At 38.2% G+C, this 72,089-nt stretch overlaps 1 protein-coding gene and 1 long non-coding RNA gene across 2 annotated transcripts; one reads left to right on the plus strand and one right to left on the minus strand.

Moving 5' to 3' along the window:
• Positions 1–1,553: 1,553 nt before the first annotated feature.
• Positions 1,554–11,805, minus strand: LOC140951970 (ficolin-2-like). The gene is made up of 2 exons (XM_073401355.1): positions 11,600–11,805; positions 1,554–2,070 (listed from the first exon to the last, which is right to left on the minus strand). Exons 1-2 carry the CDS (start codon positions 11,655–11,657, stop codon positions 1,805–1,807), a joined length of 324 nt encoding a protein of 107 aa, XP_073257456.1. The 5' UTR covers positions 11,658–11,805; the 3' UTR covers positions 1,554–1,804.
• A 25,031-nt stretch (positions 11,806–36,836) lies between these two features.
• Positions 36,837–39,384, plus strand: LOC140952061 (uncharacterized). The gene is made up of 3 exons (XR_012167330.1): positions 36,837–36,932; positions 38,004–38,114; positions 39,291–39,384. It is a non-coding gene; the product is annotated as an uncharacterized lncRNA (long non-coding RNA).
• Positions 39,385–72,089: the final 32,705 nt, after the last annotated feature.

The following is a 72,089-nucleotide window of genomic DNA, read 5'->3' on the forward strand; positions in this document are numbered from 1 at the left end:
AGGAGTTGTTCTTCAAACGATGAGTTGAACATTTTGGAAACGTGAGCGCATTCGAATTGCACAACGCTTGCATCAGATGTTTCATTTCAGACCTACTTGTAAATGCACACAGATGATTGACTATGAACACTTTCTGTAAAAATTGACTCAAATAGCTGTACAGTGAAACAGGCGTCCACCAAGCCAATTTTGTGGTAAACGATAAGGTATTTTGTATTAAAAGTTTGACCGGTTTCAAACTCCCAACAACATGTAACAGGATGTGCAAACGGGCGCAACATGTAACATCCAACAATTTTCGTCCGTTCCACTGGGCTTTAATATCACATTTGTCTTTAACCCAGCGGTTACCTGGGATATCGTAGACAAAAAATGTACGACAGATTTACCCGCACGACCATATACACCCATTTTCTCTGTGCCACTTCACACTGACTCTTCTTATATAATGTGTCTTCTAGCTGAGCCAAGGCTATTCTCCGAGGAGACAATGTAATGAAGTTTAGCTTACCTTTGACTTGTTTTCACAGCTTAACAACACGCTTCGTCTACTAATCTTTTTCGGTTATATACGTTAATCGCTTGTTCATTGCGCAAGAAAGTCACCTGGATGCGCGAGACTATTAAGAACGGTTGATCCTCGTTGCAAGCATTCCTAAATGTGTTCTGAGCTGAAATCGCACCCCTCCTTAGCACCCGCATTAAACCGTTAGCTCATGTGCTTACCATTTCAAGCTCTTTCAAATCGTGAAATATCTTTACTTGTTGGATTTCAGTTGGCAGTAGCTGTGACTGCGGACTATTAATTTCTTGTTCAAAGCGTAAAAGACGTGTGGAGCAAAGGAAATAGGAGAACGTTTGCATGAAGGCTCGTGGAGAAAGGCAGAAACAACCATTTGCCATTGATGTTGCCAAGTGCTGTTTGGTTCACAAAAGGACGGCAACACAAGAAATGCACAGAAAGGTAACCAGTCAGAGCGAAAACTGCCGCGGATATTGATCATCCAATAAAAGGCAAAATTGGAAAGCGAGACCCTGGGGACGAGGTTGAAAATTAGGTTTTTGGGAAACTGCCAACCTACCCCTCCCCTAAGACAACATAAACACTTACTTGTCAAGTAGGGCAAATGCTGGCTTAAGGGGAGGGGTGGGTGGACAATTTCTTAGAAACCTAACTTGATCTAAGAACGCGCTTATCATCGTTGTATCATGAACCCAAGATCATATTTTCCCATCTTTCAGATCATTGATCCGATGTATCCCTTCCTAAAATGCATCACGATGGTTCACTTATCTGAAAAGCATAAAATTCTTGTAAGGCTAATTTTAAGGCAATTTTATTGTAGATTACTTCTCCCCTGGAAACAAACGGGTCAGGGATCAATATTTCAAAGGAACGCACCTCACCTCTCAGACTCAGACTAGTCTCTTTAGAACCTAGAACCGTCCCGTAATTCAAAACGACTGCCGGCCTTAAGCTGGTTAAAAAAGGACGGAAATATTTCATTCTTTTAAAATCTATTCCACACGACAAGATTCACATGTCACGTTGCTTTATTTATCTCTCAATGTACCCTACCGAGTGAAAGTTAAGTGAGGTCGGACACGCGTACTCGAAAATTCTTATACCTTGAATCACACAGCTAGAAAAATAAAACCATCAGAAACGCTTTTTATGCTAACAACAATTGGCTCTATCAATAATTCTACAACGTTGGTATACTATATGGTGGTGTTCTATCATAATCAAAGTCTATGCTCAACTTTTTAGGAGTGGTGATCGTCGTGGCCCTCTAAGACAGTTCTAATAGTTCACTGGTCTGATTTTCATCTCAGCTCTCTTGGCAGAGTAGTAAAATCCAGTCCATGTTTTCCAGTTGAGGCCATCAGAAGAGGATGAATGTGAACCATGGTGATAAAAACCATTAAGATTGGACTCATGACAGTTTTTGTACCACCAGCCTCCTTTGAAGGACACTGCACAGTTCCTTAATATGTCGCTATCATTATCTTGGTCTTTAGTGCTAAATGGCTGGCCACGATGCCAAGAAAAAGAGTCTCCAGCGGTTCCTAAAAAATACACAAGAACAGTTTACTATCAAGAAAACTATAACAATTTCACGAATATGATTGGCTATCACCTGTCCCTATTTTAGCATTAATAGGACAGTGTAATAGGACAGTGCGGGTCATCCTTAAGTAACTGGACAGTAAAATCCATCAAGCGCGCGCAGTTGAATAATTTTTAAGTCACTGCTTGCAAACAATCGTCGGAATAACTTGTGCTTTAAGTTGAAAACAAAAAAATGCTTAAAAAATCACAAGATTTGTTATAGTTATGGTGAATTGATACAAGAGCTTCAACGCGCCTCGATGCTGAGAAAGAGAGTCGCCAGCGGTTCCTAGAATTAATACAAGTGAATTTTACCAGGAATTTTTGAAATTTTAAATAGAAAATCTGAATATAATGTGTAGTATTGTAGTGGAAGAGAAAGGTCGCTTTGGGGAATTTAAGCTGTGGAGATAACTAAGGACCATGACGAAGTCACGGAAAGCCCATAGAGACATTTTTTGAATACATTTTTGAATATTAAACTTAGTGTTGTTGGTTGGTTTAGTGACGTTGGTTTATTCAGATATTCAGATATTTACAATTCTATTTTCTCACTGCCCACAAATAGAAAAGGCTAGTCTAGGTGGGCAGTGTCTATATAAAACAAAATACGCACTCATGGCACTATATTAATTAAATTAAAAGGTCAACAAAAGTTATTTAAGCTTATATAAATATATGAAGTTGTACAAAAGGTACGGAACAGCACAAAGGTTGGGTTAAAAACATAGCTGAGATTAACTGGAATACAAAGTCAGAAGCTTACAAGTACACTATTAATATGATTGCAAAGATAACAAGTGGGTGAATTACGGACGAGTTTGAATATGTTGCATTTGTCGTAATAAGGTAGGCAGATCAGGATAATCGTTTGTTTGTGAAAGGATTTGAAGTAAGCAGTCACGTATTTTCTTTTTAAAACTTTGTTTTGGGAGATTTCTAATACTGATGAGAAAAAATTATTGAAAATATTTGGAAACTCAGTCGGATCATTTAATAGTTTATTACTTCTCGGGCATTTTAGAACAAAAATAGCTTTTTGTTTCTTCTTCTGTCGATTTATGAGTTCATTTATGCCTTGTTTTTTCGGTAATGGGTTCATGATAACCGTCACGAATATAGAGACATTAAGTGACCACTAAGCCCACTATGAGAATGTTGATGTAATTGCTGTAGTTACTGTAGTTGGTGTAGTAGCAGTAGTTGGTGTAGTAGTCGTAGTTGGTGTAGTAACTGTAGTTGGTGTAGTAGCTCTGGTTAGTGTAGTAGCGGTAGTTGGTGTAGTTAGTGTAGTTGCTGTAGTTGCTGTAGTTAGTGTAGTAGCTGTAGTTGGAGTAGTTGCTGTAGTTGGTGTAGTAGCTGTAGTTGCTGTAGTTGGTGTAGTTGGTGTAGTAGCTGTAGTTGCTGTAGTTGGTGTAGTTGCTGTAGTAGCTGTAGTTGCTGTAGTTGGTGTAGTTGGTGTAGTTGGTGTGGTTGGTGTAGTAACTGTAGTTGCTGTAGTTGCTGTAGTTGCTGTAGTTAGTGTAGTAGCTGTAGTTGGTGTAGTTGCTATAGTTGGTGTGGTAGCTGTAGTTGCTGTAGTTGGTGTAGTAGCTGTAGTTGCTGTAGTTGGTGTAGTTGGTGTAGTAGCTGTAGTTGCTGTAGTTGGTGTAGTTGGTGTAGTAGCTGTAGTTGCTGTAGTTGGTGTAGTTGGTGTAGTTGGTGTAGTAGCTGTAGTTAGTGTAGTACCTGTAGTTGGTGTAGTTAGTGTAGTTGCTGTAGTTGCTGTAGTTAGTGTAGTAGCTGTAGTTGGTGTAGTTGCTGTAGTTGGTGTAGTAGCTGTAGTTGGTGTAGTTAGTGTAGTTGGTGTAGTAGCTGTAGTTGGTCTAGTTGCTGTAGTTGGTGTAGTAGCTGTAGTTGCTGTAGTTGCTGTAGTTCCTGTAGTTAGTGTAGTAGCTGTAGTTGGTGTAGTTGCTGTAGTTGGTGTAGTACCTGTAGTTGCTGTAGTTGGTGTAGTTGGTGTAGTAGCTGTAGTTGCTGTAGTTGGTGTAGTTGGTGTAGTAGCTGTAGTTGCTGTAGTTGGTGTAGTTGCTGTAGTTGGTGTAGTAGCTGTAGTTAGTGTAGTAGCTGTAGTTGGTGTAGTTAGTGTAGTTGCTGTAGTTGCTGTAGTTAGTGTAGTAGCTGTAGTTGGTGTAGTTGGTGTAGTTGGTGTAGTAGCTGTAGTAGCTGTAGTTGGTGTAGTAGCTGTAGTTGGTGTAGTAGCTGTAGTTGCTGTAGTTGGTGTAGTTGGTGTAGTAGCTGTAGTTGGTGTAGTAGTCGTAGTTGGTGCAGTAACTGTAGTTGGTGTAGTAGCTGTAGTTAGTGTAGTAGCTGTAGTTGGTGTAGTTAGTGTAGTTGCTGTAGTTAGTGTAGTAGCTGTAGTTGGTGTAGTTGCTGTAGTTGGTGTAGTAGCTGTAGTTGCTGTAGTTGGTGTAGTAGCTGTAGTAGCTGTAGTTGGTGTAGTTGGTGTAGTAGCTGTAGTTGCTGTAGTTGGTGCAGTTGGTGTAGTAGCTGTAGTTGCTGTAGTTGCTGTAGTTGGTGTAGTAGCTGTAGTTAGTGTAGTAGCTGTAGTTGGTGTAGTTAGTGTAGTTGCTGTAGTTGCTGTAGTTAGTGTAGTAGCTGTAGTTGCTGTAGTTGGTGTAGTAGCTGTAGTAGCTGTAGTTGGTGTAGTAGCTGTAGTTGGTGTAGTAGCTGTAGTTGCTGTAGTTGGTGTAGTAGCTGTAGTTGGTGTAGTAGCTGTAGTTGCTGTAGTTGGTGTAGTAGCTGTAGTTGGTGTAGTTGGTGTAGTAGTCGTAGTTGGTGTAGTAACTGTAGTTGGTGTAGTAGCTGTAGTTAGTGTAGTAGCTGTAGTTGGTGTAGTTTATAGTGTAGTTGCTGTAGTAAATGTAGTTGGTGTAGTTAGTGTAGTTGGTGTAGTAGCTGTAGTTGGTGTAGTAGCTGTAGTTGGTGTACTAGCTGTAGTTGCTGTAGTTGGTGTAGTTGGTGTAGTAGCTGTTCAGTAGTTAGTGTAGTAGCTGTAGTTGGTGTAGTTAGTGTAGTTGCTGTAGTTGCTGTAGTTGCTGTAGTAAATGTAGTTTTTGTTGTTAGTGTAGTTGGTGTAGTTAGTGTAGTTGGTGTAGTAGCTGTAGTTGGTGTAGTAGCTGTAGTTGGTGTAGTAGCTGTAGTTGGTGTAGTTGGTGTAGTAGCTGTAGTTAATGTAGTAGCTATAGTTGGTGTAGTTAGTGTAGGTTGTGTAGTAGCTGTAGTTGGTGTAGTAGCTGTAGCTGGTGTAGTTGCTGTAGTTGCTGTAGTTGCTGTAGTTGGTGTAGTTGCTGTGGTTGCTGTAGTTGGTGTAGTTAATGTAGTTGGTGTAGTTCATGTAGTTGGTGTAGTTAGTGTAGTTGGTGTAGTAGCTGTAGTTGGTGTAGTAGCTGTAGCTTGTGTAGTTGCTGTAGTTGCTGTAGTTGCTGTAGTTGGTGTAGTTGGTGTAGTTGGTATAGTTAATGTAATTGGTGTAGTTATTGTAGTTGGTGTAGTTAGTGTAGTTGCTGTAGTAGCTGTAGTTGGTGTAGTAGCTGTAGTTGCTGTAGTTGGTGTAGTAGCTGTAGTTAGTGTAGTAGCTGTAGTTGGTGTAGTTAGTGTAGTTGGTGTAGTAGCTGTAGTTGGTGTAGTAGCTGTAGCTGGTGTAGTTGCTGTAGTTGGTGTAGTTGGTGTAGTTGCTGTAGTTGATGTAGTTAATGTAGTTGGTGTAGTTAATGTAGTTGGTGTAGTTGCCGTAGTTGGTGTAGTAGCTGTAGTTGGTTCAGTTGGTGTAGTAGCTGTAGTTGCTGTAGTTGGTGTAGTAGCTGTAGTTAGTGTAGTAGCTGTAGTTGGTGTAGTTATTGTAGTTGGTGTAGTAGCTGTAGTTGGTGTAGTTAGTGTAGTTGGTGTAGTAGCTGTAGTTGCTGTAGTTGGTGTACTAGCTATAGTTGGTGTAGTAGCTGTAGTTGCTGTAGTTGGTGTAGTTGGTGTAGTTGGTGTAGTTAATGTAGTTGGTGTAGTTAGTGTAGTTGGTGTAGTTAGTATAGTTGGTGTAGTAGCTGTAGTTGGTGTAGTAGCTGTAGTTGCTGTAGTTGGTGTAGTTGGTGTAGTTGGTGTAGTAGCTGTAGTTAGTGTAGTAGCTGTAGTTGGTGTAGTTAGTGTAGTTGATGTAGTAGCTGTAGTAAGTGTAGTAACTGTAGTTGGTGTAGTTGCTGTAGTTGCTGTAGTAAATGTAGTTTTTGTAGTTAGTGTAGTTGGTGTAGTTAGTGTAGTTGGTGTAGTAGCTGTAGTTGGTGTAGTAGCTGTAGTTGGTGTAGTTGGTGTAGTAGCTGTAGTTAATGTAGTAGCTATAGTTGGTGTAGTTAGTGTAGTTGGTGTAGTAGCTGTAGTTGGTGTAGTAGCTGTAGCTGGTGTAGTTGCTGTAGTTGCTGTAGTTGCTGTAGTTGGTGTAGTTGCTGTGGTTGCTGTAGTTGGTGTAGTTAATGTAGTTGGTGTAGTTGGTGTAGTTCATGTAGTTGGTGTAGTTAGTGTAGTTGGTGTAGTAGCTGTAGTTGGTGTAGTAGCTGTAGCTTGTGTAGTTGCTGTAGTTGCTGTAGTTGGTGTAGTTGGTGTAGTTGGTGTAGTTAATGTAATTGGTGTAGTTATTGTAGTTGGTGTAGTTAGTGTAGTTGCTGTAGTAGCTGTAGTTGGTGTAGTAGCTGTAGTTGCTGTAGTTGGTGTAGTTGGTGTAGTAGCTGTAGTTAGTGTAGTAGCTGTAGTTGGTGTAGTTGGTGTAGTTGATGTAGTAGCTGTAGTTAGTGTAGTAGCTGTAGTTGGTGTAGTAGCTGTAGTTGCGGTAGTTAATGTAGTTGGTGTAGTTAGTGTAGTTGGTGTAGTAGCTGTAGTTGCTGTAGTAGCTGTAGTTGCTGTAGTTGGTGTAGTAGCTGTAGTTAGTGTAGTAGCTGTAGTTGGTGTAGTTAGTGTAGTTGGTGTAGTAGCTGTAGTTGGTGTAGTAGCTGTAGCTGGTGTAGTTGCTGTAGTTGGTGTAGTTGGTGTAGTTGGTGTAGTTGATGTAGTTAATGTAGTTGGTGTAGTTAATGTAGTTGGTGTAGTTGCCGTAGTTGGTGTAGTAGCTGTAGTTGGTTCAGTTGGTGTAGTAGCTGTAGTTGCTGTAGTTGGTGTAGTAGCTGTAGTTAGTGTAGTAGCTGTAGTTGGTGTAGTTAGTGTAGTTGGTGTAGTAGCTGTAGTTGGTGTAGTTAGTGTAGTTGGTGTAGTAGCTGTAGTTGCTGTAGTTGGTGTACTAGCTATAGTTGGTGTAGTAGCTGTAGTTGCTGTAGTTGGTGTAGTAGCTGTAGTTGCTGTAGTTAATGTAGTTGGTGTAGTTAGTGTAGTTGGTGTAGTAGCTGTAGTTGGTGTATTAGCTGTGGTTGCTGTAGTTGGTGTAGTTGGTGTAGTAGCTGTAGTTAGTGTAGTAGCTGTAGTTGGTGTAGTTAGTGTAGTTGGTTTAGTAGCTATAGTTGGTGTAGTAGCTGTAGCTGGTGTAGTTGCTGTAGTTGCTGTAGTTGCTGTAGTTAGTGTAGTTGGTGTAGTAGCTGTAGTTGGTGTAGTAGCTGTAGTTGCTGTAGTTAATGTAGTTGGTGTAGTTAGTGTAGTTGGTGTAGTTAGTGTAGTTGGTGTAGTAGCTGTAGTTGGTGTAGTAGCTGTAGTTGCTGTAGTTGCTGTAGTTGGTGTAGTTAATGTAGTTGTATTAGTTAGCTGTGGAAACGGAAGAAACTCACCTAAAGCAAAGCAAAGAAAGAACTACAAAAGCAAGTTTATTAAAACATCTTTCACTAAAAGAATAACAGAAAAACCATTTTTATTACAAAGGGAAGGCGCGGATTACACACGTAGCAGTTTTTCTGTGTTGGAACTTATGATTTTGGAATTTTGCCTACTGTCGTTGGGAATCAAATGTTGTAAAAAGAAACCAGAAAAAGTCGCAAAGCTTTACAACTCATGTATTGATTTTTATAACCGCTCTACAGCACACAAATTAATTCGGAGGTCGATTATTGAAATAAAAAAGGAAATGAACAAACACAAAAGTAGCAAGAACAACAAAAAATAGTTTTATTTCAAATCTTTACTTACATGTAACAATGAAGTAACAAACAAGGGTTAATCGTGTAAGTCGCAATGGTCATTTAATATATGTGATCCAGGGGCTCTTTATTTATGCGGCCAAAAATAGACGAATACTAAATCGCACTCTCGATTCATCAAAACTTTCACATAATGACAATGCTTTAAAGTATTTACGGTGAGGTCACTATTTGAGGTTTAATGACCATAGATTTTAGGGAAATAGGGAAAACGGCGCTAAAATGAAGATAATACGTAAATTTCAAGTGCTAGATGCAGTCAGACATTGTGTAGCGTAATTACATAAATATTAAGAGAAAGGAAATAAAGGTGAAGACATCATATAATTTCAATGAAATTATATCAAATATCATCAGATTAATTACCCGTTAGAGAGAATAAGTTTCAAGAATCACCAGAACGTTTTCGAGATCCTCCCAATTACTAAGTACATAAACAAGTGTCATTTTGGCGAGAAAACTAGTTGGCCGTCGTCAATCTACTACGTTCTTTAGCGAGAACGTAAAAAGAAACTTTAAAAAGGGGGGAAAAAGTGATCGAATGTACATTACAATCTCGTCATCGTATTCCTACAACTATACCAACTAAAAAAAAGTAACTACATCGAAACTACAGCAAACTACATCGAACTACAGCAGAGATGCCAAACTCTGGAAATCTGAATTCTGGAGACTCTTTCTTTTGCATTACTCCCCGACTATCAATGATCAACCCCCCCGCTCCCCCCCCCCTCCCCATAAGCACGATTCTATCCAGTCCCTAATAGGCTTAGCACATTATATAAAGTCTTACACGAGGTACAGATCATCACAATTAGCTTTTATGATTGTTTGTGAGTGATGAAACATGTGCGAAAATACCGCAGAAAAACAAAATACTGATTATACTACACTTACTACACCAACTACACTAACTACAGCACTTACAGCAACTACAGCTACTAAACAAACTACAGCAACTACAGCAACTACACTAACTACACCAACTACATTAACTGCACCAACTACACCAACAACAGCAACTACAGCACCTACAGCAACTACGGCAACTACAGCAACTACACCAACTACACTAACTACACCAACTACATTAACTACACCAACTACAGCAACTACAGCAATTACAGCAACTACACCAACTACATTAACTACAGCAACTACAGCAACTACAGCAACTACAGCCACTACACCAACTACAGCTACTACACTAACTACAGCTACTACACCAACTACAGCAACTACAGAAACTACAGCTACTACACCAACTACAGCAACTACAGCAACTACACCAACATTAACTACACCAACTACAGCAACTACACCAACTACAGCAACTACACCAACTACATTAACTACACCAACTACACCAACTACATTAACTACAGCAACTACACTAACTACACCAACTACATTAACTACACCAACTACACCAACTACACCAACTACAGCACCTACATCAACTACACCAACTACAGCAACTACACTAACTACACCAACTACACTAACTACACCAACTACATTAACTACACCAACTACACCAACAACAGCAACTACACCAACTACACCAACTACATTAACTACATTAACTACACCAACTACACCAACTACATTAACTACAACAACTACACTAACTACACCAACTACATTAACTACAGCAACAACAGCAACTACAGCAACTACAGCACCTACAGCAACTACGGCAACTACAGCAACTACAGCAACTACACCAACTACACTAACTACACCAACTACATTAACTACACCAACTACAGCAACTACAGCAATTACAGCAACTACACCAACTACACCAACTACATTAACTACAGCAACTACAGCAACTACAGCCACTACACCAACTACAGCTACTACACTAACTACAGCTACTACACCAACTACAGCAACTACAGAAACTACAGCTACTACACCAACTACAGCAACTACAGCAACTACACCAACATTAACTACACCAACTACAGCAACTACAGCAACTACACCAACTACAGCAACTACACCAACTACATTAACTACACCAACTACACCAACTACACCAACTACTCCAACTACACCAACTACACCAACTACATTAACTACAGCAACTACACTAACTACACCAACTACATTAACTACACCAACTACACCAACTACACCAACTACAGCACCTACATCAACTACACCAACTACAGCAACTACACTAACTACAGCAACTACACTAACTACACCAACTACATTAACTACAGCTACTACACCAACTACACCAACTACAGCAACTACAGCTACTACAGCTACTACACCAACTACACCAACTACAGCAACTACAGCTACTACACCAACTACACCAACTACAGCTACTACACCAACTACAGCAACTACACCAACTACAGCTACTACACTAACTACAGCAACTACAGCAACTACACTAACTACACCAACTACAGCTACTACACTAACTACAGCTACTACACCAACTGCAGCAACTACACCAACTACAGCTACTACACTAACTACAGCAACTACACTTACTACAGCTACTACACCAACTACAGCAACTACAGCAACTACAGCTACTACACCAACTACACCAACTACAGCAACTACAGCTACTACACCAACTACACCAACTACACCAACTACAGCACTGACACCAACTACAGCTACTACACTAACTATAGCAACTACAGCAACTACACTAACTACACCAACTACAGCTACTACACTAACTACAGCTACTACACCAACTACAGCTACTACACTAACTACACCAACTACAGCTACTACACTTACTACAGCTACTACACCAACTACAGCAACTACAGCTACTACACCAACTACACCAACTACAGCTACTACACTAACTACAGCAACTACAGCAACTACACTAACTACAGCTACTACAGCTACTACACCAACTACAGCAACTACACCAGCTACAGCTACTACACCAACTACAGCTACTACACCAACTACACTAACTACACCAACTAGTGCTACTACACCAACTACAGCTACTACACCAACTACAGTAACTACAGCAATTACATCAACATTCTCATAGTGGGCTTAGTGGTCACTTAATGTCTCTATATTCGTGACGGTTATCATGAACCCATTACCGTTTTTTCGGCATTAGTGATATTAGGTTCCTCAAAATATTTGTGGAAATGCATTTTTTTTTAATTAGACGTATGAGCATTGAGACTTTGTTCCCGTAAAATTTGTATTTATCTCTGTCATGATCACCGGATTGGTAAACAAAGGAAATTCTTTATCTTGATTGATTTTCTAAACGATAATAATAAAACACTGAATGCAATTTTGGGGGAGGGGGGGGGATGTGTCATTAGTTCACCTGAATAAGTTCCTAAACTAAGCTGGTACTTAGTCCTCTCGCTTGTAACAGCAAACATGCCATATTCAGCGTAAGCGGTTCTGCCTGTAGTGTCCTCCAGATCAACTCGAAGCCTGTTATTTGATTTGGTCAGCCGGTTAATCTTGTCCAGTCCAAGCCAAAACTCGCCATTCAGGTTACCGAACCCCCACTTGTAGTCAGCCCAGTCGCGGTAGAAATCAACCGAGCCGTCCAGTCTCTTTTGGAACACTGTCCACCCCCCTCCGGTTGTTGTTTGGTCACAGAATACATCAAATGCACCTTGACCATCAGGCTCGATTGTATAAACACCACTGATTCTTTCCCCAGCTTTGTAAAGCTCAGCACAGTTCTGCTGTTTAGCTGTTCAGAAAGTGATTACTGTTACAATAGACTCTGTCTTAAGGACACCTCTATAAAACGGGGACCTAGAGTTGGTCCCTTCCTTTGTTTACTCCCTTTATTTGACTTTCTATAAGACGGAGATCTCTCTAAGACGGGTACCCCGGGGGGCGGGGGGGTACTCCTGAAAATTCTTGGTGGGGGTGTGCCGCTCGGTTCTCCAAATCCTGACCCTATTTCAGACCAAAAAATGTAATCTTTCACACCCGTTTTCAGACCAGACCTCTAAAATCCATACCCCTTTTTTAGACCTGGCCTTTAGGCAGAAATTATGTTATCATTACTTAGATAAGAGCGCAAGCAAAAAACTCTTCAAATCCATTTCGAATCTGCATATTTCTCTTTCCTTCGTGTACTCATTTGGAATAGAAACGATGAATAAGTTCACAGCTCCCGTAGTTCCCTCGAAAACCATACCCGATTCCAGACCAAAATGGGGAAAGTGTATACCCGTTTTCAGACCAAAACGGCGCAATACAAGGGAATCCCCTTCCCGGGGCGGGTACTAAGTGCCCGTTCCAAAGGTCTCCGTCTTGATGAGAGTTGACTGTACACCAAATCTCTATTAACCCTAAGAGTGATCAGCGTCAAATTTCTCCTCGTAATAACATTGCTTTATAAAACAGAGTGGTCATGATAATTAAGGACATGATCACACAAGATGAATCTAATTGACACTTCTACAATTCTCCCCACTTCTTCTACTGAAAACGTATCTGGATAACAAATGAGAATTTGAATTTTGATGTTAGGGTTTAAAGGGTTAAGGAGTGAACGTCTATTATGGGGCTTCTTGATAAAAAGAATCGTTTTACTTTTTTCTGTCACTGGTGTAAAGTTGCTGTTTAAGGAGGAATCAGGAGTTGATCAAAATGACATTTATTACAAGCTCACTAACAACCTCTTGGTGGTAAATCCGGGACCTTGAGTTTACACAATACAATGCCATATAAGGTGACAGCATTACATTAAAATTGGCTCTATACCAGTGAACTAGGTTTAGACTAATTTTGTTTATGTACATATTGACTCCTTCAGCTGATTATTTCGTGGTACGTAGTCAATTGAAATCTCTGGTTTTCTTTTATTAATTCTGATGTGGTGAGGTGGCCTTCTGCTACTAAAACTCTAAGATTAATTCCTAAACTAATTCTTACCATATTATAGTAGGACTCACCATGACTCAGGTAATGACTGAACCAGAGACGGTGCAGAGAAAACTGATTAATTGATTCCCCATGAAAGATTTGATATTCTAGACAAAATTCTTTTGATTCCAATCCGTGTCCCAGACTAATCTACTAAGAAAACCCACCCTTTACAGCGCTATTTTCCTATCTGGCCCATGATATCTGAGGGTTTGCAAGACAATAAACATCGATAAATAATCTAGACTAGAAATACAGATTAAAAGGAATTCATACCATTGTTATTAGACTTGTTTCCTTTTATGATATTGATATCGGTTTGTAACTGACCCAGTTGTTCCTTTATTTCTTTCAACATTGACGCAATTTTCTCGTTGGGTGCCTCGTAGAAATACACATTATTGCAATGCTGGGTACCGATTGGAGATGAGGTCGAATTGACAAGACGGTATGTAGGTAAAGCCTGGGTCTTCACCAAGACGTAGAAGATCACCAAACTCCAACAAAAAGTCACAGACATACAAGCCATCGTAAGAATTAAGCTGAGACGCGAGGCAATGAGTTCCTTTTGGAACGGACTAATGAAAACCTGTGACCCTACGTATCGTTTTGCGTCTAATGCGTTTTTTCTTGTACGCACTTGTTAATTGTTAACAAGGACGTCATTTGAGTTTTATCGACAGCAAATATTTGCACTCTATAACCCCATTTACACGTGCTAAAAAATCAGCACGGCACGCCAAAGTTTGGCACCGTGCCTTGTTTACCCGTGCCGAGACTACCTCCCGGAAGTAGTCTCGGCACCCCTAAAATTTTGGGCACTGGTGCCACATTACATTTGGGGCCGACACGATTACACGTTGAAAATTGGGAGTGCCGTGCCTTAAAATCTTCAGCACGGTGCCAAAAATTTGGCGTGCCGTGCCGATTTTATCCACATCGCCTCTTTCAGTTATTTTCAATATTTTATCAGTTATTGGATCTTTAATGAGTTTCTTTTTATACGTTCTTAGTATTGGTTTAAGGTGAAATGTCTTGCCACATATATATTGTGCTTTTTGAGCTATTTTGAAAAAATAGCTCATATGTCAGTGGAGTGAGCGTATGTATCTTTGTGGCTTTGTATCTTTGTATCTTTGTATCTTTGTATGTTCCGATGTTTGTTGCAAGAGCCAATAAGGTTGAAGATACTATAAGTTGATGCTTAGGAACCAATGAGATCTTGGCACCTACTTAAACATGATATTGCTAAAGGTAGAACAAGGGCACTTTAAGACCGCCATCTTGATTCTTCACAATTTTTCGTCTTTTATCACGGCTTCAGGTCTTTGGAAACATTATATTAAATTCCACGCACGTATATATGAGCTGTGTTTCACCTGCGTCAAGGTAGAGTATAAAAGATCACATATTTTCAAAGCTCTTCCAGTGAAACAATAACTGATATTTAGATATGGACTTTAATAGGCCAGTTTACAGTTGTGTGCTTAGTGTCCTAGCATTTGAGTGAACGTGAGGCTGAGGTTGACCTTGTTTTGATAAAAACCTCGATCCTTTTCTAATGTAAATTTTGCTTAAAAAATACTGGTTAGCATAAGAAAGACATGATGTACATAATAAAACAGAAAGGGCTGTATCAAAACAAGGTCAACTCCAGCCTCGTTTTCACCTGCAACTGTAAAATGGGCTATTCAAAAGTATGCGGCCTATGAAATGTGGTTTTAGAAGTTTGAAAGGCAGCTGATTTTTTTTAAAGCTGTACCGAGTATCGTTAATCCTGTAAACAAGCTGTAGAAATATTATTCTCTCGCTTACAAAGTTCAACAGACCTTTTTCGTTCCGGCAAAACAACAAAAAAAGAATAATAACTGAACAACATGATACATCCTTCCTGCATACTAAGCATTATAGTTATTGCAACGTATTTTATTTAGTAAAGATGCGTAACTTAAGTAGAAACAGTAGCGTTAGGGAATGAAATTGGAAGAAGCTAGTTGACACAATAATTAGATACTGCTTTATTGAGTGGAGTAACATGATATGAGGAGAAATATATTTCGGCAGTTTGATAATTTTCTTGGAAGTTAATAAATGTTAGGCTATCAACCTTGACGTTGCATGAAACATATAATTTAATTGCAGATGTTGTAATGAAGCCGATCTGATTTCTTAAAATCGTTTGAGAAAATTTTATGGAAAACAATTTGCGTTTTTTTTACTTACGAATTGTAAAAGGGCCAAAGACCAACATCTTCACGTGCAAATTGTGTGCATGAGTTGTGCATGAGTTATTTTTATATTTCTGTTTACTCGATTAATGTTACCCTGGGTGCTAGAGACTTTTCTAGCGCGGTTTGTGATAACTCGAATTCCCTCACGTACGAAACACGAAAGGGGGCAAAGTCCAACACTTTCACGTGCCAGTTGTGTGACTGTACATCTGGTGCAGATTGGCTTTTCACAATAATAATAGTAACTTGAACGTATGAAGACCTGTTTCGTTTTGTAACCAATGCCTTTTAAAAGGCTCTTGTCTTTTAAGAAGCAATAGCTTTTAAAACATGAAGAAATAAGTTGTCGGAGTTAAACACTGTTTCACTGAGCAGAATCAGCTGTAGAATCGCACGTGAAAACCTTGTGAATTGTGATGCTGCAACCATCTACTACAATGATAAAAATCCTGGTATTTCGTAACTACCCGAATTCCATGAGTCACATTTTGGCTTAAGAAACTCCGAGGAAACCTTAGAGTTTTCCTTCTAATCAACGTTTGGTGAGTACATATATATTTTACTTTAACAATTTGTATAACTTGCACCAAATGTAACAGGGAAAGACAGAGGAAAGTGAATATATAGCAGCTGAGCGTTTCGCGTTTTCATTTATGTACGGCAATACTCAATTTCGCACAAAAACCCAGTCTACATTTAGGACGAAAAAGGTAGATTCATCACTCTTGATAAGGTTACACTGAAGCATTCAAAATAGCTCATGCACGTTTAACGTGCCTATGTTTGTAATACTGCTACTGGTTCAAGTATAAGTCCAATCATCATCAATATGGCATGTACCTGATATTACTCAAGTACAAAGCAAAAATCCATGGTCTGGAGCTCAGTCTTGATTCTTTGTAAAGACTTAATTGCTATAATGCAGATTTAAGTGCATTTTTTATCTCTTTTTGGAATGTTTTTGATTTGATGTTTGATGCAAGGCCATATTCATGATTTAATTTTCGCGTAGATGTTGACATTTTCCATTTGGTGGAATATACATGGTGATCAAGCTGGTTCCACCAGATAAAGATTGTTGCTCGGATAATAGTCTTAAAAATGATTCCATATAATGTATATTTACATTTTATGGAAACTTTAGATAGGAGCTAAATTTTGTTTGATTTTTTGTGAAAATATTCTCAATACTTTGGAGATGTATTTTATACGTTTCCTTTGACCAGAATTGATTGGAGCAGTACCTGCATGGAATACGCACTCCCATCATGTGTTTATTCAGGTAGGTGATGATATGGTTATAACCATTTGATATGAGGAATCTGTATCCATTTTGCCTATACCGACTTTTCATTTCTCTTTGAGCTTCACTAATCTAGTAATTATTTGTTGGGCTTTTGAATTCAATGCAGAGGCCAGTATACTCTTTGTGATAATTTGCTATGATGGTGTCAGGCTGTCCTTTCATATATCCTTTGCGCCATAAGTTGATACGGTTTTTTTGGTGTATCTTGGTTCTCACCAAGCCCGACAGTCATGATAGCCTCAGGATAAAAACGCCTGATGTATTGCACTACTTTGCAGTGAAGATCGGTATCATTTTCATTTAAAACATATTGTTGTGTGGATTGTCAAACAGATTGTATTGCCCATATTTTGTATTTGATGGCAGTACTAGGGATGTAACCAAATGCTTGAATTTTTCATCAGTTTCTAATTTTGTAGGCAAAACCAGAGAATAAAAACCTGATTCATTTATGAAAGTAGACCAGCGGACCTGACCCTTCGTTTTGACGGGGTAGCTTTTTCCATCCTCAGAGTCGATATGTTTTCTCAACGCTTGATCCGTATGAATGTATTCGAGGATTTTGGCAATATCTTTTGCCTTAAACCAGATATTTTGTTTGGTATCAATATATGAAATCAATTCAATTTCAAACTCATTATTCGTGAATGTTTTTTCTATCATTGTCATTACTATAGTATATATAATTTACTTTTAACAAGAGCCATAATGGGCTACTTTTAAATAGTTTTGGTTTCAACAACCAGAAGCAAAGAATGTTTTTGGCCATTATGGCAAAATGACAGTATTGCACTACATGAACCCACTTATTATATATTATATCAAAATCAATCTTTCTTGATCACATTCAAATACTTTTTATAGCTGTCATTCATGATATCAGTACAAATTGCATGAAGAAGATCAGCCAGTGTTATGTTGTCATCCACTTCTTTCAACTTTTTCACATATATTTTCATCAGAGATCGTTTATGCCTCATTGCAACAAGATCTTCCTCCACTTCACGGGTTTTATCATATAGCTCATCAAGTTCCTCTTCTTTATCGCAAATATCTGAATGCAGTTTTTCAACACATTTTACAACATAATCAGCCATTATATATTACTTAGATAAATCTTTTAAATCCTTCAGCGGAATCCAAGAATTAAAGTCGTCGCTATATCCCAACCACTTCACAAGAGCTTGTTTCTTCTTATAATCTCTTCGAATGACTTTATCAATACGGAATATATCTTGTTTTGCTTTTAATGGTTCGTAAAAGCTCCCTTGTCTCCCTTGTGTCTCCTCGTTGTTGAGATCCTTTGACCTGTAGGTAATTGGATTTGTGGATTGGATTTTATCAACCAAGAATATCTCTTCAGTCCAATTAGGTGTGTAGCCTTCATCAAACACCTTTCTTTTTTATTTACTTATCCTAACTTTATCACCAATCTTGAACCTAGGTTTAGATGACAACTGCTCCATAGTACCATATAGATTGAAATACACGGTTAGAAAGTTTAGAAGGGAGTATCCTGGGCCCCTCCTCCTCGGTGGGGAAAATGGAATCTCTTCGATATTTAGCCCCCTCCTTCTAGAACTCGGGTAATCTTGACAAAAACCCAATTGATAAATGTGTCTTGAATATTTAACCATTGGTTTAAGAGTGTGGAAAAACTCGATTAAAAAGCAGTGATATTTGATGGCTTTACTAAATATTCGGTAGATTGTTGTCAAGCTCGGCGTATAAAGCGCATTCATGATTAAATGTATTTAAATTTTCTACTTATGGCGGTTTGAATTGGCCGTATATAGAATATATGTCATTAAGTTCAAATATGTCTTAGAAACCTTTGAAAGGTAACACCCAGGTCCATGTTTATGGTTAAAATCAAGAGGAAATGAGATAGACAATTCTCTCGTGGTTGAAATATCATAAAAAAAAGATACACATGCACATGAAGAAGTCCAGTGGCCAAAAAGGAAAGGAAAAAGACCTTTGTACTCAAAATTTATGCACATTCCTCTTTTGCAATACAATATGTTAAATATGCACCTTTTGAAAAATACAAAATCAGTCGTAAGCATGACGTGCTTTCACTTTTTAAGAAATTAATAGTTGAGAACATAGCGTGCAGTGCAGGCGTATTTTGGGCGGGCGAATTAAAGCTGCTTGTTTATGTTGGCATTGATGAAGCCGCCATCTTGGATTTTATGACAGAGGAACATTTGGGACAGTAGCACTTAATAGCAGCCCTTAGGGTACCACTGTAGATTACAGTGTTTTCACAAAAAGTGATTGAAGGCTAATACAGTCGAATTTCCACGTGTGACCTTTTTTGTTAAGCCAACACCTCTTTCCCTCCTTCAATTCTACCAGCTTTCAGCTGAGGTATGAAACATGCCTAGTCCCTAGGCCTCATTATTCTGCGCGGCCAAAGCGTTTCGGGTCACGTGATCCAAAGGAGGCAAGTACGAAACTACGTGAGCGTTGCGTATTTCAAATTCGCGCACACTGCCAATATGTTACTGCGCTTTTCACAAACATGCGAACTGTAAAGTTCAAAAACCGCCTTCACAAATTGCGTTTTTCGCTGCTGTCAAGCATATTTACGATCACAAGCAACGAACCTTGAAACACAGAAACACACAAAACGGATCGAAATCCACCAATCACAAATCGCAAACCTTGACCTTTTGAACCCGTCAAAGTAAAGTTTTGTTTCCTAAGAGGTCCGTTAAGATGATTGACGGCAGCGAAAAACGCGATCGTTAGTTGGCTTTTGAACTTCAGAATTCGTATGTTTGTGAAAAGCGCAGTAACTAACTATTTAAATGTATCTAATCCGTTATAGCTATGTCATTCAAAAATCCTTTACTGATTTTTTTTCACAAATGAAATGGCATGGTTATGAAGGAGTTGTTCTGTAAACGATTAGTTGCACATTTTGGAAACGTGAGCGCATTCGAATTGCACAACGCTTGCATCAGATGTTTCATTTCAGACCTACTTGTAAATGCACACATATGATTGACTGCTATAAACACTTTCTGTAAAAAGCCTGTAAAAAGTGACTCAAAAAGGTGTATAGTGAAACAAGCGTCCACCAAGCCAATTTTTTGGTAAACGATAAGGTTTTTTTTTTATCAGTTTTCGTCAACTCTTGCCGCCCGATTTAAAATGCAGAAATATGATCCAAGTTATTGGGCGTTGCATGAAATCGCTTTACTTGCTCCTCCGAACCCCCCTCCAGTAGTCCTTCCCATGATTTAAAATTCAAAGCAGGCCAGGTTCCTTTTCGCTTCGCAAAAAAGACTGGGCACAATTTATTGTAATGGCTGCTGCCTTCGACGTTAAAGAGTCCAATATCTACGATTCTAGAGCTGTTCTTTTGCTCCTTTATAGCGAGAAGTCACTGAAACTCTTGAGGATTTTAATCTGCCTCTAAAGGTAAGGCTTTCGGCTAGATTTCAGAATACCCGGCCACTGAATTATTTGCATTTCGTTGAACAACAACAAAAGAAACTTGTTTCTACAAGTGTCTTGGTATTCTGGTCTAAAGAGACTAGTAGGGATGCTGGATGCTTTGTATCCTTGCAAAAGCATGACGCACGATTTGTTTAGAAACTTTTGGCGAGCCCTTTTTAAGCATTTTTAATCACGGAGACAAGATTATGATCAGGGTTGTAAGTTGTTAGATGCTATGTATTGCTATCCACGTGACAGTACAAAGAGGCCATGATGTTGCTCGTCAATTCAATACAGATAAGAAGTGTGTTAACCGTTTAAGCCCCAATATCCAAATACAAATTCTCCAAACTGATGTCTATACATTTTCTTCAAAAATAAGTTGAGAGAATTGGATAAAAGATCAAGGCATTTTCTCTTAGGTGATCATTTTATTACGGTAATTCTCATAACCTAATCTCTTGACATTTTATGGATATCATTAGGAGAAAATTGACGTTAGACACTATTGGGACTTAAAGGGTTAACACTTGGGAAAACTGCCTACTTACTCTTTAACTGAATAACACTACTGGTTGAAGTCATGTGAAGGATTTTACAAGATTTCACAGGATCCTGTTTGAGAACGTACGTTAACAGGAACTTAGGAACCTGAGTAGGATTGTATCCTACTCAGGATCCTTTAAAACTTTGTAAAATCTTGACATCTTGAAGATTAGTATATTTTATGCACTTACCCCCTTATAAGGCTGAACATAACTGATAAAAATAAAATGTCGTTGTAAGTTATTAAAACCCAAACATATTCTTTTATGGATTGGCTAGCTTGCCTAAAGTAATTACAAAGTTCCCCTGGTTCCATTAAAAAATGAAGACCGTCAACAACATACGTGATCTTAAAGTGATCTACTGTAGTATAATAATTGGTCATTGATCAAAAACGTTAAGCAATGAGACAATCAATTATGGAAAATTTTCAATTGATTCAATCAAAGTTTTTTATCTGATAATTGATTATGAAATCTTGGCTGATTCTCAATATCACCATACTCTGTAATGCCACCCAGATGGTGTTGAACATGTATCATTCAACTACAGTGGAACTTCCATGTGTGATCACCTCTTATAATCTACCTATCCATACCAAAATCAATTTTCTCCCTCAAAGCACTATACAGTTGGGACTTTTCACATGCAACCACCCCTAGATCTGTAAGTGATCAGTAAATCTTGGTACCTTGATGTTTGCCTTTGACTATTTTCCATTGAGGTATTGTAAAAACCATATTAGTATTAAATGGTGGTAATTTTGATGATGATGATGATGATCGTTTTTTTTGTTTTTCAAGAAAGATTGGTGTATGACTGGCTTACATAGACTGGAAACTGCTACATGAAATCTTGAAGGAGCTTCATGATAAACTATTATTGCTTGTTATTGTTTGCAGAGAAAATGATCACAATGAGATGGAACTTCTGTGACAATCCACTTCACTCCATCCTCTGAGAAACATGCTAATTTGAAGAGGAAAGGATATGTTGTACACAAAGCTGGAACAACAAACTTCATAATTATTACTTCTCATGGAAATTTCCTCTTGGTGATCAAGAGTAATGGAAAGTGACGACATAATACCAGAATATGAGGTTAAAAGTGAAGCAAACCAGACAAAAGAACTACATCCAACAATCACAAAAAATAAGGCCAAAAAAGGGGAGAAACGTCACAAGTGTGGCTATTGTTGTTCATGTTTCGCAACATTCTCAGAGTGCAAGGTCCATGAACGTGTCCACACTAAAGTGAAACCTTATAAATGCAAATATTGCGATAAGTTTTTTACCCAGTCGTCATCTCGCAATACTCATGAACAGATTCACATGGGATTGAGACCTCACAAGTGCACATATTGTGAGAAGCATTTTGATACGTCCACTCATCGCAAGAGGCATGAACAAATTCACACTGGAGTAAAACCTTACAAGTGCAATTATTGTGACAGATACTTTAACCAAATGTCCCATTGCAAAACTCATGAACAAATTCACACAAAAGTGAAGCCTTATAAATGCAAGTATTGTGATAAATGCTTTCACCAGTTATCAAATTGCAAGAGGCACGAACGAGTTCACATGAAGGCTATTTTTTATAGGTGCAAGTATTGCGATGAATGCTTTAGCAAGTCAACGGCCTGGAAGCAGCATGAAGAGATACATGCAAGAGAAAGCCCCATATTTTAAAGATTGAGCCACTCACTATCCACCTCATGAAACACTTTGAAATTAGCTAGTCTTGTCATTGTTCCCCAATTTCCCATGCATTTTTCATTGAGTTCTTGATTTTATACTACTACATGAGAAATTTCTGCAATTTGACTGGATTAGAGCAGTGGTATTTTCGCTTAATTTGAGATACCAACATGTGAAAATTACAAACCTTTTGTGCGTTGTTGTATAAACAAATAATAGCGTGATTTGTATGTGGTATTTGGCATAAATGCCACTCGTGATATTTCAAAATTGTCTCAAATTTCACTCGCCTAACGGCTTGTGAAATTACGTATAACAATTTTGAAATATCACTCATGGTATTTATGCCAAATATCACTACAAATCATGCTGTTAACTATACAAAATGTATGAACAAATTATCACTGCTTTAACAATAATAATAATAATAATAATAATAATTCAATTATTATGGAATTATTATTATCATCATAATCATTATTATTAATTTTCTTATTATTTATTGAATGGTTTCTTTTTCATGAATGGAAAGATTAATATTATTAATGTGGCTTAGGTCTTATTTGAAATCAGCACTAACATAATTAAAATAACATTTTTAATATTAAATATTATATATTTATTTATATATAATATATAATTGTTGATATTACCTGATGAGTGTGGTCCCATCTTTTGGCCACACAAAACAGAGCTGTGGTAATAAAACTACACACTACCTCTGAAGTCTTGAACCAGTTTATTATTATATTTATATATCAATATTATTTACATGCATATTTTTTGATAGCATAGAATTTAATGTGTTGGTGTGACACTAGATCCTGTAACTTGAACCCTGATAGCTTCAGTTGCACCCAAACTTGTACCTAGACCGTGTGAGTAGATGTTTCTCTTTTGCATGGCTTTAGTGTTTATGAAGCCGTTCACCTGGCTTGTCTGTATCGTGGTTAGTTTGTTTACGCCCCATGAGAAAGCCATGCAAATGACTTTGTGAATGCTAAAAGCCATACTAGAGAGAAACCTCTGCTCCCAGGGTATTGTACCTGTAATGTTAACCCTGCATTTTCAACAGAGTGATTTTGATAAATATGCTTTTTGTGTACAATTTTACAACATTTTCAAAGTGGAGTACCTATTTTGGTTTGGTAAAATTTTATATCTTTGTTGTGCACTCAATTAATTTGTTAGAAACCAAAATAATAAAGAAGACTTAAATAAAGTCGCTGTTATGTTTACAACGTCTGACTGGTGAATTATCTGTGGGATCAACATGAAGAACTTTTTTTGTCTTTATTAACAAAATGTACTTACATAAATTACTGGCCAATTTTACACGCCACAAACAATGAATAAAGCAAATTTCTCCTCTCTCACAGGGTACAGTATATTCTTTTTTCTGTTCTGGCGACATCAGAAATCCCACATAAATCAAAAGCGTCTCTTTCCTGCTTGGGCGTGGTCATAAATTTTCCAACCCATTTCCACGCTGGTGATTAAGTTTTTGCTCATCTCTCTTGGTCTTATTGGGACCGTGCTCTTCAAGCAAAAGTGACGGTGAAGCTTTCGCGGCAGGCAAAATTTGGGGAAAAAACTCAACTTTGTTATGAAAAAGATATAATTTATTTGAAATAAGTTAAGCTTAGTAACATAGGCAGTTGCACCGTTTTCCAGCGATTCCTTATCTTCCTCGTGTTGCTATTACTATGTTGTCTATTTTGTTATAGGTTTTTGTTGTCAACTTCGACAATTTTTTAGGTTTGTTCTTGCGTACTGGCCCACAAGGGGGCAACGCCCCTACTCTTTAGAAGTTGAATGGGACACCGCGTGACTGAGCGCGCAAGCACCATACGCCCCTTTGGCCCTCAACCTTGTTTCCAGGGTTCTTTCTTACTCTTCCCCTGATCTCTCCGGAAGAAAGAGGGTCAATTAACTATTACCCGTAACCCTTGTCGTCGTTACAGTCAAATAAAACTCTCTAAGCTTCTCTAACAGACACCTTTGTCAGTGTAGACTCTTCGACTTACGGCCGCCTTTAAAAAGACTGGGTTTGGTCGTTGCAGGAGCCAAGCGCGAGCCCGAGTGAGCCAGCCTCGAGTCAAGCCTAAATGTTAATTTTTTTCCATTTTTAAGTTTCATAGCCACAGAGAAGCAATTTAGTTTGATCTTCGATCGGTCTTAGTAATTCACACGAAGTACGCAAGCCGAAGAGGGACTTCCCACTTCCCGATTTTCGAACTTAGAACTTCAGACTTCGGACTGACTTCGGTATTGTGACTTCGGATCTCAGACAACGTGCTTCGGAACTCGGAACGGACGTTAGACGTCTGACCCAGAATTCAGAGTTCTGGCTTCTAACTTTGAGCTTCAGACTTCGGACTTCAAACTTCAGACTTTAGACTGGAAAGACATCCGACATTGTTCTTGGATTTCAGACTTCAGACTTCCGATGTCTAATGTCAGATGTCTGATGTCCGATGTGCGATGTCTGATGTTTGACGTCCGATATCCGATGTTTGCAACTAAGGGACTTGTCAGAAATTAGCAGGGGGGGAGGGGGGGGATTTTAAATTTGGGTTTGGAAATGAGGTGACCCATCCCTGCAATGGGAGTGAAATTTGCTAACCCTCCCCTTGACCTTGGCCTAAAATATAATGACCCTCCCCTTCTTGTATAAATGATAAAATCTAGTTCTTGCAATACACTAGGGTGAGTCAGTATTATGAAAGCTCAAAATATATTTCTAATCTGTTCTTTGTAATGCCATATACGTACATTTTAGATGACAGCATTAAGAGTCCGACTCTGATTCTGACAGCTGATCACTCAATTCTCCTATTTCTCCCAGGTTTTTTTTTCACAAAATAAAGAACTTCTTTTTTCTTCTGTGGGTGAACCTCTAGATGATCACGGACACATATTTGCATGACCCTCCCCCTTTTAACGGCCCATTTTTCATGACCCCTCCCTTTTCTGCAGTCTCAAAAAGTTGTGACCTTCCCTCTGTTTCCACCCCCCCTCCCCCCTGCTAATTTCTGACAAGTCCCTAAATGACTCTCAATAGAGAGTTTGTTTTCTTTAGTTTTCTCGAAATTGCCTGGACGCTGAATGACAAGCTACATGTAGTTGTTTTGTGTGTTAGTGAATGTCATGTTTATCTTGTCTATGTTTTGTCTCGCGTAAATTACTGACAACACCTTAAGATTCGTATACACCGCTCTCCATACAGGGATTACAAGTGGTTACATGGGCTTATTAATAATTATTCCTTGAGCCCGAATGGGCTTTGAGTAAATAGCCCATGAGGCTGAAAGCCGAATGGGCTATTGACTCAGAGGCCATGAGGGCGAGAGGAATAATTGTTTTAGTAAAACCCAACTAGCTGGTCAAAAATATCGAGACAAAAACACTTTAGCTGTTAAAGCTAGACTTTAATCCTTTTTTGCCGCCAAAAAAGTTCAGTTCGAGTTCGCTCGAAATAAGCAAGCAAGCAAGCAAGCAAGCAAGCAAGCAAGCAAGCAAGCAAGCAAGCAGCAAGCAAGCAAGCCGCCAAAAAGCCGGCGCTTTTCGCTACTAGTGGGCTATAACATATAGTAGCTCAACCAATCAGAACGCAGCATTGATAATAGACCACTAGTTGGATTTTACTAATAAGGGGTAACAGGCTTACAAGAAGTTACAGGGGATACTGGGTTTTAGTTACAAGGGGTTGCAGGGGGTTAGACTCGGGCTCGCGTTTGGCATGTCTACCCCTTTTCTTCTAGAGGGTCTCTACTTATAAGTCATCTTCGACGGGGAATCTATGTTAATATGTATTTGATAAATTTTGGGTTTTCTTCAATGGGACTTGGGACAAACTTCACAATTGTTCTAAAAATATAGAGTATCAAGATTAAGTTTTGGTCTGCTCGAAGATATTATACAATTGTTTCCTTTAAGGTAGGGAAAAACAGGCTACAAAAAACGTGCAACTAGCTTTGCAAAATCGCCGCAGAATAAGTTGAATAGCGATGTTGCGCGTTTTACCACCCTGGTGCAAACCTGACGTGTTAACAACCTGATTTGTTGCCAGACAGGTTTGATATAGGTGGTAAAACGCGCAACATCGCTTTTCAACTTGTTCTGCAGCGATGGTGCATTTTTTGCTGCCCATTTTTCCTTACCTTTGGAGCCTAAGTTATTCTCACTGAAAAGGCGTGGCAGGCGGCTCTTTAATCCTGGGGAACCAGGAGCCCGGGTTCCTATGGGAACTAACTTAGAGGAAGAAGTTTTTCAAACGCATTCACACAGACTACATCAAACCCTGGCTCAAAACTCTTTTTGATGAAGGCTAATTTTATAAATCAAATCGTCTTCCTTTGTTTTAATTCTTGGTATGAAATATCCATGCGTTACCGGCCATTCAAAGATCATAAATTCTTTGAGACTGTAACCGTCAAACTTCAGTCACGGTTCAATATCCAAAGAAACAAACTCAAAGTAACAATGACTCTATTTTCGTCACATTTTTATGTACATATATGTTTTTCCTCGGTCTTCAGTTGCTCTTGGCTTTGACAACTGAAGCAACTGAGTACGTTTCTTGAATTGTATTTGAAGCTTATGAATATTCAATTAATTTACTCTTTTGTTACCTTTTCCACGAGGAAAGAATTAACATGGCGACCGAATTCCTGAACATGAAAGCTATTTTAGAATTTATAGTCTTAAGCAAGAAGGACCTTTTATGTAGACCGTGGCTAAACAGCAAAAGTAGTGGTGTTTGCAGTGATACAAGAATATATATGTGTTACCCAAGGTAGAGAACATGGTCGAGTTAATAATTCTCTGGTTTAAACCGCGTGGCTTTAAAGAAGATGATGTTGTTGCATTCAGTTGGTTGTTACATTTCCTTTACAGGTAAATCCACTACAATTTTATTTTTCAGTTTTAGAAATACTCATTTTGATATAGATGTGGGGAAAAATCTCGGAAAGGCATGCTTACTTTACTGATTTTCGTATTCTTGATGCCTGCCGCGGAGCAAATCTCGCGCGAGTGATCGTTGGTCCCACGTCCTCGTTCCGCGAATGGAATTGGCTCTAATTGACGTAACTTTTCTCAAAAAATTTTGTCAAATTATCGAATGTTAACTTTCACAAAATGCTCTGCAGAGAAATAGCGAGTAATACGTCGAGTTAAGATTGTGAAGAAAACATTTCCTTATTTCTTGTTGAATCGTTTGATAAACTAAGAGTCCTTGACGCCGGCGTGTCGACCCCTAGACCTGGAATGTTCAATTTACACAGCATTTCATGTACCGGCCTCTTTGAAGATAAAAGAAAATAAGCTTTATAAGGTCTGTATGCCTGGGCAATTAGATCGTGTTTTATTAAAAACGAGGAAGAATTGTCAGCGAACCTTTTTTCTCCGCAAATATCCTTTTCCTAGTGCTTGATTTAATTTGGAGTTCATCGAATTAGGCTTTGGGTTCAATTTGCAGGACCTTTATTCACACGTGCACATTGAACCAAAAAAAAAAACAAAACAAAACAAATACAAAAAACAGAAAAATAAAGCTCAGCCAATCAGAACCGAGAACAGGGTGGTATTTTGGTCTTAGAAATAAACAATATTTTGGTTTTTGGCGAAACATAAGACATGGTCATGGAATAGTAATTCAAATTCATCTTTGAGGTTAGAGTTATGGGAGTCTTGGGCCAAAAACGATTACAGGAGGAAGACAGCAAATTTTCACCGGAAAAAAGTTAGAAATACCAGACTTACAGCCCCGATTGTTGGGGAAGGCAGCGGGGAGGGGTACTTTGGTAATCAGGGTACTGGTCAGCGGTCCATCATTTAAGAGGTTGCTCGGTCGCTAAGCACAACAAGATGGCGGACAAATGTACCAACTTTTGGTTATATGTCAGTTTCGTTTGTGTGGGCCTTTCCCCGACATGTGATGGACGGACTGTACTGTTCTCTTCAGCTTCACAATCATTCTGTCCAGCAGATGTAAGTGGTAAGTGATTAAGTGGAAACAACTCTCCAGGAGGAATAAAGAATTCATTTATACACCTCTGACTTCGTACATGTTCATAAAACTTGTACTTGTCCTTAATTCATATTTGACAGCTCAAAGCTTTAATCCAAACAAAGTGGAACAATATTGAACTTTGATTACCATCTTTTAAACTATACTTGATGTGAAGAGTTTGTTATTGGTGCATTTCTTGTTGGAGATAACAAGCTCATAGTGATTATAGGTAAGCTTACATGTGCAGTGTTGTAAATGTGTCCAGCATAACAAAAAGTTAAGAGACTGGGTATCAAGTTTTTTACTAGAAGTATCAATGTAAAAGTGAGTCAGGGTTGTCAGTAAGATTTCAAGTTGCCGGGCAAATATAACAAGTAGGTGGGGAATCAAACAGCTAGGGATTTCGTTTGGTTCTATTTTTCTTCAAAAGTAGCGGGGGGAAATCCCTGGCCCCTATCTCTTAATGACAACCCTGTGAGTGCTCATGATGGGAATGTGGTTATATTGGGATAGAGGATAGGTACTCAGAAAATTTTGTCAGTTCAAGATTCCCAGTGCAGTATAATAGTTTCCCTTATAAAAAACACTGGTACTTGGACAGGGAAATGATCGTAACTGTGTGGATGTCTTTGACCAAAAATTGACTACCATTGTTTGCTGTCAGCAGTGATGCAGGTATCAATGTTTGAATGGAGAGGAGGGTAGAGGCAAGGTGCAAAATTTGAATTTTTTAGCATGTATTTGGTCAAATTCCCCACCCTTAGGACTAGAAAATTGTTGAAATCTGATTAAATATCCCTTTCTGTGTTCAAAAATACTGCTGTTTAGAGCAAAAGTTTTGGTCAAAATCTTGCAGAGAGGGGACAAAGGAAGTGTTCATATGCCACATCTATGCCCTTACCCCCCTCTCTGTCTGAACATTGATACCTGCATAATTGTCTGACAGACTTTTCAAGGAAGAAATCTCCATGAAGCATGATGCATTTAATAATACACATCTCCTTTAGTAACTTAGTTAGGCAGAATAAAAATCACAAAAACATCATGTCATCCTCAAAATTCATCACTAAACTGATTGCCACATCGATGAATACTTAGAAACATTTTGGCAATCAAAAAAAGGATCCTTACTGTTCACCTGTTATGAATCTCTGAATCGCCAGCAACACATGCAGTGTGGAGTGCTAGTAGTGAAATGGATAGAACAAATCATTGGTTGTTGCATTGCGAATCTGACATCCAAGAAATCAAGAATGTGTTATGTAACACCACTGACCCTGTCAAATAGTGCGAAGGCTCGCTAATGCTTGCCAGCAATATTGTGGGTATATGTATGTTATATTTTTAGGATCCGTTCTTTGAACGTTTGTATAAATTATGTAATAGTAACTGTTATGAAAAAAAAAAACTGTTATGGCTTTGGAGTAGATGATAATACGCAGAACTAGTTTGACTCCTTCTTATCCAACAGAAACTTGCAGCAATGTCCAGTTTGACAAAGCTGTAGTATATGTTGGAATTGTACAGGGTTCTATTCTGGGCCCAATAATGTTTCTAATTATGTAAGAACGATTTACCGGATGTCTTCGACTTCTGTAATATTACCATGTATGCTGATGACACTGTTTTATATTTTTCCTGGAAATGTATTTCAGAAATTGAATCAAAGCTGAATTCATACCTCAGACACATTTGCGACCGGATGAAACTTAATCAACTTACTCTTAAGGCCGAGAAGTTACATTTTATGTTAGCAGGTAGCCATGCAAGGCTTAGCACAGTTACTCTATTACAATTTTCGCTGTCAATGAATATCTTGACGAAGTTCAGTTATTTCCATGCAGTCATTTCTTATAAGTAAGAACTTTACGTAGTATGACCACATTGAGTGAATTACAGGTTCTCCACAATAAGGCTAGATCTTCCCTGCATGCCCCTCTTCAAGCAATGCACTTGGGAGACTGTTGGAAACCTTTACAATGCCAGAGGGCCAAGTACTGTGTTATTTTTACTTAAAAGTGTATTAATAACCATTTAAATGCTTTTGGGTCAACGTTGGACTATATTAAGCTTTGCTGCAGAAAATTGGAACGATTTGGACCCTCTTTAGCAGCCTTTAACTGGACTTATCTAAGGCTAAATTTTGATTTATACCTCTTTCCTGTATGATGTACTACCCGAACTGTTTGCATTGTACTCGTGCTTTTATCCTGTTACAGTGCTTTTTAACAATATAATTTTTAAGGCTCTGATTTTTATACTAATAACGTAATATAATTTTTTACCTTTAATTGTTTAGACTTATAAGATGACTCCTCTGTAAACCACTTAGTAGGCTTCCTTATTAAGATTAAATTTTTATAATTGATTATATCCAGATTTTAGAACTTTTATCTTGCGACAAGGTGGTAAACTCACTTTTGAGTGGTGCTGTAAACAAAAAGCAAACCTCAGGTCCAGTTAAACATCAGATAGACAGACAGTAACAGTTTTGCACAAACCCAATACAACTAGAGCAAACGACAAACCCATTACAACTAGAGCCAATGTTTGGTTAGCATGAAGCATACCTAGGAGTATTGCCACTCTCCTTTGGATGGGATGCTAGTCCATTTCCGGGTTCCCCCTACCTGTACGTTGCCAGTAATCATTTATACATCTGGGTGAAGAGAGGCAATGCAACATTATGGGTGAAGCTTGAACCCCAGACCTCCAGGGCCAGGTTGTTCAAAGCTGGATTAAGGTAACCCAGGGTTAGTGCGAAAATTTGAATTCAGGTATAAAAGCTTTAAAAGTAAATTCAGTTTTAAAGTTCTTTTTGTCAACAAGTTGATGATTGGATGCTCTTAAAAATAACAGAGAAAATTAATTATCCAAGGAAATTAATGCTTTTTAACCAAAACAAAGTAACCCAGGTTTAATTTAACCCTGTGTTATGAGTTAATCAGCCTTCGAACAACTGGGCCCAGATCGGGGTTTGAGGTGCTTACTTCCTGGCCACACATGCCTCCACAAAAGGGTTTAGTACTTACTCTTTTTTTTGCTTTAATTTCATTGCATTATGGTGATCAAGTGATGTTGATTGATGCTCTGATTGTAGACCGTTATGACATCAAAAAGTTTAAGTTATGAAACAAAAAAAACAAAAACAAAAAGAAGTTATGTAGGAGAAATCCTGCAGTGCAACACTGAACCTTTTGATCTTGGTCTCAATCAGGCTTGACTTAGAAAGGTTCATGGGACTGTGATCTGGCAGGATGCAGTTGAACTCGGCTTGAATGTTAAGGAAATCTAGCTACAATTTTGGGAAGGCTTTTGTACAAAGTCCCCATTGAATTCACTAAACACAGTTCTTTTCTCTCTTCAGAGAAATTTAGGGGATGAAAATCAATGTAAAATGATGGAGGATGACAAACACCAGAGAAAAACACTCTTAAAAGGATGATATTCTTTTGAACATGGGTAAGTTAAGACATAAGACATCACACATTAAAAAACATAAGACATCAGACATCAGACATCTGACATTAAATATAAGACGTCAGACATCAGAAATAAGTCATCAGACATAAGATATCAGATAAAAGACATCAGATGTCAAAAATAAGATATAGGACATCACTCATAATACATAAGACAAAAGACATCACATCAAGTATCAGGCATAAGACATCAGACATCAGTCATCAGACGTCTGACATACCACATCAGACATTTGATGTCTGATGTCCAATGTCTGCTGTGGTAAGTCAGATGTCTGATGTCTGGTGTTTGATGTGGTATGTCTGATATCTGATGTGGTATGTGAGATGTCTGATGTCCGATGTCTGATAAGGTATGTCAGGCATCTGATGTCTGATGTCCTTTGTTTCATGTGCTATGTCAGATGTCTGATGTCAGGTGTTCGATGTCTGATATGGTACGTCAGACGTCTGCTGTCTGATTTCTAAGTGGGTATATCAGACGTCTGATGTCAGATGTCTGAAGTAGTATATCAGATGTCTGATGTCTGATGTGGTATGTCAGACGTCTGATGTCAGATATCTGATATCTGATTTCTAATGTGGTATGTTAGACGTCTGATGTGGTATATCAGACGTCCGATGTCTAATGTGGTATATCAGACGTCTGATGTCTGATGTAGTATATCAGACGTCTGATGTCTAATGTGGTATGTCAGACATCTGATGTCAGACGTGGTATATAAGACGTCTGATGTCTAATGTGGTATGCCAGATGTCTGATGTCAGATGTACTTTATCAGACATCTGGTGTGTGATGTGGTATGTCAGACATCTGATGTCTGATGTCAGAGGTGGTATATCACATGTCTGATGTCAGTTGAGTTTATCAGATGTCTGATGTCTAATGTGGTATTTCAGACGTCTGAAGTCTGATGTGATATATCAGACATCTGATGTCAGATGTGGTATATCAGGTGTCTGATGTCAGATGTAGTATCTCAGACATCTGATGTCTAATGTGGTATTTCAGACGTCTGAAGTCTGATGTGATATATCAGACATCTGATGTCAGATGTGGTATATCAGGTGTCTGATGTCAGATGTAGTATCTCAGACATCTGATGTCTAATGTGGTATATGAGACGTCTGATGTCTGATGTGGTATATCACACGACTGATGTCTAATGTGGTATGTCAGACATCTGATGTCAGATGTAGTTTATCAGACGTCTGGTGTCTAATTAACAATTATTCCGCGAGGGCGCGCTGGATATGAGATGATAGATAGCCAACGAGGCGTGTATCGCCGAATTGGCTATAATCATCTCATATCCAACAAGCGCGAGTGGAATAATTGTTTTATCAAAAACGCTCACAAAATTTCGTTGAATCTCCCCGACCAGAACAAACCGGAAAAGACAAGGGACTTCCGCTATTCACATGTCACACGGCTATCAAAACTGTCAACGCGTGAACGGACTTGCCTGGACTGCATGAATGAAAAATCAAAACATTGTAGCGATGAACATTAGTTTTTTAAAAACTCATCGGGTTTCTAGGATTTTACACAGCAGAACAGCTAAAAAAACCTGGCAGATAATGTGAAGGAAAAGAATTTTTAAGTGACAGCCGTCAAAATTACTGTGAATTTGGATTTTCGGTGCAGTTATAAAAGTAAGAACAACGGAGAAAAACTATTACCTCGGTTGCTCGTTATGAAGTTGTTTGAAGCCTCAAGCTGGTTTTGCTGAACAAGAAAAGAAGCTATACTGCCGCCTCGATTGCTCTAGTGAATGGCTGCATAGCCTGTATTTGTAGCTGGTTACTTGTGATTTATATTCTTGATGTCGGATAAACAAGCCGCAGTTATCTATGGGCGAGTGACTTGATCAGTGAGTGGCTTCGTGATCATGAAGAAACAACACTTGTCTTCTTTCGTAGCCGGTCAAGGTACTTTAGTTCCATGTGTTTTCATGTGTTTTTCGACAAACTTTCAAACAAGCTCTTGTGGCTTTTTTGTTTGTTTTTGTCTTTTTTTTTCGATGAAATTGCATTTCTAGTATTCTAAGAAATGAATTAAAACGATTGGCTTTGGGCGCCGTTCTATCCTTCGCGAAAAAAAAATCTCAGCTAGCTTCCAATTTAAACTGACACGCACACCGACCATATATGAAGCGCATGGTATAATAGCTCATATGCCATAATGGCTAAGCCAATCAAAATGCTAGACTTGCATTATCCAATGATTCAGTTTTTAATAATGTGGTATATTAGACGTCTGATGTCAGATGTAGTTTATCAGACGTCTGATGTCTAATGTGGTATATCAGACATCTGATGTCAGATGTCTGATGTAGTATATCAGACATCTGATGTCTAATGTGCTATGTCAGTCCTCTGATGTCAGATGTAGTTTATCAGACGTCTGATGTCTAATGTGGTATTTCAGACGTCTGATGTCTGATTTTGTATATCCGACATCTGATGTCAGATGTGGTATATCAGCATCTGATGTCAGATGTAGTATGTCAGACGTCTGATGTCTAATGTGGTATATCAGACGTCTCATGTTTGATGTCTAATGTGGTATGTCAGACCTGATGTGGTATATCAGACATCTGATTTCAGATGTGGTATGTCTGATGTCTGATGTGGTATATCAGACGTCAGCTGTGTTATGTCAGACGTAGTAGTATGTCAGACGTCTGATGTCTAATGTGGGTATCACACATCTGATGTCAGATGTAGTATATCAGACGTCTGATGTCAAATGTGGTATACCAGACGTCTGATGTCTAATGTGGTATGTCAGACGTGTGATGTCTGATGTGGTATGTCAGACGTCTGATTTCTGATGTGGTATATTGGACATCTGGTGTCAGATGTAGTATGTCAGACGTCTGATGTCTTCTGTGGTATATCACACGTCTGATTTCTGTTTGTGGTATATCGGATATCTGATGTCAGGTGTGGTATGTCATACATGTGATGTCTAATGTGGTATATCAGACGTTTGATGTCAGATGTAGTATGTCAGACGTCTGATGTCTAATGTGGTATATCAGATGTCTGATGTCTAATGTGGTTATCACACGTCTGATGTCTGATGTGGTATATCAGGTGTCTGATGTTAGATGTGGTATGTCAGACATCTGATGTCCAATGTGGTATATCAGATGCCTGATGTCTAATGTGGTATGTCAGACGTCTGATGTCTGATGTGTAATGTGGTGTGTCAGACATCTGATGTCTGATGTGGTATATCAGACGTCTGATGTCAGATGTGGGTTATCAGATGTCTTATGTCTAATGTGGTATATCAGACGTCTGATGTCAGATGTTTGATGTCTCAGGTATATGATTTCTCTGGTATGTGAGACATCTGATGTGGTATATCAGACGTCTGATGTCTAATGAGGTATGTGAGACGTCTGATGTCAGATTTAATATGTCAGACATCTGATGTCTGATGTGGAATATCTCATGTCAGATGTCTGCTGTCTGATGTAGTGTCTAATTTGGTATGTCAGACGTCTGATGTCTAATGTGGTATATCAGACATCTGATGTCTATCTAATGTGGTAAGTCAGACTTCTGATGCTTGATGTGGTATATCAGACGTGTAATGTCAGATTCTGATGTAGTATATCTGATGTCTGATGCTTAATGTGGTATGTCAGACATCTGATGTCAGATGCCTGATGTAGTATATCACACGTCTCATGTCTGATGTGGTATGTTAGACGTCTGATGTCTGATGTGGTATATGAGACGTCTGATGTCAGATGTAGTATATCAGACGTCTGATGTCAAATGTGGTATATCAGATGTCTGATGTCTAATGTGGTATGTCAGACGTGTGATGTCTGATGTCTAATGTGGTATGTCAGATGTCTGATGCAGTATATTACACGTTACATGTCTGATGTCTTATGTAGTATATCAGACGTCTGATTTCAGATGTCTTATTTCAGATGCTGATGTGGTATGTCAGATGTCTGATTTCTGATGTGGTATATGAGACATCTGATGACTACATCAGACATCAGAAGTCTTATATCAGATGTGTGATTTCTGATGTAGTATAGCAGACGTCTGATGTCTGATGTCTGGTGTTTGATGAGGTATGTCAGACGTCTGATGTCGTATGTCTCATGTGGTATGTCAGATGTCTGATGTCAGATGTCTGATGTGGTATATCAGACGTCTGATGTCTGATTTTCGATGTCTGATGAGTATGTCAGACCGCCGCCTGGTTAAGTCATTGGGATAAGCGCCGGTCTGCTGTGTGGGAGGCCGTAGGTTCAAAACCCTGCAGGGCCAACACCCAGGGTCTTTAAATAACTGAGGAGAAACAGTTTGACTTTCTAGTCTTCTCGGATAAGGACGTAGGCCCTGTCTCACAAGCCCTTGCACATGTAATAAAAAATCCGTGGGACGTTAAAGAACCCACACACTCTTCGTAAATAGTAGGGCATGTAGTGCCCAGTGTAGTGGTCTATCTCACTTTCGCACTCATATATGGGGGCATCATTACTCTTTCCTTCATTACTTGTAAACTGCAACTTAAGCAGTCTGGCAAAGTCCCCTAACCAGTGTTGTAAATTATCCCTGAAAAGCCTTAAGAGGAGTGGATAACATGATATCTACATACATATTCACAGACGTCTGATATCCTATGTCTCATGTGGTATGTAAGACTTCTGATGTCAGATGTAGTATATCAGATGTCTGATGACAGATGTCTGAAATGGTATGTCAGCTATCTGGTGTCCAATATCTGATGTGGTATATCAGACGTCTGATGTGGTATATCAGATGTCTGATGTAGTATTTTAGACATCTGATGTCTGATGAGGTATGTCAGAAGTCTGATGTCTGATGTTCGATTTCTCATGTGGTATGTCAGATGTTTGATGTTCGATGTCTGATGTGGTATGTTTATTTGTTTTTTAGGTCTTTTTAACAAAATGAAGTCTGGAAATTTTGTTAAATTTTGATTTGTGCCACTTTTGGAGGTGGAAGAATTGGGGAACCAGCTCAAAGCCGAGGTACAATTTTAGTTGTTAAAAAATTAACTTAAAAACAAAAAGAAGCTAAGATGGTCAGAATGGGTGCTAGAGGCCGGTCTGTAAAAGCCTAGCAATAGCGGTTACCAATCACACGCGACCAAAGGAACTTCATTGAAGGCCAAAAAAAATTTGAGTTTGAAGTATGTTGAATATGACAATGTCAGCCAATCACATCACACTCGTTTCACTGATGATGAATGACAAGATGATTTGATTGACCAATCACAGATCTTGTCAACAATGCGGCAACCCATAATTACGATGATAACAGACTGATCGAAACACACCACCTGGGGTACTCCCTGTGATGGCCTATACAGGGAGGTCGCGCCCAAAAGGGGTACGTTTTTCAGGTTTCAAGTACATGAAAGGACAGGGATTTCACTAGTTCAAGGTTATAAACAGGTAGTGAACTCTTTCTTTTGGGTCAGTAAAAGGTTCTAAAAGGGCTAACAGACGGATTTTATGACTCCAAAAAGGTTCTATTTTTGTGATTGATTCCTATTTAAGACAGTGCATTTACAGCAGTTAAAAGGGATGCAAAGTTCTAAACAAGGTATGCCAAAGGGGTACCATTTGTCAGTAGAGGGTTTATGAAAGGGGTACCCTTTTCTTGAAAAATGGTATATAAATGGCAATCGGTTGGACGTCAGTTGGACCTTGAATTTTGACTTCTTTTTGAAGTGAAAGGGTTTAGTAAGGTAAAGGCGCACTTGAGTCAAAGGTTCAAATGGCGGGAGCTTATCCCGATTTTGTTAGCATGAAGCATGTGTAGGAGTATTGCTACTTTCCCGTGGAGGGGATGCTAGTCCATTACAGGGTTACCCCCAGCCTTATGTTGCTGGTATCCTTTTATACACCCGGGTGGTTTAAACCCCAGTTTTCCAGATCTGGAGTTCGAGGTGTTAACTGCTTGGCCTCATGCCTCCACAAAAGGGTTTAGTACTGAGTCTTTTTCTTTTCCTTGATTTCATTCAGTTGATGGCACAAAGGATCTGTTTGAAGTGCATTATGGTGATCAAGTGATGTTGGTTGTTGCTCTGATTGTAGACTGAATCAAGGAAGCTATGTAAATAAAAACAAAGACGTGAAAAGTTCACAGAAGTTCACTTCTTATCAGGATCACAAGGAAGACTCAAAGGGAAAGGACTCAAAGCACAGGTAGCAGACGTTTAGTTGTTGAAAGTTTACTTTTAGAAACAAAAAGAAGTTAAAATGGGCGAAGGATTTGGTCAGTAAAAACTTTGTTACAGCAGTTACTAATTCCTAGGCAATCCCAGTGTACTTTGTCCTGTTTGTCTAAGGTAGAGAAACTTGAGTTTCAAGTAAGTACTGATATTACAGTGACAAAGAAGGATCGCAACACATCAGTCGCATGGCAATGTTATCAACAGCCGATAATACTATGGCTTAACTTACAGGCAACCATTAAAATCATGACTAATTGACCCATTAGGTGAATAAGTAAAGTTTTACTGACACCATGAACATGAAAGATGACCACAAACTCACTTTGACTGACGTGATGATTTTGGGAAATTTCGTTGAAACATCATTCTCAAACTCATTAATAATTCATTAAGAAAATACAAAGGAAATTAATGTTTAATGAGTGTTTGGAAATCGGATGAAACACTGCTTAGTATTTGCATCCTTAATTTCTCCTTCAAAAATGATTTTGTTTGAGAAGAAATATCAAACATTCGACACAGTGTTTCATCACCAGATGAAACACCTCGAAGTTCGTCAAAAATACTCCGCTGCGCGTCGTATTTTCAACTCTCTTCTCGGTGTTTCATTTGGTGATGAAACACTGCATCTCATGTTTGATATATTACGTCACTAATGACTACAGCCCTATTCTGGAGTACAACCACCTGGACAATCATTGTAACTCCACCTTCTTCAAACAGATCCTTTATGCCATCCACTGAGGATATGCTCTTCACTTGGACCCTGATGTCTGACTTCGGCATGTTACTGTAACTTTCATACTATCAGTCCTATTCAAGACCAACTCACTGAATGATCCTCAAACGTCTTTAAGACATGACTCTAGGGTCCAAACCATTTACTACCGGTATATTATAACATGTACTTGAATGATCAAAATAACAACTCACTGTAGCAGTTATGAAAGCTACTCGAGAGAAATCCTACAGTACAACACTGAACTCTTGAATAATCCTGGTCTCGATCGAGCTTGACTTAGCTGCGGTCTAGCAGGATGCAGTTGAACCCGGCTTGAATGATAAGGAAACCTAGCTGCAATTTTTTCAAGACTTTAGTACAAAGTCCCCATTGAATGCTCTAAACACAGTTCTTTTCTCTCTTCAGAGGAATGTCAGGGATGAAAGTCAATGGAAAAGGGTAGAGGTTGACAAACAGCGGAGAAAAACACTCTTAACAGGATGACACTCTTTTGAACATGGTAAGTTAATTCTGTTAGCATTATTTCAGTCTATGAACTGCCATGAATACACTGACACAATGATCATTTTAAAATTAATTTTGATCTTTATTGAAAAAGTCTCACAGTTCTGGATCATTATACGTTTTTATCCCTCCACTAAGCTAACGTTTTTCCCGAAGTAAGAAGTAGGTAAGAAGAAGTAAGTGTTGATGCTGGCTTAGGGGAGAGGTAGGTGGGCAGTTTCCCAGAAACGTAAAATGATCCACATTTTCAGAACTCAGGTAGAAGTCAAACAATAACAAGAATTCTTGGTATGATCTCTATTACAGAAACCTGTGTATTATGGACAGTCCTTTTGGACCCAGGTCCTCACTTCTGTTATATGCACACCTGTGCGACTTGAACACCAGTCTCCTGTGAGACTTAGTGTCTATTTTAAAAAGGTTCGATGTCATTAATCAAATAATGACTTGATTGGCTCTTTCAGATGCAAAAAATTAGAGCCGCCACTACTTTCATTGCCATTTTTGAACGTTCGCTTCAATAAATGATACCTTAGAAAATCGTGCAAATCTTTCACTCCCAGGGTACATGATGGAGTTTTTGCAATGTGGTTCTTACTTTAGAGTCTGCGGACGAAATCCCATGCATGTTGTGATAATTCAAATGAAACCTCTTGGTTATTAGATTGTGTTTCAGGGTTTTTTTTTAAGCGAAGTCTGGAAATTTTGTTAAATTATGATTTGTGCCACTTTAGATGTGGAGGGGTTAAGTACTTAGTCATTCTCATTTTTTGGCAGGAAGATGAGGAATGTAAATACTTTGATGTAGACTGGATCAAGGAAGTCATGGGAAGGAGATCATGGATTGTAAAGGAAACCAAGGGAAATCACTTTGGATCAAGATCACAAGGAAGACTTGGAGGAACCAGCTCAAAGCATAGGTAGTGACTTTAGTTTTTAAAAAATTACCTTTAAAACAAAAAAAGAAGCTAAGATGGTCTGAATGGGTACTAGCGGTCGGTCGGTAAAAGCTTAGCAATAGCGGTTATCAATCACACGCGACGAAAAGAAGTTCATTGAAGGCGAAAAAAAATTGCGTTTGAAGTATGTTGAATATGAGGATTTGTCAGCCGATCACATCACACCCATTTCACTGATGACCAATGACGAGACAATGTTAGCAACGGACCTATTGAGGACTACAATCAGTCAGCCACCCACGGGTACGATCATATTCCATTTAGAAAAGATCCTTTTTAAAATCAACTGATTGCACGCTATTCACTTTGAGTTCGCCTGACGTCCCCGCACAGTTTGACAAAACATCACTGTCAACAATAGTCCTTTCCAGAACTACAATTGTGCTGATGATCATATTCCAACTACTTAAAACAGATCCTTTTTATCGTCAACTGAAGATAAGCTATTCACGTTGACTCCGATGTCTGACTTCTACTCATTTGTTGTTGTTGTTCTATAAGTTTTATTCAAGACTACCTAACTAAACAATCATTGAAGGTCTCTATGCCTTGTCTTTTGGTTTGAATTCTTTTACTGTTATAGGCCAGTTGCACTAAGAGGTCACGTGACCAATGCTTCCTCTAAACGATGTGTTGGAATCTTGCTGATGCCAAAAATTGACAGAGCACATAAAAATTATCTCACTCCCGAAATTTGAGAGGGAACGCATTTAAGGGAGATATTTTATGGCACTTTGATTTTTCAACAAAGCAGTATGATTTGTATTGGCCGCCATGTTGGAGGGCATACTCTTGCCCTCCAACATGGCGGCCAAAACTACTTTTTGCTTATATCTTGTTAAACGTTTGATAGTTACGCTCAGATGTGATGTAAACGTGACCACATCATCTTTTCAACATTTCCCTTGAACTTTAAGTGCAAAATTTGTGTTCTGAAAGATGTAATACCTAATTTTAAAAATCACATTTGGTCACGTGACGAGCTACGAACTTACTCATTTTAAGAAAATGGTGCGGGTTTGAAAAACCAAATCACTATTATTTTGTTTAAGATATGACCCACTAATCGTTTTTCGAAGGCAAAATCATATAACTTTCATTTTCGTAAAAACGATGTCATATGACCTCTTAGTGCAAATGGCCTATTATGGTCACTCACACGACGGAGCAAACAACCGGATAACGTAACTACGTGCATAACAGTTAACAAATGAAACTAAAACGACTGAACTGTTATTACATCGGTCTCCATTCATTCGAACTTGGCATTAGAATGTGTCAATCACAAGAGAGGTCATAAAGTTCCTAATTATTAGGTAGACTGAAGCCATCTGCAGACGATTATTCCAAGCACTGATTGACTAACGTCATAGGAGACTTAACAGCTAACAATAACAAATGGCAAAGGCGACTCGGCAACACTGAACTGCAATAATCTTAGTCTCGATCCGGCCGGACTTGGACTTAAGTCTGCGCCAATCACAAGAGAAGTCATTCAGTTCTTAATAATCACGTCAGTTGAAGCCATCTGCAGACGATTAACCCAAGCTCCTACTGAATACCATCATACGAGACTTGACAATTACAAGAGTAAGTGACCACAAGGACTCGGCAAGCTCAAATAGTTATTTCATACTACTTTACTTCACGCGATACTGACGTTTACTGGCCCATACGCGCTAGAGAGACAGCTGAACAATTTCGAACTGAAACTTTCTGAAGATGACACGACTGCAACACCCCCACACAGAAACGCTAAAAGGCTCTAAATGACCAGGAATATTTCTTCCTATTCCTTAGACGAAAAGAGACTGAACTCTACTGAACCCTATTCTATCTTACTCTTACGGATTGAAGCACTCAGACACACCCAACCGGTCCTATACGAGTTCCGACCGAAGCTATTGTGCTTAGGATTGAAACCAAGGTTTCAGTCTTGTCTAAACGAGTTGTCAGATTGGACAAAGGAAAGCGTCATGAGTACACAAGAATCTACTTTACTACAGGACAGAAAGTAACCAAAGGCAAACAAGTAGTTCTGGATTTACCTCTGAGACGGCGAGAGCAGACAAAGAGTGCTGATCACAAATTATTAACGACAAGCAAACAAACGATGAAAAATGTTATCGAGAACCGACCAATACTCTGAAGAGATTTGACGCAAGCTTCGACGTTTCAACAACCTCAGGTCAGCGCAGTGTTACGCAGCCATCCACCACATTTTATGGACTATCATAGCTAGACAACCTTCCTCTCATAGAAATGCGGCCTACAGTTTCATTCAATTGGTATCCAAATTGTCTCTTGTCACTGCAATGTTCTGAAGTGAAATACTGTTTTAACAGGGCCCGCTGTACATTTCATCGTAGTTCAAAGCATCGAGGAACAAGCATTTGATAACAATTAACTCTCTGCTTCGTACGCTGCGTTGACAACATTTCCTCCACTGTACAGAAAGACGAGATGGACGTTGAACGCCAAACATCGTATTTGCATAGATCGTGCACAAAAGTGTGTAGTAAAATACCTTTCTTAGACCCGGAACGACTCCAAACTATGCCTTGCTAAAATTACTCGACCCTACTTGTACCGGCAATCACTCCATCCGACTACTGCCGACGATGATTACCCGACTCGACTCGCGCCTGTGATTGCTCCATCGAAATGTTAACCGAAAATGACTCCACCCGATCGTACCGACGATTACTTCATCTGACTGCTACCGAAAATGACTCCAACTGAGGCCTAGCCACCGACTACCTTATCTCTCATCTTCAACACGGAAGTATAATAATCCTAAAGGAATGACTACGCGAACTTTGACGAGATTAATACAGCCAGACTGTAAGCACAAACCGGCATCAAGGAATTGCCATGCCAAGAATCAGTCATTGCTGAATACGATTTACAAACGAACAATCACACTGACTGGGACCCGCTCAGAGTATTGCGTATTCTATATACAGATGGCTTCCATCAACTTTGTTACTAAAACTATGCTGGATTACAAACAAACAGACGAATTATGGTCTACTGGAAACTTAATGGATGCTATCAAGTTGTCACAGATATCTGATAACTACAGTTGTACGAGCCAGTGTCTTTGAAGGTGAAACACTTTCCATCCCTTCCCTCGTGTATTAATCGGCCTCAGGTTGAAAACAAAATTTCAAACTCCACTCTCAAGTTGCACCTTGTACAGTCTGCATAATGGAGCGCCTTCCCTTGCCTCAGCACTTCTTCGTGTTTATAGAAGAGTTCAGAGACGCCACAATCGTCCACATCTACAAGTGCAAAGGAAACCAGCATTCCTGCAACAATCATCGTGGTATCTCTTTTCTCTCTACTGCTGGCTAGGTCTTTGCCCGCGTGCTGCTCAACAGCCTCCTCCACCATCTGGAGCAAGGTCTCCTCCTTGAGGGTTGATTTCTACTGACGCGTTTTTGGCTCTGCACGTTAACGCACGTAAATGTTAATCACGTAGATAAAATAGAGGCAAGATAAAAAGTGCTGAGCTTAAACAAGAAGTTGAACAAAGTGCAACTTCTACGGTTACAAGTGACCTTTCATGCATTGCCTCTATATTTGCGAACATAAATTTTACGCACGTATACACGTAAAAGTTATGTGACACTGGAAATTAACCCTGAGAGCCCGTGCGTTTCCATGCAGGTCGAGGAACAGTCGACATGATAATTGCCACCTGCCAGCTGCGAGGAAAGTGTATGGAACAGCACTGCGACCTCTACACCACCTTTGTGGATCTCCCTAAGGCATTCGACACAGTCAGCAGAGACGGATTGTGCAAAATCATGAGCAAGTTTGGCTGCCCCACAAATTCATCACCATCGTTCGCCAGTTCCTTGAGGGCATGCAAGCCCAAGTCCTTGATGATGGTGAACTGTCAGATTCTTTCCCAGTCTCCAACGGTGCAAGCAAGGCTGTGTCCTTGCCCCGACAGTGTTAAGCTTGATGTCCTCTGCTATGCTGAAAGGTGCTTTTAGAGATTGCGGCGCTGGTATAAGGATCAATCACAGGTTAGGTCATTGCTTCCCAAAGGCAAGCGATTCAAAGACAGCCTCAAGGTCTCTCCGATAGATTTCTCAATAGACACTCAGACCTAAGAGAACCTTGCTGCCGACTGTCCAATCTGGCGCAACCGCATTCATAGCGGAGCCCATGCAGCCAAAGACAACAGAACTGATGCCGCAAAAAAGAAACACGAGATGTGCAAGGCTAGAGCTGCAATCAACCAGTAAACCACCCCAATTCACATGTGTACAACTTGTGGGAGAGGGTTCCATACCCCGATTGGTCTCACCAGCCACCTCCGCACACACCCACTCCAGGAACAGCTGGGGATGTCATGGTCTTCTTCGACTCCGAAGGAGAAACAACATAACGCATATCTTACAACCCTACAAGGTCTACCTTTCCTAGGCCCGGAAGTAGCTATGACAAAGGAGCAACTATACTCACCGCTTTAATCAGACATTCACAGCTACTTTGACACTTCTTAAAGCCTTAGAGACAAAAAGTTGTTTTAACACAGCGTTTGTTTTTTAAAGCAAATTACAAATCAGTGTATTTGCTAGACAAAATGCTTAGAGGAACGCCAGACCTCACGCTACAGACATGTACTGTTGAACTGTTACGTAGACAGCAACTCTACTCTTATAACTCTACAACAGGGCTGTTACTCACAAACTGATCACAACTCTAGGAGGGTCGATCACCATAAAAGATCGAGAGCAAAGTAATAATCATATATTTTCAAATACTACGGGTTCCAGGCCGATTACATTGGAGGGACTCTTGATTGACACTCCCCGGACTGACTGAACGTCAACAATCAGTTTGTTGAACACCATTCGGTGACCAAACATCAGGCTGACTGGAACACTCTTTAGAGTGTTACGTTTTCTACAGAGTGCTGCTAGCGAAGAACTCATCTTTGAAGGCTGCTTTTACTAACTCAAACAATCGCCACTTTGCCAAGGCAAGATTTACACAGAAATAGAAGGATATGACACCAGCTGACGATTGCGTCTGACAACACACTGATATAAGTAACAGATGGATTCTAAATTACTATTCAGGTGTAGAATCTTTGCTTCCAAAAACACCGCGGCGGAACTTATTTAGACCAATAAACAACTACATGACTACGCTGACCACACTGCCTTATATTGCTTAGCAACTGACTACAGTGACTACAGTGATTACACTGACTGCAGCGATGGGCATCCCCCTTTGTAGGACCTAAAATTTTATGTAGATGTAGACTACACTGCCTTATATTGCTCAACTAGTGACTATACGACTGCACTGGCCACATTGACTACAGTGACTGCATTTACTACACTAACTTCACCAACTTCACCAACTTCACCAACTTCACTGCCGGACTACATCTATTTCACTGACCACCCTAACTGTACACAACTACACGACTACACGACTACACGACTACTCCGACTACAGCGACTACAGCGACTACAGCGACTACATTGTCATCTTTTATCCACAAATTACATTGCATATAATTTTCAAACTTAAATAGAACATCAGTCAAATTCAGTTATTTTCAGTTAATTTTGATGCCTTCTTATGGCCTCTCTGTATTTCCAACTTGTTCTTCTGTGGTTTGCCAAGCGTTTATTCTTCTAACTTAGTATGTCACCCTTAATGGAATCACAGATCTTTAACTATGTACTTGTTTCATGTTCAGATAATACTCTTTATTAATCAAGTGATTACTTAAAAATGTCTACCAGTGATATCGGAGAGAAATATTGTAGAAAATACAGGTCCCTCTCATTTTGTTTTATTTTTTTATGTGAAAGATAACTCATGAATACAACTGCTTAAACAATTGTTTATTCTTTTTTTCTGATTTCGATGCAGAGATTGTACAATGAAACAAGGGAGGGGCCACGCAGCGAGGATCAAGGAACACAGAGGGAGATCAAAGGGCTTCAATACAGATCAAAGTAAAGGTAGCAGATATTTAAACTTTGTTTTTCGAAAAAAGTAGGGCAAGTGTACTGAAGAAGGTCTGAATGGATGCGTAAATGATTCTCTCAGTGAAAGCTTATAACTGTTGTCAATCTTGTGCGACCTGCACTTCATTTTAGAACGAAGAAAGCTAAATTTAGTGGATGTCAATCAAAGAAAAGCAGTTGCAGTGTTTTGACAAATTCTGACATGATGTTTCAAGGCAAAGGAGCTCAAAAAATGATCGACTTATTTAATTGCCCGAAGAAGTTTGGAGATGATCAAAAATGTTTTGAAAATAGTATTTTGTAATTATTCAAACAAAAAAAAGAAAAATCGTTGGTACAAGCAAACAGACGAGATCAGAGCCAATAAAATTATCAGTAATTTCACTTCTCAGGGAAAGCCCGATAAAAACATGATCAGATTCAAAAGTAAATTGCCTGTTAAAATTTCGAAAAATAACTCAAATTAGTTTTGCAAAGTAGATTTTATGATGTAAAAAAATCTTTTGTAACGTAAATTATTCTAAGTCCTGGTTCACATGAGAATTCAAGACCTTGCTGATCTGTATGCAAATTCTATTAAAAGTGGCTACACATAAGCCAAATTCTAATCATGAGTTTTGAAGTCGTATCTCAAAAACAGTCCTCTTATAGAAAAGGGCTCTTGACAATTTATGGTGAAAGTTTTTATGAGTGAATCAGCAAAAGTCGAAAAATAAATAGAATTTTGATGGCTTAGTTTTGATTGACAAACAAACAAACACTAGTTTAAGATGATAAATTTGCAATGGTCGCCACAATATTGGAAACGGCGTAAGCAATTGCTCAGGAAATCAGCCGATGTAATATTAGTTTTCAGTTTTTAATAAAGACCATCGCCATTGCTGGATTTGAGTTTCTGCCAAGACGGACGAACATTCAATACTGCAGAAAATAGCGCCAAAAATCGGGAAACTTGTTAGACTTGATCGTATGTATTTTTTACCAGGGAAGATATGGTTAATTTGATTGTGTTTGTATTGTGGTAGGAAGCAAATTGCTTTCGAGTGTGCAAGCTATTTCTAATGCCATACAAACAAAATTAACCGAGCTATTTGGCTCTCTACGAGCTTTTATATGTTCAAATTTCACAACGGTTCCTAGTTTTAGGCGCTTTGTTCTGCAGCATTGTTTGTTTTTCTGTTTTTGTTGAAGTATAAGTCTAATTGTTTTTGATTTACTCTCGCTGCAAATGTTCAAACGTACAAATTTCAATTCTCCATTCAGACCTTCTTTATTTTTTTTCAAGAAGCGGTTAAGATTTCAAATTCAGGAACAAGCTTTAATTATTTTTGCTGAAAGACGTCTCCTCGGTAAGTTTGTGCTGCGCAATTTCTTTCTAAAAAATCTTGGTGTTGCTTAGATAAACTTTTATGTTAATGTCTTGTCTTCACGAAAATATGATTGGAATGTGGCTCCAAGAGACTTAGAAAAAATACGGCGCGCCCACGGCGCATGCGTCGTATTTTTTTTTAAATAATTAAAGTTTATTTACTTTAACTACTACTATTAAGAAAAATAAACAATATTTTTTCAAGTTGTTTTCATCTTTTATTTCTCTCACTAATAAAAGTTATAAATACTTCGTTGTTTCTAATACAATAAAGCAATCAACACTTTGTCTACTTGAGTAATGTTTTATTTCTTTAATTAGTTAAAAAGGTGTCAAGAAAATTTTTTCAAAAATATACTAAGTCTTTTGGCGGGAAAATCTGAGCAAATTTGGACAGCGTTTTCGAGACAAAAAATTTGCAACACATGCCTTTAAAAAATTCTCAGCTAAGACTTTGATACAACTTTTCGTGCAAAATTTTTTTTTTTGCACAAGTTTAAGACTAAGTAAAACGAGCAATATTTTCCTGTAACTTGTCGCGCACAAGGCTACGTTGCAAGACAAGATGCAGTTTGTTGCGCATATTACCTTCTATCCGCTCAGCAAATTTTCACGGTGCAAAGAGTAAAAGTCTCTTCTATCCTTCGCAACACGAAAATTAGTTGAACGAGTAGATAGTAAAACACACAAACTGAATCTGTGTGCTTTGCCATCTACTTGTTCAATTAATTTTTGTGCTGCGAGGGGTAGAAGAGACTTCTACTCTTTACAGCGTGAAAATTTGCTGAGCGGGTAGAAGGTAATATGCGCAACAAACTGCATCTTGTCTTGCAACGTAGCCTTGTGCGCGACAAGTTACAGGAAAATATTGCTCGTATTACTTGGCCTTAACAGTTAAAAGCAAAAATGGCAGGCTATAAACAGTTCAGTTTGAAAGACAAAACCTGTGAATCTACATAAAAGTTTTAAAGCCAAACGAAATATTTCCGAGAAAAAAAAACACATTTTTTTGACTTGCGACAATACATCGCTTTTTGGAAAGTTTCCCTCCCTTTGCAATTCTATTTTTATTTTTAAACATGTTTATAGCTTGCCAAGTTGCCTCTTACACCACCTCGTGCAAGAAATTTTGAGCGAAAATTTCCACAAAACGTTTCTTGCCAAATGTTAAAAGTCATTTTTAGCCTCATTTCTGGCTCAACCAAACAGAATTTCCTTGAAAATTACTTTTCAGTGTCTTATCTTGTGTCCAAAGGACATCTGGTTTTATTCTTGCACAAGCTGGTGTTACATCCAATACTGAGACCCGTTTCAGCGGATACAATTCGTATCTATAGCACAGGGAAAAGACAGGAGTAAACTTTAAGCTGCGACACTTTAATTCCCCTTTTATATTTTTTCGGTAAGAATTTCCTTTTCTTTGCTTTTCACCCAAGTTTTTCTATATGTTAAAACCGCAAACCGTCCCCGCCATCACTGAAAAAAAACAATTGTCACCTCCCCATTCTTCAATATTTATTCCTGTGCTACGTAAATTGTTCACTGAAATAAGTCTTTTATGAAAGTAATAATAACAATAGCTTAGTATAAAACCCGTTGTCTGGTTCAAAATGAAAATAAATTTGCTTGCACTGCTCAATCAAAATGAGTTGAATAAAAATTAGTCCACAAAATCAAATTAACTGTGAAAGATTACTTTTTAAGGGTTAAAAAATGTTCAGCCTCCCTAGTTTGTTGATCACACTACAAGCTGTCAGTAAAACAAATTCAAAGAAAAGCTGCATTAACTCTCTTCCATCAATACCCGAAACAACCTAATAGTAACGCAATTTAATTCCACATAGAGTGGAATTGCCAAAATATTGCAGCATCTTCAAATGTAGAGTCTTGAATGCTTGGAGACGTGAAATACATAAAGTTATGTAGGCGTTATTTGATTTTATGTAGAGTAAAATTGCCAAAAATTATTGAATAGCCTTACGATTTTTTTTTGTTTGGTGAAAATACACTTGTGATAAATACTTTTACTAAGTACTCCAGTTGATAGCCAAGCATGAAATCATCAATATGTACTCTCTAAATTAATTCAGATAATACTTCTATTCTGTTTGAAATCTATTATTTGCTTTCGCGGCCAAGATACACGCTTTCAGGTCACATACAGAATGAATGGATTTTGTAAAACGATTTCTTTTCATGTGCAACATACCAAGAAAAAGCTAGCGTCATGAAGTTCTAGAAAGATCACAATGAGCAAGTAAAGTGCTCCAAATTTAGCTGTCATTTAAACTTGTATTTTTTTTTCTTTTAGCCTTAAAATTTTGAAAACCTTTCATCATTCAACTTAACTTTCTTAAAGTCCTGAATTTTATCAATAATTTCAAGAGTGATGTTTCGGTACATAGGAATTTACTTGTGTGGAAATCTCTGAACAAAGCTCTCCAATTTATGTTACCTCTCCATCGACTAAGTGAAATTGTTTTTAGACTAGTAAGGAAAACTGAAAAAAAGTACCATCTTTGTGAACGAGTGTACTCTTCAGTAGGAAAATATCTTGCCAAGTAATTACTGAGAACATGAGTGAGCCTTGTTGCTATTTACACCATTCTTGGTTGGAAAATTTATCACAAGAGCCCAAAGATTCAGTTTTGATTTATTGAAGTTTGGAAAGTGAGATGAGAATTTCTATTACTCAGTTTGAAATGACAGAAAAGAGAAAAATATATTAACATCAGTGCAAAACGTCTATGATTTGATTGCAATGTGATAATTTTTTGTTTTGTCATTAACGTTATTATTTTGGAAAGAAAACTAGTTTCAGCAGAACGTCACGTCTTCTTCAGCTGTATTTCATTTTTCAAAGGAAAAGCGAATGTAACTTTCTTCTGAGTCCGAAAAAATTCCTGTGGTGTTACCATCCAAATAAAACTTATTTAGCAGTACGTTCACATGTTACTATTTATTTAGGAAGTAGTTCTAACTTTCGAGTCTGTTGATGAAATCCTTAGGTGTTCGCATTCCTATAAGACCTCTTTGGCACATTTGTAACGTGGTACAAATTGAAATGTGGAATTTTTGGTAAATTTTAACTTCAACGCCTTGTTTTCGACAAATATTCTGTATATGCTAATTTATAACCTTGAGTGTTTGGACACTTCACTTGATATACATAAAAAGAAAATAAAATTTTTGCCATTGTTTTCTGTGGCTTCGTTCAGTCGAAGCAGCAATTTTGTAGGAAACCCGCTCTCTGTTATAGCAAATAGCTATCAATTCAAATTCAATTCAAATTTTCAACCAAGTTCAGAGTTTTTGGAATACTAAAAACCATTCGTTCGAGCATCTAAAACGCTCTCTACCTCTAACTCATTTATATGACATGTGCAATCTTTTTTCAAGAAGCTATCTTTTTCTTCATCTTCTTCTGCTCACGGTAAAACAATGAGTTTAAGGAATCCCAAATCCAACTTGAGGAAAAATTGTTATCCAGCGACTGTAGACTTCGAGAACCGGGCGTTTATAATGAGCACATTAAATTGTATTTTTTTTGCATAAAATCTTCATTCACGTTTATCCGAAATATTAAAGAACTCCAATTTTAGTTCAATACTCAGTTCGTGCGAAATATTTTGAAACCTTTAGCTCGCGAGCAAACGATGAATTCATCTCTCTTCTGTTCTGAAAACAGCTTGTTTTTTTTAAAAAGCTGAGTTAAAGCAAGAATCTTTTGTGTACACCTAGAGTTTGATTTTGAATATTGTAAATCGAACATCTATGCTGACCAAGTAATAAAACTCTTTGTTCTTGAAAACATTTGACGTTTATCTAAAAGGGTCCATTTCACAATTAGGTTTGAAATAAAAAATGACTCATTTTTGGTAATCAGCTGAACTACTTTTAAGTTCTTTCACACTTTTAAAACAAAATAGTCAGTTAAAATCCTTCAAGAAGTTTCGCAGTCCATTTAAAAGATTATTTCTTTCGTTTGGTAATTAGCTGAACTATTTTCAATTTCTTTTACCTTTGTAAAAACAAAATAGAGTTAAAATCCTTTAAAACGTTTTCCAATCTATTGAACAGATAATTTGTCTCGTTTGGTAAACAGCTCAACTATTTTCAATTTCTTTTGCACTTTTTTGACAAGAAATAGACAGTTAAAGTACTTTAAAAAGTTTTGCAACCGATTGAGCAGATAATTTCTTTCGTAGGGTAATCTGAGTGAGCCGAACTGTTTTCAAGTTCTTGTGTACTTTTTAAAACAAAATGATAAGAGTTAATATCCTCGAAAAAAACGTTTGCAATCCATTGAGCAGATAATTTCTTTCTTTTGTAAACAGCAGCACTATTTTGAATTTCTTTTGCACTTTTTTTTTGACAAATAAATAGACAGTTAAAATCCTTGAAAGAGTTTTTCCATTGTTTAAGCAGATAATTTCTTTCGTTCGGTAATCCACTGAACTATTTTCAATTCTTTGACACTTTTTTAAAAATAAAATAGTGAGAGTTCAAATCTTTTAAAAAGTTTTGCACTCGATTTAGCAGATAATTTCTTTCGTTTGGTAAACAGCTGACCATTTTCAATTTCTTTTACACTCTATTTCACAAAAAAATAGATAGTTAAAATCCTCTAAAACGTTTCGCACGAGTGAGCAGACAATTTCTTTCGTTTGGTAATCAACTGAACTATTTTCAATTTCTTTGACACTATTTTAAAACGAAATAGTCAGGGTTCAAATCCTTAAAAAAAAGTTTTGCAATTCATTGAGCAGATAATTTCTTTCGTGTGGTAGTCAGGTGAACTACTTTTAATTTCTTTTGCACATTTTGAATTCTTCTCTCTTCTGTTGTGAAAAACGTTGCTGAGAAATAGCTTGTTTATTTTAAAAAGCTGAGTTAAAGCAAGAGTCGTTTGTTTAAGCCTGGACTTTGATTTTGAATGTTGCAAACCGAACATCTATGCTGACCAAATAATATAAAAACTCTGTTTTTGCAAATATTTGACGTTTATGTCAAACGGTCTATTTCACAATTAGGTTTGAAATAAGAAAATGACTTATTTTAGTAAACCAATTGTTTTAACGACTATGAACTGAAATCTGCAACTTTAAATGCAAAGATAATTATGGTCTTATCTCTTCTTGAGAACTTCAAAGGGAAAGGTAAACGGAAACGAAATATTTTGTAATGGGCTAAAATCTATTGCTGCTGCAACTTGTTTCAAAACAAAAATATTAAACACGTCACATCACAGTTATTATGGATGGAGGGGTTTTGACAAAAAACAAACAATTTCTGCTTATAAATTCAAGCATTTGTCACTTGTTACTTGGCGAAATCACTTTGAAAACTATTAGCTTAATGTTAACATTTATAAGACAAAACTCACAGAGTAAAAGTCCTAAAAACAGGTTAGAAAAAGTTTTCAAAATCCGTTGAACAGATAATCAGCTGAACTGATTGGAAATCAGCTAAACTATTTTTAATTTCTTTCACACTTTTAAAACAAAATATTCAGAGTTAAAATCCTTCAAGGAGTATTGCAATCCATTGAACAGATAATTCATTTCGTTTCGTAAACAGCTGAACTATTTTCAATTTGCACTTTTTTGACAAGAAATAGACAGTTAAAATTCTTTTAAAAGTTTTGCAATCGATTGAGCAGATAATTTCTTTCGTAGGGTAATCTGAGTGAGCTGAACTATTTTCAATTTCTTTTGTACTTTTTAAAACAAAATAGTAAGAGCTAAAATTCTAAGACGTTTTGCAGTCCATTGAGCAAATAGTTTCTCTCGTTTGGTAATCAGCTGAACTATTTTCAGTTTCAAAAAAGTTTTGCAATCAATTGAGCAGATAGTTTAATTCGTTTAGTAATCAGCTGAACTATTTTCAATTATTTCTTTGGTACTTTTTCAAAACAAAATAGTAAGAATTTAAATCCTTTAAAAAGTTTTGCAATCGATTGAGTAGATAATTTCTTTCGTTTGGTATTCAGCTGAGCTATTTTTAGTTTGTTTTGCACTTTTTAAAAACAGAGTAGAGTTACAATCCTCCACAATCCTGCAAAAATCCGTTAAAATCTTGTAAAATGTTTTGCAATTCATTGAGCAAAACATTTCTTTCGTTTTAATTAGTAATCTGCTGAACTATTTTCAATTTCTTTTGCTGTTTTTGAAAACAAAATAGTCAGACTTAAAATCTTTTAAGTAGTTTTGAAATCCATTGGGTAGATAATTTCTTTTATTTGGTAATCAGCTGAACTATTTGCAATTTGTTGTGCAATCAATTGAGCAGATACTTTCTTTCGTTTGGTTATCAGCTGAACTATTTGCAATTTGTTTTGCAATCAATTGAGCAGGTAATTTCTTTCGTTTGGTTATCAGCTGAACTATTTGCAATTTGTTTTGCAATCAATTGAGCAGATAATTTCTTTCGTTTGGTTTTTAGCTGAACTGTTTTCAATTTCTTGTGCTTTTTTGAAAACAAAATAGTTCGACTTAAAATTCTTCAACTAGTTTTGAAATATATTGAGAAGATAATTTCTTTCGCTTGGCAATCAGCTGAAGTATTTTTAGTTTCTTTAGCTTTTTGAAAACAAAATAGGCAGAAAATCCTTTAAAAGGTTTTGCAATCCATTGAGCAGATAATTTCTTTGAAACTCAAATTTCAATGAAACTCAAACAAACTCTCTTTGTCATACACTTTGAAAACAGAAAATAGGCATTCGGACAAGAGCAGCAGAGCACAGACCAAACTAACTCTTTCCATTATGACCACAGTTTTCAATGATATAAATGCGCCCTAGACACATGTACGCAATGCGGACCTATTTGTTAAACAGAATAGAGTTAAAATCCTCTTAAAAAGTTTGCAATCGTTCAGCAAATAATTCATTTCGTTTACTAATCTGTTGAACTGTTTTAATTTTTTTTCCATTTGTTTGAAACAAAATAGACAGTTAAAATCCTTTAAGAAGGTTTGCAATCCATTAAGCAAATGATTTCTTTTGTTTGGTACTCAGCTGAACTATTTTCAATTTGTTTTGCACTTTTTTCGAACAGATTAGAGTTAAAATCCTCTCAAAAATTTTACAATCCGTTGAGCAAGTGATTTATTTCGTTTAGTAATCTGCTGAACTATTTTAAATTTCTTTTGCATTTTTTTTAAACAAAATAGACAGAGTTAAAATCCTTTATGCAGTTTTGAAATCCATTGAGCAGATAATTTCTTTTACTTGGTAATCAGCTGAAGTATTTTCAGTTTCTTTAGCTTTTTGAAAACAAAATAGACAGAAAATCCTTTAAAAAGTTTTGCAATCCTTTGAGCAGATAATTTCTTTCGTTTATTTATCAGCTCATCTATTTTCAATGTCCTTTGCACTTTTTATAACAAAATAGACAGAGTTAAAAGCTTTAAGAAGTTTTGCAATCCATTGAGAGATGCTTTCTTTTGTTTGGTAATCAACTGAAGTATTTTCAATATATTTTGGACCTTGTAAAAACGAAATGGAATTGTTGGGTAATCAGCTGAATCATTTTCAATTTTTTTTGCGTTTTTTGAAAACAATATAATCAGATGTGAAGTGCCCTAATTAGTGTCGAAAGCCATTGAGCAGATAATTTCTTTCGTTTGGCAATCAGCTGAACTATTTTCAGTTTCTTTTGTCTTCGTGTTTAAAACAAAATAATCAGGGTTAAACTCCTTTAAGGAGTTTTGCAATCCATTGAGTAGATAAATTTCTTTTGTTTGGTAATCAGCTGAACTATTTCATATTGCTTTTGCCTTTTTTTAAAACAAATAGACAGGGGTAAAATCCTTTAAGAAGTTTTGTGATTCATCGAGCAGATAATTTCTGTTGTTTGCTATTCTTACTTTAAATTTCATCTTGTGGTCTTTGCATGACAAAAGCACCAAATTGCCAACCTTTCGCAAGCCAGACACCAGGGTTTTATAACTAAGCTACTCAGAGATCAAAGACTTTACTGTTACCTTTCTTGCAGCTCAGCCTCGAAGTACTTAATTTCTAAAACACGAAGTCTATGATCTCGTTCAAATGAATTAAATAGTTAATAATACAAGGCTGGAAATCTTTTAAGACAACTTGATTGAGTAGGCAGCAGTCTGTGGAATGTAAACAATTCTGCTCGTCCGTAAATGACGGCGATGGCGCGAGTCTTGGCGAAAAGCAGCATCTCATTTTAGCCTATAGTGCCATCTCATTTCATTGCACAAAATTGAAAAAAAAACAAACAAACAAACAAACAAATGCAAACTACACTAAACGGTTTTTAACGAGTTCACAGAGCCACCTTAAAATGATCACTGCCTTGTGTGATTAAATTAAACAGTAACTATGGTAACCAAAGGTTCTGAATGCGATGCAGATATACATGCTGATTGACCAAAACCTTGAGCGATCGCGATATGAAAATGGCTAATAAAAGCCAAAAAAAAATGCGTCATCGCCTTCGCTTTTGCCTTTGAAAACTAACTTATAGTCTTGCATCAACATAGTGAATTGCATCAAGGTATTTGAAATTTTCTCGATGCTTTGGTAACAAAAAAAACATAGAAAAAACAGCGAAGTAACGCGAGATCTTAATTGAAAGATAAAAAGATTGCTCGGTGTTTCTGGTCTTTTGTTGCAAGATCTGAGCTGTCATTCAGTGCCCTTTGTTGTGGCTGACAACAGAGATAAACTGATCAATCTAGTTGAAATAAAAAAACCTACGCTTCATTTGGTCCCGTCCTTATGTTTTGGTGAGTGTGTGGAAGTCTGCACGTTTTAGCGATTTGTCGCAGCCAGTTGTGTTCAAAACTCCAGCAGATGCGTGGCGCTTTCTTTTGAAAAAGTCAGATCTAAGGATTTGTCCTGTCAGCCACTATTGTGAGCAATAATATTTTATGCATTGAAGTTCTTATCTTTGTAGTTTATCCTCCAAGTGTTCGAGTGATCCCATATTTGCTTCTCTTGACTTTTAAACTCACTTCTTTTCCACATGCCATGCTTGAGTGATTCTGTAAAGGAAACAGTCGGATTTGTTGGTGAAACCAAGTTTACTTAGTTTGTAAGTTCAGTATATGTTGTAAAATAATTTCTCACTAATTTTTAAAGGCGTTAGTTTTACTTTTTACGATTGCCGTTGTGTTAAGAGTTAAAAGATACAAATAAACACGATTTGAATATACATGTACTGCGACTTGTTTTTCTTAAGCTTGAAGGCAAATTAGCTTTTAATGCACGACTACCCGCGTACATTTTTTGCTGCAAAGGACTAACAAAGAAAGAAATGCAAACGAACGAAGACAAACGCATTGTTGCATTGACCTCAAGCTGACACTTAAACTACTTTTGTAGCAGCATTTTAGGAAATACATATTTGTTTAAAATATTATTCGAAAAGGTGGTGAAATAAATGTTATTTACATGAGCGCATTACTCACCTTCGAAGATATAAATGGTTGATAAAGTCTTCTACTTTCGATCTACTTGCTCGACTTTCACTTCTGCTTTTCCTGCCATGGTCCAGACAATCTTTGGAGAGAAGGGCAAGGTTTAAATATAACCTCATTTCTTTAGTTTTAATCTTTCGTGGGTTAAATGTCAACCAAAAATTAAGGGTTTATCAACAGTAAAAGCTACAACAACAAAGACAATGTTCGGCAATCATGAGTTTACTTCGAAGCGACGCTTACACACACGTGGTTTACAACGTTGGACAATTTTGAGCAGAAATGTTTAAAGGTTTTGCCTTAGGGAAGAATATAAACTTACACAACATTGCCTTAAACCAATTCTTACCTTAAGTTGTTCTTATTTGAGGGTTAATTTTGCCTAGTCTTTTATCCACCTCCCTTGTGTAAAATTTTCCAGTACTCGAGCAGAAAAACGCCTGTACGCCTTCGCGTGTCGTACCAAATAAACTCGTTTCAGGTTTGGACACGGTTGCAATTATGCATTAATATGCATTAGGAACAGTAAGCCAATCACTTTGACGAATGTTGAATGGGAGCGCGCTTATTGACGAACTACTCCATAAGTAATTTCTAGGGTGTGGTATTGTCAGTGAATATAACTAGAAATCTTTCCCGGTAGGAAATATCATACCGTAAAATATCATAAACTGGGCAAATTTTAAAACCTGCATGCGATGCTAAACCGAAGTTCAGTTTAAACTCGACCTGCAGAAAGCACGCTTTATGACTCAGTGCTGTGGGAAAGATTGAAAGGTTATAAAAAGTCCTGCATGATATTTTAAGTTTGGGTCCACTACTGATCCCTTCAAAACCAGGCTTTATGAATGGTTTGAAGCTAACAAAATATTCGTAGTGTTTAGAGACAATTAACTGAAATCGTTCTTTAAAATGCTTCACTTGGGAACTTAAAAACAGCGAAGGAAACCCTAACAATCAGCTGGTTGTTCACAGGGAATATAAAATTCAAGGACTAGAAATCCTCGCTCGGGGTATATAAAGCAGACGAGAACCGTTTTATTTTTATTTTATTTTATTCCATGATCATTTTGTGCTGTAGTTTTTTAAATAATCGGAGAATAATCCTGTGTGGAATTTTGGATGACACACGAGTCCACCGTTACCAGTATAAACTGAAAGAGGAAATAAGAATACAGGGAGCCGATGGCAATGGCTAAACAGATTTACACCGAAGTAAATAAATTAAATACTACGCTAAAACTCAAAGGAATAGAAAGATTTCCTTTTTTGTTAATATCCTCCTCTTTTTCACTAAATTCACCTCAACACATTTATAAGACGAATAAATAATTATAACCAGAATGGCACGCGCTTCATTGGCCAGATGTTCTCACGCTTCGTCTGATTTCCCCTGAGTTCACTTCATCTCACAATTCCATATACAAGATATATTAGGGGGCAGTGTTACGGTTAGAAAAGCGAATATTAAAAAAATAAACGACAGCAAAAATACAACAGAATAAGCTATAAAATGAAAGCTGTTTTATTTGCGTCACTTGATTGTACCACCTTCATCTCCCAGGGACGTCAACCTTGCGTATTTGAGCTTGACATGTCACAGAATTTTTTAGCAATATCGCGTGCACGTAATGTTCCCAAACGTTTGCTATCTTTTCCTTGGCCTACGCGGTAGGTTTTCGACAGGGAAAGGGAATTTCGGGCTCGCGAGGAGAAGGGAGGGGAACCCTTTTTCCATCTCCCTCGCACGCGCGTGGTCGTGCGCCTGAATTCCTTTGCCCTTCCCTTTCGAAGGCCTGCCACTCAGACTATCTTTTTTCTTGATAGTTTATGATGTCGATGTCATTTGCGCGTCTGTTTTGACCTCGATATCATAGAATGATAAGAAATAAATCAAAGTATACATAAAAGCTGCTTTGTTCTTTCCTCCTTCCCTGAGATTGTTTATTTTACTTTGTTCTTACGGACGCTCTATTTAATTTTTTAGGGCTAAGTCCATTCAGTGTCTAAGACAATGGTGAGCGAGTGCGTTGGGCATACCGTACTTCGGTTCTCACAACAAAAAAATCTTCACCCAGTTATTCCCTTATCATGCCTTACAGGATAATATGGCAAAAACCTTTGACACAACACCTCGTGAAGCTGTAAAGGAGCATCACTATGAATAATTGAAACCAGTCAATAGGTAAAAAAAATGTTGAAAAAAGACAAAAAAGGGGAAAAAAAATTCCCGGCGGAGAGTCGAAGCCCGGACCTCTTGCGTGCGAAGTCGTCTCCTTCTCTACTGCGTCACCTTGCATCATACTATCATACTAACATGCCTAGTCACCTAGATATACCTACATTGTCGTACCTAGTCATCATCTACAGTTTTTCTTCAGTTTTAAGGCGCGAAATTATTAAATTTTTAGCGTTTCCAATGCGGCGTTTATTTGAAAATCACATTTTCTTTATATCACTGACAATAGTGATTAAGAATTATGGTATATCATTTCTAAATATTAGGTAAAACAGAACGATGTCTAAATACATGAGGTACATTTGGAATTGTCTTGATGGTGAATTTATTTCCAAGTTGTACCAAGCATTTTGGTTTTAACCTTCGAATAGACGCCTCATTGTTGTGATAAGGTGCGGTGTTAATTCGAGAGCAGCCTTCATTTGTGACGTTCCTTCCATCTGCGGCGATCGCGGCGTTTATTCAAGAGCAGGGTTTAATCGAGTAAATAAAATAATGCTTGTAATGATCAACTATTTATCACCTGCTCATATCTAATCATTACCTGATCATTTCAAATCTGTTCTGTAGCAGTGGGAATAAAGGGAAAACATACCAAGAGTTAAAAAAAGCGAAAAAGAAGAAACAGCAACAAAGAAAAATGACTAGGCACGGTTAAAGCTTGAACCCGGACTGCTTGCAAACCACGTTATCTCCCAGACCACCGAGCCACGGAAGAAGATACAGACGACTGTGTTAAAATTATTATATTTAAAGCATTCTCCAGTGGATATTTGCCGGTAAACGACGTTTCATGCTGGTTAAAAAAATAAGCAGAGTTTAAGCTGAACTTAAATATATAACATTGCCTTTGAAGAATATAGGTTCGACAGAGCCGATAAAACTTGCCTGCAAAAACGCAAAACAAAGTTTCTCTTACCTGAGATTTTCATCGTTAGTCATCACCTACTGTATTTATTCGATTACAGGCTGCGTTGTTTATTGAATTTTTAGCGTTTCCGTTGCGGCGTTTACACGAGTTAGGCGTTTGCTTGAAAATCACATTTTTTAATCACTGACGACGCTGATTAAAAATCACGATAAATCATTTGTAAACGTTCCAATATCTGGCCTTTTTACCGAGGTAGAATTGTAATTTTCTTGATGGTGTAGGTTTTCAAGTTATACCGCCATTTTTATCTGATGAAGCTTCAATATAGGCGCCAGGATTGGGTGCGGCGATAACTGGTAATGTTGCTTCCATCTGCGGCGTTCATTCGAGAGCGGCGTTTAATCGAGTAAATACTAACGATCACCTAAATACCAGCTGGTGATATCTCCCGTTACCAAAAGATACCCTATTATTACATAACTGCAAATACGTGTTCTCCATTACCTCGCAAAGATTGGCGGAAAAAGCTACGAGTTTGAAATATAGGGAGAAAAAATCTAAAGAGACGAAAAATGTACCATGTAGAAGGGAGTAGAAACCTTTATCGGATGCAGGAAAGGCGACAGCGTACACCCTAATGCCACGAAATCCTTCGCTCCTCGCCCTTAAAAATTTTACCAATATCATATTAAAGTTTATAAACCTCGCTACGCTCCAGCCTGAGACATACTGGGGGGCAGTGCTACGGTCAAAAAAAGGGAATAATAAAAATAACATGACCATGACAGGAAAAAAACAATAGAATAAGCTATGAAACGGAAGCTTTTGTATTTGCGTCACTTGATTGTAACCGCCCCAAGTGCAATAGCGACGTCAACCTCTCATATTCGAGCTTGACATATTCATATAATTTCTTAGCAATATCGCGCGCACTTAATGTTCCCAGACGTTTGCTATCTTTTTCTTGACCTGCGCGGTAGGTTTTCGAAAGGGAAAGGGATTTTCGGGCGCGCGAGGAGAGGGTAGCGGAACCCTTTTTCTTTCTCCCTCGCACGCGCGCGGTCATGCGCCCGAATTCCTTTGCCCTTCCCTTTCGAGGGCCTGCCACTCAGACTATCCTTTTCCTTGATAGTTTATGATGTCGGTGTCATTTGCGCGTCTGTTTTGACCTCGATATCATAGAACGATAAGAAATAAATCAAAGTATACATAAAAGCTGCCTTGTGCTTTCCTCCTTCTTCCTTCCTTCCCTGAAATTGTTTATTATACTTTGTTCTTACGGACGCTCTATTTAATTTTTTAGCGCCAAGTCCATTCAGTGTGTAAGACAATGGTGAGCGAGTGCGTTTGGCATACCGTACTTCGGTTCTCACAACAAAAAAATCGTCACCCAGTTATTTCCTTATCATGCCTTAAACGAAAATGTAGAAAAAGGTTTAACGCAACATCTCGTAAAGCTGTAAAGGAGCATCACTATGAATAAATTGAAACCAGTCAATAGGTAAAAAAAATGTTGAAAAAAAGAAACGAAGCAAAAAAAACGGCCCCCAAAAGGGGAAAAAAATTTCCCGGCCGAGAGTCGAACCCCGGACCTCTTGCATGCGATGTCTTCTCTTTCTCTACTACGCCACCTCGCATCATACTAACATGTCTAATCACCTAGATATACCTACACTGTCGTACCTAGTCATCATCTACAGTTTTCATTCAGTTTTAAGGCGCGAAATTATTAAATTTTTAGCGTTTCCGATGCGGCGTTTATTTGAAAATCACATTTTCTTTATATCACTGACAATAACGATTAAGTTATGATAAAACATTCTAAATATTAGGTAAAACAGAACGATGTCTAAAGTTCCAGTATATCGACTTAATACATGAGATACATTTGAAATTGTCTTGATGGTGAATTTATTTCCAAGTTGTTTCAAGCATTTTTACTATAATATTCGAATAGACGCCGCATTGTTGTGATAAGGTGCAGCGCTAATCCGAGAGCAGCCTTCATTGGTGACGTTGCTTCCATCTGCGACGAACGCGGCGTTTATTCAAGAGCGGGGTTTTATCGAGTAAGTAAATAATTTTAGTAATGATCACCTACTTATCAACTGCTCATATCTAATCATTACCTAATCATTTCAAAATCTGTTCTGTAGCAGTGGGAATAAAGGGAAAACATACCAAGAGATAAAAAAAAAAAAAAGAAACAACAACAACAGAAAAAAAATCAGAATAAGCACGGTTGAAGCTTGAACTCGGACTGCCTGCATGCCACGTTATCTCCCAGACCACTAAGCCACGGAAGAAGACACAGAAAACTGTGTCATAAATATTATATTTAAAGCATTCTTCAGTGGATTTTTTCTGATAGACGTCGTTTCATGCTGGTTAAAAACTAAGCAAAGTTTAAGCTGAACTTAAACATATATCATCGTCTTTCAAGAATATAGGCTCGACAGGGCGATAAAACGTGCCTGCAAAAACTCAAAACAAAGTTTCTCTTACCTGGGGTTTCATTGTTAGTCATCACCTACTGTGTTTATTCAATAACAGGCCGCATTGTTTTTTGAATTTTTAGCGTTTCCGTTGCGGCGTTTACAGGAGTTGAGCGTTTGTTTGAAAATCAAATTTTTTAAACACTGACAACGATTAAAAATCACGATAAATTGCATTTGTAAACGTTTCAATATCTCGCTTTTTCACTGAGGTAGAATTGCAATTGTTTTGAAGGTGTAGATTTTCAAGTTATACCGACTTTTTTTTCTGATAAAGCTCTAATAGGCGCCAGGATTGGGTGCGGCGATTATTGGTCATTTAGCTTCCATCTGCGGCGTTCATTCGAGACCGTTACCAAAACATTCCCTATTATTACATAACTGCAAATACGTGTTCGGCATTACCTCCTTAAGATTGGCGATAAAAGCTACGAGTTTAAAATATAGGGCAAAAAAATCTAAAGAGACGAGAAATTTACCACGTAGAAGGGAATAGAAACCTTTATCGAATGCAAGAAAGGCGACAGCGTATACCCTAAGGCCACGAAATCCTTTACACTTGTTTGCCCTTAAAAATTTTGCCAAAAAGGCGAATTCGCTAAACGTGAATTATATTAAAATTTATAAGCCTCGCTACGCTCGAAGCTTAGATATATTAGGGGGCAGTGTTACGGATAAAAAAGGGAATATTATAAAACATTCTAAATATTAGGTAAAACAGAACAATGTCTAAAGTTCCAGTATATCGACTTAATACATGAGATACATTTGAAATTGTCATGATGGTGAATTTATTTCCAAGTTGTTTCAAGCATTTTTGCTATAATATTCGAATAGACGCCGCATTGTTGTGATAATGTGCAGCGCTAATTCGAGAGCAGCCTTCATTGGTGACGTTGCTTCCATCTGCGACGAACGCGGCGTTTATTCAAGAGCGGCGTTTAATCGAGTAAGTAAATAATTCTAGTAATGATCACCTACTTATCAACTGCTCATATCTAATCATTACCTAATCATTTCAAAATCTGTTCTGTAGCAGTGGGAATAAAGGGAAAACATACCAAGAGATAAAAAAAAAAAAGAAACAACAACAACAGAAAAAAAATCAGAATAAGCACGGTTGAAGCTTGAACTCGGACTGCCTGCATGCCACGTTATCTCCCAGACCACTAAGCCACGGAAGAAGACACAGAAAACTGTGTCATAAATATTATATTTAAAGCATTCTTCAGTGGATTTTTGCTGATAGACGTCGTTTCATGCTGGTTAAAAAATAAGCAAAGTTTAAGCTGAACTTAAACATATATCATCGTCTTTCAAGAATATAGGCTCGACAGGACGATAAAACGTGCCTGCAAAAACTTAAAACAAAGTTTCTCTTACCTGGGGTTTCATTGTTAGTCATCACCTACTGTATTTATTCAATAACAGGCCGCATTGTTTATTGAATTTTTAGCGTTTCCGTTGCGGCGTTTACAGGAGTTGAGCGTTTGTTTGAAAATCAAATTTTTTAAACACTGACAACGATTAAAAATCACGATAAATTGCATTTGTAAATGATTCAATATGTCGCTTTTTCACTGAGGTAGAATTGCAATTGTTTTGATGGTGTAGGTTTTCAAGTTATACCGACTTTTTTTTCTAATAAAGCTCTAATAGGCGCCAGGATTGGGTGCGGCGATTATTGGTCATTTAGCTTCCATCTGCGGCGTCCATTTGAGACCGTTACCAAAACATACCCTATTATTACATAACTGCAAATACGTGTTCTGCATTACCTCCTTAAGATTGGCGATAAAAGCTACGAGTTTAAAATATAGGGCAAAAAAATCTAAAGAGACGAGAAATTTACCACGTAAAAGGGAATAGAAACCTTTATCGAATGCAGGAAAGGCGACAGTGTATACCCTAAGGCCACGAAATCCTTTACACTTGTTGGCCCTTAAAAATTTTGCCAAAAAAGCGAATTCGCTAAACGTGAATTATATTAAAATTTGTAAGCCTCGCTACGCTCGAAGCTTAGATATATTAGGGGCCAGTGTCACGGATAAAAAAGGGAATATTATAAAAAATAACATGACAGCAAAAATACAGTGGAATAAGCTATTAAACGAACGCGTTTGTATTTGCATCACTTGATTCTACTTCTTTCATCTCCCCCAAGTGCAATTGGGACGTCACCCTCTCATATTCTAGCTTGACATGTTCATATAATTTCTTAGCAGTAAGGCGCGCACTCAATGATCCCAAACGTTTGCTATCTTTTCTTTGGCCTGCGCGGCAGGCTTTCGAAAGGGAAATGGAAAGAGATTTTCGGGCGCGCGAGGGGAAGGGAGGGGAACCCTTTTTCTTTCTCCCCCGCATGCGCGCGGTCGTGCGCCCGAATTCCTTTGCCCTTCCTTTTCGAAGGCCTGCCACTCAGACTATCCTTTTCCTTGATAGTTTATGATGTCGATGTCATTTGCGTATCTGTTTTAATTTGTATCTCGATATCATTATAGAACGATAAGAAATGAATCAAATCGTTCTTTCCTCTTTATCTCTTCCTTCCCTGAGACCGACTTTGTTCTTACGGACGCTCTATTTAATTTTTAGCGCTAAGTCCATTCAGTGTGTAAGACAATGGTGAGCGAGTGCGTTAGGCATACCGTACTTCGGTTCCCACAGCAAAAAAATCATTACCCAGGTATTTCCTTATCATGCCTTATACGAAAGTATAGAAAAATGTTTAACGCAACACCTCATGAAGCTGTAAAGGAGCATCACTATGAATAAATTGAAACCAGCCAATGGGTAAAAAAAAGTTTAAAATAGAAACGAAAATCGAAGCGAAACAAAACGGCCCAAAAAAGGGGAAAAAATTCCCCTGCCGAGATTAGAACCCCGGACCTCTTGCATGCGAACTCTTCTCCTTCTCTACTGCGCCACCTAGCATTATACTAACATGTCTAATCACCTAGATATACCTACACTGTCGTACCTTGTCATCACCTACAGTTTTTATTCGATTTAAAGGCGCGACGTTTATTACATTTTTGGCGTTTCCGATGCTGCGTTTATTTGAAATTCACATTTTCTTTAAATCTTTGACAATAATGATTGAAATTATAATGAAACATGTCTAAATATTAGGTAAAACAGAACGAAGTCTAAAGTTCCAGTATCTCGACTTAATACTGAGATACATTTCATATTGTCTGGATGGTGAATTTATTTCCAAGTTGTACCGCGTTTTTTTGTTACAATCTTGGAATAGACGCCGCTTTGTTGTGACAAGGTGCGGCGTTAATCCGAGAGCAGCGTTTATTTGTGACACTGCTTCCATCTGCGGCGAGCGCGGCCTTTATTCAAGAGAGGCGTTTAATCGAGTAAATAACGTAACGCTGCTAATGATCGCCTAATGATCACCTGTTCATATCTAATCATTACCTGATCATTTCAAATCTGTCAACTTATGTGTTCTGTAGCAGTGGGAATAAAGGGAAAACATACCAAGAGATAAAATAAAAGGAAAAGAAGAAACAACAACAACAGGAAAAGAAAGCTAGGCTAAGTTGAAGCTTGAACTCGGACTGCTTGTATGCCACGTTATCTCCCAGGCTAGTGAGCCACGGAAGAAGATACAGAAGACAGTGTCATAAATATTATATTTAAAGCATTCTCCGGTGGATTTTTGACGGTGAACGTCGTTTTATGCTGGTCCAAAAAATAAGCCGAGTTAAAGCTGAACTTAAACATAAATCATCGCAATTGAAGAATATAGGCCCGACAGAGCCGATAAAACCCCAAAGACGCAAAACAAAGTTTCCCTTACCTCGATTTTCACTCTTCCGCCGTCAAAATTCATCGGTAAAATCATTTATCATTTCTTGATTAGAAAATGGACAGAAAAACAAATGCACCATGACATCACACTGAATGACCGGCTAACCGCGAACATCAACCAGAGGTATATAACTAATTATCTATTAAGCCCCTCGGGGGTTTATGCATTTCAAGCACGTTCCAGGTGTTCAGATATTTGAGTCTGCGCAAAGGCAAAGAGCGAGAAGAAAAGAATAACAAGGAGGGAGATACGAAAGGACCACGCCCTACCCTACCCTCACGCTATTTTTCCTGCTCACATCTTTTTACGCCCTCCCCACAATCTGAATTAAAGCCTGGAATAGGCCAGGCTAAATAGAGAGGGGGCTTATTGAATTCTGTAGAGAAGCAGGTGGCTATAATTCCTTGTCAAACTACCAGAAGATGGTTTTGATTCTCCATGAACACAAAGCACAGGGATTTGGAGGTCATGCAACCGAGGATCGAAAACAAATCCAGTCTTCTAGCTTGTGTAGTCATACCGGATCATTCTACATGAATTGTTAACAGTCGTGATGAGTTCATACAGTCTATCTTACATAATTTGGTTGTAATAAATTAGGGCAGGGGGAGGGCGGGGGGGACTTAATCAAACTTTCTTCCTAATAAAAGGATAACGCTTATTAAAGAGGAGGGACTTCCCCGAAAGGGAGGGATTTATAAAAAATTACCAGTATGCATAATATGTAACTAAGTAGTAAATTGAAATCTCCATCTGCTATTTAACTGCGTAATGGTTAGATTTAAACCGATTGTTATAAGAGTGCGAGGCTTATAAAGCTCGCCTCATCATCATTACCTCATTATTATGACCAGTCATACCAAATAATCGCCTATCTATTCTCAATTATCACCTAACCATATCTGAACTTAATTATTGCCAAACAAGAAAAACTTGATGTCAAGATTATTATGAGCGAAAACGACCCCCGCTAATCTACACCTCTATGAAGCATTTTACATTAGAAAGTGCAAGCCTACACTCAATTCCCGAGAAGAATTTACTAAATTCGCAGACGTTCTATTTTAGTATTTTATTTTAGAGACCATTCTTAAGGGCCTTTAGAGGTTCATTTGTCTAGAGAAACTCCATCATTAGAGCCTTGTATTGTATTCACAGTTTATTTCTATAGCTTTCACACATTCGTCACATCTTTTACACATTTCACCCTTCACCTTCTTTGCATATATATAGCGCACGCGGAATATTTCCTCATCCCTGATGATGCCATTGATCAGCGAAAGCTTGGATTTTAGATTTAATTTTTAAACAGCAGTTTAAGGCCTCACTAGAACAGTTTTATATTGAGAAAAATTGGTTCGCAATACCTCGCGAGACTCGGGGGGAAAGAGTATAGCCTGCAAGCAAGCTCTTCCGTGTTTAAAGTCCGGTTTCCATATGATTGCTATGATCATTGAACCTTTTTTTTTAGCGATTGCAGCGATCATATGGAAAGCGGGCTTAATGGCGAATGAAGCGAGCCGCATGAGAACGCGCGAGCAAGCGGCGTAACCGTGAGGGGCGGATGCTCCCGGTCCATTCTTTCCTTGCCCCTCGCACTAAACGTGCTAACGTCACGTGACTTCTCACGACTCCACAAATGGAAGCCCTGCGCGCAGGCTAGGGAAAGAGCCAACAGTATGAAAAAAAGGGTGAAGAAAAAAAAAAGAAAGAAAGGAAGGAAAGGAAAGGAAAGAAGAAAGAAGAAGAGAAAAATGGCATTAGCAGATTAGGTCGCTGAGAATCGAAACTGGAACTGCAAACATGGTGAACATCAACCTACGCCATAAGGCAACGAAATCCTACACAATCATAGCGATCAACTGTATTTTTTAACCCGTTCGTTCATGAAAAGTTGGCCGAAAAAAAGGCAGTTTGAAACTTGTGGAGACGCTTTCTGGTCACTTAAACGTTATTTACAGGTCGAGCACAAGGCTGGCTATTGTTGCTAATGGTAAATTGACCGTATTTTCGCAAGCTTTTTAGTTACTTATCAAGTCTCATCAGGCCTGTACTGGGAGGCTTCGACCGAAAGGATAATCGGAAGAAATTCCACAAGTAACCGTGGGAAAACGTGTCATTTAGAAACTGAAAAGAGACGGTCGATAACCACCAAAACTGTGGATTGTAAGGACTATCTCAGCTGCTGACGACTCATCACTCAGGTTATTCAAATAAACTGGGTCTTCGAGCAACTTACTAGCCAAATGCTTGTACAATGAGAAGTAACGTGGATGCTTGTTGTATCGCTAAGGGGCAGAAAGGGCTGATTTTGGTCTCACAAAGAGCCAATATTTTTTGCCCGCAAAGAGGTGCCCATAAAAAGGAAAACGCCGTCATAAAGGTGGTGTTAGAGGATGGTCTCCTTTTCAGGGGTCGAAAACCTGAGCCACGCCCATATTGATCTCCTTTGGGGCAATAATTTTCTGACAAACATCCCCGTGACTTCTATACAGGAGTTCCCCCCTGGTCATTAGTGTCCCACTTACATTCTAATGGCTTTTGTCTACATGGAAAGCGCCACAAAGTACCCTAGAGATGAACTACAACTTTCAGCCGGCCGGCAAACCGATCAAAGTTACCCGGGTGCTTATTTGAGAACGGGCGCTTAATAGGTTTTCCTCTCAATAATCAAGCGTACAACAGTTTCATTTTACAGTTTACATGTAGAATTAGAGCGATTTTCGTATGGCCTTGAAATGAAAATGCGCAAACAAAACAGAAACAAGCGAACGGAAATAGAACGATTTGATTTGTTTGTCGAACGGATACAAACGCGCGTAGCTTTGGTTGGTTAAGCGAACGCTCGGCTGAAAAAACTTCATGCCCGAGAACTTTCTAGAAATCAGTCGATACTTCGCCCTGACGTCATACTGCAACAACATTGGCCAATCGAACAATGCCTTCTCCATATTAGGGTTTTCTTTGGCGGGAAAACGAAGAGCCCATGTTTTGATCTTTTCATCCATTGCCTGATAAAACAAATACCGAACACTTACCGAAACCATTTTTCAAGGTCATGCGAAAATCGCTCTATCAATAAAGTGGCAACAATAACGAGCCAGGACAATAATCTTCACTTCCCACCGCCCCGTCTCGAAATTGCTACTGCCAGCTAAAAAGACTAAGCCAGTAAACGATTTTTTGATATTACACATCTTTTTCATTTTATTTTATCACAGAAATTTCATATTAGTTACAAAATCGTTTACCAATATGATAGCTATTATGTTACAAAAATAGTGCACGAGGGACAGTGTTAACGTTCACGAGTACAGAAGAAACGTCTTACACTTACAGAGATCGCAAACTGTATGGCCTGATTTCACGAGAGGCATAGCCTGCCTTGCGGGCGCTTTGTCAGGTGAGCGCGAAAATGAGCAATAAAGCCACGCGAAGCGTGTGTAATTGAGGGGTGAAATAAAATTCACGCCCCATTCTCCTCGCGGTTTTGACGCTCCTTCACTCTCCCCCCGCCACCTCCTCCCCACCCAACAAACCGTCAGGTACGCAGGCAACTTTAGACATAAGTAAAAACTTTTGGTTTCTCTTAAAGTACCGATGAAAACAAAATCTATAGTATCGTAGTGTAAATTTATCCTACAAAGCTTGTTTTGCCGCAGTGTTTAGACCCAAATCAAAAACACTTAGACAATCACAACACTTTTCTCACAGTAAAACTACTTTAAGTGACCTCAGCTAAGACTGGAAACAGTAAAAACAACAAAAACGCCTAAGAAACAGCAGATTAAGAACATTTGGACTGCAATTTGGCCAAAATACGCAGCACAAAGATAAGAACCACAGGGCACTCTATTCTAGCGAATAACCATTAAAACCGATTATCGGTTGAAAATCAGGGGTTCTTTTTATATGCGGGTTTTTACTGTAAGCTCCAGGTCAAACGTCCAACTTAACATGTGTGGAACCGAACACTAATGCACGAAAACAATACATTTTGCGTAGTAGCATTATGTTCATGTCCACTTCGACGTTGACCCGAGTCGAAGTCAGACAAAAAACATACTAAAGCAAACAATCTTTCACCCAAGAACGCATTCTTTTCGAGTATAACAGTGTAAAATCCATTTGCTGGACTTTTTACCTAGTTGTCTTCTTTTCTTTTTATAATTTTTTTTATATTGGTAATTTTATAGAACGCAGATTTGGAGCCGAGCAACACAAGTGAAAGGAATAAGACAACTGACTAATTACCCACGTCCTTAGGTCATATCACCAATTTTGCATATTTCTGGTTCGTTTGATGTATGTCGGTTGAGTCCAGCTAGCAGTAATACTGATATAAATAAAACTTTATGTAGTTGTTTTCCCCAGCCGTTATCCGTGAAAATGTTAAATTGATTCGCCAACAGCATGACGAAAACGTATTACGGCAGAAAAGGTAATGTTCAATCGACAAAAATCAGAAAACCGTATATTTCTGCGATTACCAGCTGTTGCTGCTTTCTTTTGTAGTTGACTTGCGCCCTGAACGCGTTTGCTGGTACCCATAGGTAGGAATCGGAGTTTGCGATTGATCCGGATGTTGCTGATAGTGCCGGTACTGTGGATATTGTTGGTATCCCTGTTGACTCGGAGTTTGGTTTGAAGGCGTCTGCTGCGTCGGCGTTTGTTGGCGTTGACTGCGCCGTTTTCTTTGCCGCTGTATGTGCTAGGCAAGAGCCACATCCCACTATGCAGGCGTAAGCTACGTAGGCTTGCCTTCGCTTGCATTTCATGCTGTTGTTGTTGGCTAGCGACCGCCGGAAGAGTTGAGTACACTTTAGGGTCATTGTATCCCTGAGGGAAGTGGTGTTGAAGTTGGGTTAACAGTCGAGAGGGGTCGACGTCGGTGTTCATCGAAGGGGTACCCTACGGTGTGAAGGGGGCATTGCTCTCTGACAGGGGTATCCCACGATGACGAAGAGTACGTGGAAATAATAATATAAAGCATAAAGTCACTGCACGTTAAAAGATCTAGGTTTGTCTGTGGTGAAAGAGATAATTTTGCAAAGATTCGACACACTACACGTGAAGCAGTTATTCTATCGTTACCTGCATGTCGACGTTTAAGACAAAATCCACCAAGAAACTGAGTAATTTTGAATTACAGTGGACAACAACCTTGTACTAGAATATTCTAAACCATCAATTCTTTTTTACACTTTTCAAGGGCTTAGTACATGAAATAAGTTATCTGTAATAACACCAAAGACTTTTTCATACGGCAAACCGAGATAATATATATTAAATTTCCCAGGTATTGATTGTCGCTGTTGTCACTGTTGCCGCTCTTTTTTTTTTAATAATCTATTTATTAAACATCATTTAACATAACATTACAATAAACTTTACAATAACAGGGCGGCAAAAAAAAGAGGTAAAGCAGTGAAAAAAAAACAAACAAACAAACAAGCAAAAAAAAGCGAAACACGAAAGTTCGACAG

Source organism: Porites lutea, chromosome 11, assembly GCF_958299795.1.
Source record: "Porites lutea chromosome 11, jaPorLute2.1, whole genome shotgun sequence".
In the NCBI taxonomy this organism is placed as follows: Eukaryota; Metazoa; Cnidaria; class Anthozoa; order Scleractinia; family Poritidae; genus Porites; species Porites lutea.

Bases quoted from the DNA above. Each gene is read 5' to 3' on its own strand.
- LOC140951970 (XM_073401355.1), bottom strand. From the start codon at position 11,657: ATGTTTGCTGTTACAAGCGAGAGGACTAAGTACCAGCTTAGTTTAGGA. The intron at 2,071-11,599 runs GTGAACTAATGA...TGTATTTTTTAG, and splicing joins TAGTTTAGGAACTTATTCAG to GAACCGCTGGAGACTCTTTT.